The sequence below is a fragment of the Lactuca sativa genome, chromosome 5 (assembly GCF_002870075.4).
Source record: "Lactuca sativa cultivar Salinas chromosome 5, Lsat_Salinas_v11, whole genome shotgun sequence".
In the NCBI taxonomy this organism is placed as follows: Eukaryota; Viridiplantae; Streptophyta; class Magnoliopsida; order Asterales; family Asteraceae; genus Lactuca; species Lactuca sativa.
In genome coordinates this window covers 180,503,001-180,575,089 of record NC_056627.2, presented here as the reverse complement: position 1 = coordinate 180,575,089, position 72,089 = coordinate 180,503,001, and the positions used below count along the sequence as shown (strand labels likewise).

Genomic DNA, 72,089 nt, shown 5'->3' with positions numbered 1-72,089 from the left:
AAGTCCCGAATAAATCTCTTTTAATATCCTACCAATCCCAAGAAATTCCTGATCTCCGAATGAGACTTCGGGACCTCCCACTAAATAATCGCCTCAATTTTGTCCGGAATGACCAAAATCCCATCCTGATTAACGAGGTGTCCCAAGAACTGGATTTGTCGTAACCAAACTTCACACTTAGAGAATTTGGCATACAACCATTCTCGCCTCAAAACCCCTAGAAGCTCTCGAAGGTGCTCATCGTGCTGCTCCCTAGTTCTGGAATACACTAAGATATCATCGATGAAAACAATAACCGATCGATCGAGCATCAGCCTGCACACCCGATTCATCAAATCCATATATGTTGCAGGCATATTGGTGAGCCCAAACGGCATCACCACAAATTCGTAATGACCATGACGATTCTGAAAAACGGTATTCTCCATGTCCTCTTCTCTAACTCTCACCTGATGATACCCTAACCTCAAATCGATCCTGGAGAACCAAGATGCATCCTACAACTGATCAAAGAGGTCATCAATCCGTGGAAGGCAATTACGGTTCTTCACCATCAACTTGTTCAACTCCCGGTAATCAATGCACATCTGGTGCGAACAATCCTTCTTCTTAACGAACAATATTGGTGCTCCCCATGGCGAACTACTCGATCTAATGAACTGCTTGCCTAGCAGCTCCGAAGCTGAGAGGACAACTCTTACATCTCTGGCGGTTCCAATCGATATGGTGCCTTGGCAATTAGAGCCGCACCTGGAACTAAATCAATCTTGAACTCATCCTGCCTCACGGGAGGCACACCGGGTAACTCCTACGGAAACACATTAGTAAACTCTCTAACGAACGACACATTTGAAACTGAAGCCTGCTTCCCAATACGAATATCAATCACATATGCAGGATAACCCATAAGACGATGCTGAATATACTATCGAGCCTTAGCAGCAAGTCAAAAAGCTGACCCAATCTTGGTACCCTCTCCATAAATAACCAGTTTTCCCCCACTTGGGGTTTGGACCAGCACCTGTTGACCGTCACAGTCTATCATAGCACCGAACCTGCTCATCAAATCCATCCCTACTATCACACACACATTCCCCATGGGGATAGGAATCAAATTAATCAGATAAGATACCCCAAAGATTTCCAAGACACAACCTTGACCCATTACTACCTATAGATGCTAGAATAATAATTCTAACAAGCTACTACACGAATGGCTATCCATTCAAAACTAAATTGTGGATCAGAATTTCACACCTGTGATTTCTTGCGCTTCAACCTTGACCTCCCGCAAGACGGTGGGCATTTGGGCTTGCACTCCCTTCGCTACCCATATAGGACAATCAGGTTGAGATGGCCCGACTGGTGACAGTGGAAACATATTTGACCCTTCTTGAAGTCGCGAGAGACATGCCTTCTCTCTCCACATGTATATCATTTGAACTTGTGACAAGCAAACTTGTGGGTTCCCCCAAACTTCCCAAAGATATCATAGCTCCCTTGGCTTCCAGTACCCAAGTTAGCAACCTCAGACTCTTAATCTTTCGCTAAATTACGCCTCTTTCTCTTTCAGAGTCGTGTCCCCTCATCAAGATCTCCCCCAGTAGTCATCTCAGTAGCACCTCTCACAGTCTGCAAAGCTGCAGTTCGCTCCTCGAACTTGGCAATTAGTCTTCCAGTGATGCATCCACAATACCGGACAACTTTTCCCTCAAATTTTGTAAAACTTCCATGGTAATCATCTCTCGTATCTGATCAACAGTCAACCCCGACCTATCCTGACCATCAGCTACAGATCCTGAACCAGATCCCCTCGTGAACTCCACACTAGAAACGAACCAAAATGCATCAGAAAATGCCACAATACACATATAATCACAACCATTCCAGACATATGAACCCTCGGTCTTTGTGACTTCCTTGTGATGCGTACGGGTCATGTGCTTTCACTAGTACGGGCCCATACTACCTTGTATACCTACCCATATTTATCTCAAGGATCATCACAACCGCCCAAATAGATACAAAAACTAGGATACGCATACATCCTATCCTTTCCCTCTCAAGAGCGGCTAAATATTCCAAAATTAGCCGGCTACGTCCATACTCACTCATAATAATACTCCCAAAACTTGCCAAAAAGCGCACCGTGAGCTCTATATACTCCCTAAGCTGTCCTAGGATCCATATCTCACCCTGCCATCAACTTTTGAATGACCCCCATTGGTCCCACTTAACTACTTAATGAATACAATCACATGCAACATAACTTATGTAATCTTAGATTAAAAGATTCAACCCTACAATGGTTGAACTGAAATAAGAGCTGCGCAATAGGACCAAATACGTCACTCAAAAGTTATTTCACCCATGTTGTATGTGACTTAACATATTAAATTGGTAGTTAATTCACACCCGAAAAGAGTCCTACAAACAATAAGAAAGAAACTCTCTAGGAATAAGGCATCATACATAAGGCAATTCTATCATGTAATTCCTGAAGATCCCTAGCATATCACTAGCTTGCTGTTCTACCATAAGCATCATATCAAATAACAATATGATAACTTGGGGTATACTTTCTAGCTCCGACTGGTCACACACATCACATCATTCCTTAGTCACTTTTGAAAACCATTTTAAAACCTTTGCAGTCCCTTAGTTTTGAATCTGGATTCACACGAATGTTCCTCTAATTCGCTCAAACCAAGGCTCTGATACCAACTTGTAACATCTCAAAAATTACAACAAATTTTAACTTTTAAAAAACAACAATTCAGTTCATAATGTTTAGAAAACCATTGTTTCAAAAGTGTTTTTTTTAGTAATTAGAGTGTCCTAAAATCCTAATAACATACAACTGAAGGATGTGCACGATCATGCCTTTGCCTTGCCACGATCCTCAAAAGTACCTTAAACAACAATAAAACTATAAGCAAACTCTTAGTGAGTTACCCCAAAGTACCACCATATAACATAAAAAACAACAACATACGTACAGAGCCTTCAGCATGACTGGACCGCCTCGCCGGGTCTTCAGCCTATCTGGACCGCTCTCTAGGCCTTCGTCCTAACTGGACTGCCTCACAGGCCTTTAGTTTATCTAGGTCACCCAAGGTATATTGGCCTTCAGTATCAGCTGGTCCACCTTAACCCAGTAAACCATAACATATCGATACATAACCTTATCGATCAATAACAACAAACACATGTAGTCCTACATATCTACCAGTCTAATCACATAACCAGTAACCACTTATCTCCACATAGCAACATACAACAAATCAGGATATCTAATCTAATGGGCTGCCCTTGGTGCCTTCGACCCATAAATATAGTGAGAAAAAACTCACCTCTCAGCCGAATACAACCTGAGTGAATCTCTGCTCCGAAAACCAGCTCTACCCGACTCCTAATAATCAAAACATTACCCAATCTAAATTAATATCAATTTTCCCAAAGTACCTTGGTCAAAATCGTTCAAAAACAACGAAACCAGCCGAGTTAACTCAGTCGATTCGACCCAAACCTTCGTACGCGGGGCATACACCGATTTCTGAGGAGTCGGGGGCTTCGCCTACATACGCGTAGCGTACCAACTGGTACGCCCAACTTATGTAGTTGGACCTTCACTTAATGAATTAGGTGCTTAATACTTAATCTAATACAACCAAAATGCAGATCCAAGTCCCAAATATCATCCGAGACCATAAAGTTTCCAACTTTATGGTCTTGCATGGCTCATAAAGTGCTAAATGCTAAAAACGCCATCCTCTTAACCCATTAAGACAATCAAACACATGCACGAAGAAGGATTAAGAGCCAAAACCCTATTTTTATGCTTCTAAACCCCTCAAAACATATGAAAGGATATCTAGAATGGACTAGAGCATGCCATACTCCAAAAAGTCAAGTCTTGGGACCAAAATGGTAATGACTCAAGGACTTAGTAAGGAAATACAAGCCAAGTTTAGAACTTTATACCTCTTGGAGGTTGCTAGAGAGGTGAAGATCCCGGATCCAAAGCTACTTCAAGCTTCCAAGGTGGTTCTACTTCCTTCTTTCTCCTTAAAGACCACCAAAATAAACACAATGGTCAAGAATGCTCAAACAAGTGGCTAGGGTTTGCTAAAATCAAATGGAGGTGTTGGAGGCCATAAAGATGGTTAAATAGAGTCTGAACCCTAAATTTTAAGGTTTGAGAACCTCGTATGTATGCCTTGTGTACACGATGTATGCCCAACGTACTAGACCCACACATGTATGCCAGCATACACAACGTATGCCCAGCGTACTAAACCTTGGCCTAAAATTATCAAAATGCCACTATGGGCCATTTTGCAAGCTTTCTCATGCACACAGCTAAATACCATAAACGTTCATACTTAAGGGTTAAATTTGGAAATACCTCATCATCGGGATGTTCCTGGTTCACGAGGGCCCTTGTTGTGGGAGAAATAGATGCCGCAAATGTGGCAAGGAGAGGCATTATGCAAGGAATTTCCAGTATAGCACATGAGTTTGTTTCAACTGCAACTAGCTAGGTGAAAGATCTAGTATGCTCAAGAATCATATTAAAGTGATATTGCTAATTAACATATGATACTAATGGCTCACACTAACAACAACTTGATATAATTGATTATTTATTAGAAATTGATTTTAATAAATTTTCGATAAAACTCTTATAATAAATTGGAAATTATTTATTTCTTGGAAATAGTAATTTTTCATTAGCAAGTAACATATTATTTCATAATGTATGAATTATTAAGTCATGTACAACATTTTGGACCATAAGGACTTTTTGTATTTTACCAAAAGGTTAAGGTTTATATTTTATAAAGGAAGTTTATAAAATTTAAAGTCTTGACTTCTTTTTATTACTTAAAACCATAACATGCTTCTAGGGAGCATGTTATCGGTTTTTGATTTTTTAAAAGAAAAGAAATACATGTCTTAAGGTGAATGGGAGACAAGTTTGCTTTTGGGGACATGTTTGGTTAAAGTGTTAAGACCTAATGGTCCATGAATTCACTTTATGCATATAAGAGATGAGTGTTGCACTCATCTTTTCTTTCCTTAATGCTTAGAGCCTAACCCATCTTATTCTCCCCTTTTCTCTCTAGTTTTAGTTAGAAAAATTGAAGAACACTTCCATCTTTTGCTCTCTTTGTATTCTTATTTTGATAAGAAAATAAAGCTTAAGAGTTAAGAGTTTTGGATTACCATCTACATCAAGTTGAGTTACTGTTGGTGTCTCAAAGGTTCCACATTCTTCATCAACTTCCAAGCATCCCAAGAGGATCCAAAGAAAAATAAAAGGTTGTTATTTCTTCATCCATTCTATGGTTGGTATTTTATCTTTCTATAACTTGCAAGGAGATCCTTGGTGGGTATAAAATGTTATGTTATGTTCAAAAATTGAAGACTTCCGTCGCCATATTTTTATAGTTTATGAAACTATTTTTGAACTAAAACCCAGCAATTGGTATCAGAGCCACCGTGCAAGATTGGTTAGAATTTTTGATTTTTGGAAATCTTAGTTTTTAGAGAATATGGATAATTTTTTTATTTTTTTTATTTTATAAACATAAGTTCGTACATATTTTTTAAGACAACTTTATAATTGTTATTTTTATTTTATGTGATAAAAGTTTCATGCATCTTTTGTCATTTAAAGTTGTCTTAAAAAAACAAATGTTGTTTTTAATGGGTTTTGAGCAACACAACATTCCTATGGTGTTCATGAAAACCCTAATGCTTGGATCTATGTTTTTCTAATTGTACATGCATAATTGTCCAAGACTTGAATAAACCCTAATCTAGCATATCATAAAAATAGAAATCATATATAATAAACTAGTTATAAAGTTACCTTGATTGTTTCTTGAAGAATTTGATCCTTTGAGAACCTTAGCACCTCAAATGTTGTGCCTCTAATAGATCACAAACACCAAAACAATTGGAGAAGGCAAGAGAGAGAGAGAGAGAGAGGGGAAGGCTAAAAATCGGCTCCTAGAAGTCTTAGGGTTATGTGTAGCCAATTTTGTTAGCCAGGAGGGTCCTTATATAGGTGAGGAGTTAGGGTTTTAGTCAAACACTTATCCGGTTTCTTAGGCTCTAAGCAGCCCATAAGAATCTTCTGGAATCCCTACCTTGAACGAATTCTTAAGGCCTTATCCCCAAGATTTTTCCACCCCATCCCTAGGGTTTCCTTACCCTACTTTGCAACTATCCAATAATTACAATATCAGTTCCCCAGGTTTAATTAATATCTTTTGATCACAAAATTAATTACTTAATTAATTCTTGACCAATATTAATTAAACAAATATGATTTCTCCTTTAATATATTATGTCACACCCGGAAACCAAAATGGAATAATCGTTCCGGAGTGGAGGACGTCATCTTTAGCATCACAACCAGTGCATAATAGCAATCATAGTAAACACAACCAAACAATGCATACATGAAAATTAAATAAGTTTACATCGGTTTTAAATCTGATTTGAATACATCAAAAGTATAAGGAAAATATAAGGACTTAATCTTATTCGCTCTGACTTCTTCAAAATGCTCGGAAGGTACCTACCTACTGATTTCCTGAGAATACAAGCAGTTTTGAAAGAATATCAGCAAAAAGCTGGTGAGTTCATAAGCATTTAGTTTTGGTGGAAAAATGTTTCTTCGAATCCTTTTGAAGAGTGTTCCTCAAGAAAATCCTATATTTTCTTATGAAAAGCATGTTTGAAAACCTATTCCTTCCATGACTTCCAGATTCATACAAGATATGTACAATCCAAGGAATCATGGAATGAATATGAATATCTATTGGTAGAAAATAAACCATCAGTTTTAGAGATGCCGGTGTTATCCTGGGAAAATCCCATATTTTCCCTAAAACCAGTTATTCGTCCTAGAGGTAGAGATGCAAGTTTAGAAATCCCTGATTACTATCAGTATATATAAAATTAGTTTTATTACTTAGTATAAAACAAATGAAGGGTAAAGTCCGTAAACCAAAGTTAGTTTATACTTATTTGCGAGTCGTATAACCATACTTGATATGACCTAGAGGCCTTTATAACGTTCTTCAGGCATTTAAGCTAAATGACATTTGTTCACCTTAGGCATGCCTGCCTAATTGTAGCTAGCAGTTCAGGTGTGGGATTGTCAGTCCCAAATAGATCTATTCACAAATCTCACGTTCTCCCTCCAGGAGACTCTGGTTATATTGAGATAGGATTTAGCCATGTACACCTAAGGGTACAGTATTGAAGTAGAGCCTCACAATTCTGTATAATCTAGTTTACTAGCTAGAAACATTATATAACGATAATTATCCTTAAATCATAGTACTTTATACTCCTGATAAAATATATAACATAAACTAAATCTGCCATAGTTTATACATATTCCTCCATGAAATCTGATTTGGTAAAAACTACCTAGAGAGTTATCCCAAACTATACCCATTATAGTTTATTAGAATTGATATGGAAAATGCTTTGTAAAAACCTTTCTGAAAGCTATGAAGTTAGATTTCCAAAATAAAAGTTTTCCTTATGCTCAACATATTACAAAAAGGGATAAAATATCCGAATATGTTATTAAACGTGGAAATCGTTGGATTGTATTAATAAAAATTAATAAAATACTTTGAGTTTGGCATGTATTCCCCCTGAAAACATTAAAAACACGAAAAATGTAGGGGTATGAACTCACCTCGGGTAAGTGGTTGATTGAAGGATCAATACGGAAAGCTGGGTGTTCAAGTGAATCCTTGAACACGATTTGATCCTTATTAACACGTAATGACACATAAACGAGTCAAGTGAAGGCATTTCACCACTAGATGTGATGGAGAACCACTCTAGAGACTTGGAACTACTTGCACTAAGTGTTAGGACCTTGTAGAATTGCATGAGGGGAGTGTATGGCCACCCTGAATGTGTGTGCGGCCATGGGTGTGCGGTCATACACTCAAGAAAGAAGGTGCATTTGGAGTGTTCTCAAGGTCCATACTCGTATCCACGAAGTGTTCTAGGTCTATACTCAATTGTACTGCAAGTTAAGGGTCCTAGAAGTGGATTTGCGGCCCTAGGATGAGTGTATGGTCGCACACGGGAGTGTGCTGCCGCACACAAGGAGTGTGCTACTGCACAAGGGTGTGTGCGGCCATACACAGGTATGTGCAGCCGTACACCCCACATGATGATGCCCAAAATGTCAATTCCAAGGTGCAACAAGGCTAGGGTCATGTCTATCTCGAGTATGGAAGTCAAACTCTCACTTTGGAGGGTATTTTAAGAGTGTGCGGCCACCTTAAAGGGGTGTGCGGCCGCACTCACTTCCAAACACGAAGAACATGATGAAAATTTCACACTTAAGGCTTAGATAGAGTGGTCTCTCATGGATATCAAGTTAGAGGATGAATTACTCACGTTCTTGAAGCTTTTGAGGGTTTGTAGTTGAAGAAGCTTGAGAGAAATGGTGTGGTGTGTTGCCAAGGTGTTAAAGGAATGAAAGGAAATGGGGCTACCCTTTATATAGGGGTAAGTATGCTGCTTAAAAGAGAGTGTGCGACCAAGAGGTGAGTGTGCGGCCGCACACCCATATGTATGCCCGTACACCCCCCTTAAGGGTGTGTATGGCCCGACTTTGACACTATATGACTTGCCGACTCATTCCTAACTCAACCTTGGTCATACTCAAGCTTAGAACACTTAAATGAACCCTTAAACAACACAAGAAGTCAACAAAACAAGTTTGACATTGATTGAATTTTACTAAGTGTACAAGATAGAAGTTTCGGGTTGTCATATAACTATAGATGCAAGTACGACTTCAAAATCCGATTAGCAATTGTAGCTCTCAAAAGCTGTTGTCGAACTCTGACACGTCCTTTAGATAAGGGATCATATAGTTCTCCGTATAAATATTTTACTAAGTGTACAATATAGACACCTAATCCAATAGTATCCTACTTGGATAAGTCTAATAACTATAGATGCAAGTACGACTTCAAAATCCGATTAGCAATCGTTGCTCTCAAAAGCCGCTGTCGAAATTTGACACGTCCTTTAGATAAGGGATCGTATAGTCCTCTGTTCTCAACATATCGTGTAGACAATCACATGGAACATAGTCATACTTATTGTCCAGTAGTTTGTTTCTCGATCTCTGATTTGTCTGACATAGAACTTAATTGAACACATCAACTCAATCCTGACCGGGCCCGGCACATCAGTCAAACCAAATCATCAAGGGGCCCAAGATATCAATTTTACCCTCATATGATAAAAGGAACAGATAAACTTTGACTTATATGTATTTACTATTTACTCATCAAATCGTACACAACAATGCATTTTATAACATCAAGTTACTGATGCGTTTACGAATTATCAATGCACAACCAACTCGCAAACAATAAACCATATATCTAGGTTTAAAGACTATATGATATTATCGTCTCGCAATCACTTGTGATTAATTGCATGAAGTGATTCAAGTGAGGGCGGGTTTAACCCAATACTCAAATCATATTTCAAGAGCACTCATGAACGTTGCAGCAAATCTTTGCTATGTCTAAACACTTAGACAATCTACAAACCAATTCATGACAATCTTCTTTCATACCTACTTCCAAAGTATGAGCGCCTGTGGATAGTTTAAATAATCTTATTATTTAGGAAGTCAAAACATGCAAAATGAAACAATAGTAAATAATTGACATAAGACAATAACATTACTAATAAATAATACTCCTTTATTCAATCATCAAAATCTAAATTACAATTTATCTATTACAAGATTCTATGGCTATTTAATCACTAAAACTAATAGCGTCATTCAGCTCAATGCTCCTAACGTGCTGCAAGTACTTAACCCTACTCAGTCCCTTCGTAAGGGGATCTGTTGGGTTCTCTTCTGATGATGCCCTCTTTACTACGAGGAGTCCCTCTTCTACCCGATGTCTAATGAAATGATATTTCCTGTCAATATGCTTGGATCTGCCATGATCCCTTGGTTCCTTGGTTAAGGCAACCGCACCTTCATTATCGCAGAAATTCTCCATAGGCTCCTTTATGGCTGGCACAACTACAAGGTCTCCGATGAAGTTCTTCAACCATATTTCCTCCTTTGACGCTTCGCTCACTGCTATGTACTCTAATTCACATGTTGAATCAGCTACTGTCTCCTGCTTGGAACTTTTCCAAGTCACTGCTCCCCCATTGAGGGTAAAAACCCAGCCCGAATGAGAGCGGAAGTTGTCTCGGTTGGTCTGAAAACTGGCATCACTATACCCTCGCACTCTTAAGTCATCACTCCCACCAAGGATAAGAAACCATTCCTTAGTTCTCCGAAGGTACTTAAGAATATTGTTGACTGCGGTCCAATGTGCTCTACCAGGGTTCCCTTGATATCTGCTAACCATGCTCAAAGCGAAGGCCACATCAGGGCGAGTACAAGTCATAGCAGACATGATCGAGCCAATTGCGGAAGCATAAGGTAATCGGCTCATCTCTGCTATCTTGGCTTCGGTACTCGGACTTTGAGTCTTACTCAATTTGGTATTGCTTTGGATTGGTAACTCCCCTTTCTTGGAATTCTCCATACTAAAACACTTTATTACTTTATCCAAGTAAGTACTTTGACTAAGTCCTATTAGTCTTTTACTCTTGTTCCTCACTATCCTTATCCCAAGAATATAGGCAACTTCTCTGAGGTCCTTCATAGCGAAACACCTCCCAAGCCATGACTTAACTTCTTGCAATGTTGGAACGTCGTTTCCTATGAGTAGTATGCCATCGACATATAAAACAAGAAAGCTAACTCTACTCCCACTGGCTTTGACATACACACATGACTCATGCTTGCTTCACATGAAGCCAAACTCTTTGACTTTCTCATCGAAACAAAGATTCCATCTGCGAGATGCTTGTTTCAATCCATAAATGGATTTCTCAAGCTTACACACTCTATTAGGGTGTTTTGCATCGACAAAACCCTCTGGTTGACTCATGTAAACATCTTCAGCCAATTTTCCATTAAGGAAAGCGGTTTTGACATCCATCTGCCATATTTCATAATCATGAAACACAATTATGACTAGCATAACCCTTATAGACTTTATCTTCGCTACTGATGAGAAGGTCTCATCATAGTTAACTCTAGGAGTTTGAGTAAAGTCCTTCAAAACCAATCGCGCCTTATAAGTGTGTACTTTCCCACCCATATTGGTCTTATCTTGAAAATCCATTTGCACCCGACCGTCTTACGACCCAATACATTGTCAACCAAGTTCCAAACTTGATTGTCATACATGGACTGAATCTCGCTGTCCATAGCCTCTTTCAACTTCGCAGACTCCGGGCCTACCGTGGCTTCCTTGTAGCTGTTAGGTTCATCCAAATTTACTAGTGTATTATCACTAATAAACATATCACCCTCACTTGTTATATGAAAACCATACAACATGGGTGGAACACTAACTCTACTGGAACGTCTAAGAGGTAGGGATTCCTCAATTGGTTCAACCGGAGTTTCCTCCTCAGGTTGAGCGCCAGCATTAGAGGTTCCTTCATCGCTTGATTCTTGAAGCTCTTCAAGATCAATTTGCCTCCCACAGTCCTCTTGGCTTATGAGTTCTTGCTCTCGGAAAACCCCTCTCCTCGCAACGAAGACAACATTGTCACTCGGTCTATGGAAGAGATATCCAAAGGACTTATGCGGGTAGCCGATGTTCGAGCTTTTTGTGAGTCTCTCGTCTTACGAAATCCTCGCAACCCCAAACCTTGATATGTGCCAACGAGGGAGCTTTCCTTGTCCACATCTCGTGAGGTATTTTGGCAGCCTTCTTAGTCAGGACTAGATTAAGGATATGGGCGGCAGTCTCTAAGGAATACCCCCAAAATGGGATTGGTAACGAAGCACGACTCATCATGGAATGAACCATATCCAATAAGGTTCAATTGCGCCTCTCAGCCACACCATTCAACTGTGGTGTCCTAGGTGGCGTCAATTGCGAAACAATTCCGTATTCCTTGAGGTAATCGTGGAATTCAAGACTAAGGTACTCACCACCTCGATCAGATCGGAGCATCTTAATTTTCCTGCCCATCTGATTCTCCACTTCTTGTTTAAACTCTTTAAACTTTTCAAAGGTTTCTGACTTGTTCTTGATTAAGTAAATATATCCATATCTACTATAATCATCGGTAAAAGTCACATAGAAGCGACTTGCATCCCTTGTGGTGGATCTAAAGGGCCCACATACATCGGTATGTATGAGATCCAATAAACCCTCACCCCTTTCACAAGTACCAGTGAAGGGTGACTTTGTCATCTTTCCAAGTAAACAAGACTCACACACGTCATCATCCATAAGGTCGAATGACTCGAACAATCCATCCTTTTGGAGTTGGGCTATGCGTTTCTTGTTAACATGTCCAAGACAACAATGCCACAAGCATTCTTTGTCCAAACTATTGGAAGAATTGATATGCAACACATCATTTCCTAAGTTGTCTACAACCATCACAGTTTCATATATTCCATTACAAGGCAATGCTTCAAAATAGAAAGAACCATTCAAGAAAGAATTAATAGAGCCTTTTTCATTATCAAACGAAAATCTAAAACCTTTTTTTATAAAAACCATGAAAAGAAATAATGTTTCGTGTCATTTCTGATGAGCAAGAACAATTATTCAAATCAAAACCTAACGCACTACTAAGAACTAAAGAGTAAACTCCAATCTTGGTGACATGCGATGCTTTCCTATTCCCCATGATCAAGTTTATCTTCCCATGCTCTACATCCCTACTTCTTCTTAGGCCCTCCAAATCATAATAAATGTGAAAACCACACCCTATATCAAGGACCCAAGACATAGCATGTGGTGAGTTGTTAGAATGAATAGTATAAATACCTGCGGAGGATGGCTTTATCTTCCCATCCTTGATACCTTGCAAGTACTTTGGGAAACTTCGTTTCCAATGCCCTTTCTCGTGGCAGTAGTAGCACTCTGCATCCTTCGGGTTGGAGGAGGGTGCAGCGGGACCAGCTTTGGTTCCACTAGAAGAGGTGTCATCATGGGACTTTCCTTTGTGGCTCTTACAAGAAGCCTTCCTCTTCCTGCCCTTCCCTTGCCCAATTGCCAAGATGGAGGCGGTAGTAGGAGTTGATGCAATGGATTTGTCTTTCAGACTACTCTCAGAGTCCTTAGCAGGCCTTGAAGCTTGCTTAGAGTGACCTCCTCCTTGTTCATGTGGTAGGTCATGCGGAACTGGTTGTAACAAGGAGGTAAGGAGTGAAGAATGATATATATGGACAACTCCTCATCGAAGTTAACATTTAACTTCAACAAGTGGTCCATGTATCTCTGCATTTTCTACAGGTGGTCCGTGACATACTCTTTATCCTTCATTTTGGTAGTGATCATCGAAACGATGATCTCGTACCTTTCCTACCTTGTGCTTTGATGGTACCTATCCATCAAATCTTGATGCATCTCGTAGGGGTAGTAGTCCTCTTAGGACTTTTCGAGTTCAACAGTCATGGTCACGAGCATGGTGCAATGGACTTTCATAGCATCTCGCTCGTGAGCCTCGAAAGCAGCGATTTCTTCGGGAGTAGTAGTGTTGGCATTTACCTCTTTTAGCTCCTTATCGAGAACATACTCCTTGTCCTCGTAGCGGGTGACCATGAGGATGTTGTGGATCCAATCATTGAAATTGGTCCCATCGAAAATCGCCCTCCCACACAAGTTCATGAGTGAGAATGAGCCGGAAAGGGTCGAGCTAGAAGCGTTGTTGTTCGAAGTAGACAACTGAAATAGAAAAGAGACAAAGTTTGATTAGATAAGAATCCCCAATTAAACACCCAAAATGAGAAACTAGGGCTAGGATCCAACAACATTATTTACAATTTAGAAGAGTGATGTCGTAATCCAAACTGCAAATAATTTGAAGGTAAGTGAATGACGATTCACTAATTTCCACCATGAAAAACGAAAAAGAATTGACTTTTAAATGTATTGAAACTCCTAGATCTTTTAAGATTCATTGAACTTTTCAATGGCATGTTTAAATCTCTATATTTCCTTCAAGTTTGTGACTGGGATACGGAGGATCACAAACAAGGTGTGAATAACCATGCAAATTACTTAGTACCTTCGATGTTATTTACAACCTAGTCAATGTGCCGCTTAACCACACACGCTCCATTGATCTATGATAAACATCGAGTCACCCTTTGCCATCATTGCTAGTTCATATTAGTGTGTCAGTTATCCACGCACGCTCCACTAACGACTTGGCAAGGATACAAAGTGTAATTTCATGGAATAACATCATTTCACATTTTTCCTAAAGTAACCAAGATTGAGAATTTTATAAAAACATTTAGTTACTTTATATATTCAATATACTTTTAATGAGGAATTAGTTGCCCTATCCTACCCTTTCGGCTAACGACCCTCCACCAATCAAGGAAGCGGTGGGTGAGAGTGGACACCCATTAAACTGCCATTTTATAGGCAGCAACCTTATACCCCCTTATAGATCGGCTTCGTGAATGAGGCATACTAACAGTAAGACTAGCGTAATCTTATACACATATATATTATTAATCTTAAATATTATAATACTATAAGGTTGAATTTTGAACTTGTAAAATTCTAGGGTTTAGAATTTAAATATTTCAAAATTAAACTTTTTAATTAAAATATTTAAATTCCAAAACTTGAGGGAAAATTTTGAAACTTTTCAAAACTAACTAGATCAAATTACAAATAACTTAATTAAACAATTAATTAGTGATTATCTAAATTTGACCTAATCCAATTACATGAGATAATTCAAATAATTCAAATAACTAGGGTTATCATATAAGGCAATAATTATCTAATTAATTTGAAATTATATACTATTTTGATGAGGATAATCATATAAGTTTAATAAACATCGGATTTTATTAATCAAAAACAATTTTGGTAATTATCCCAATCCAAAATAGGCCAAAATCCCGAAATTTGGCACTCTGACCCACCACCACGTTGTGGCAATCTATGCCACGTCGTGGTCTCCAAGCAGAAGCAAAAAATGAAAAACCGGTTGCTTTGAACGATTAAGATATGCATCAAATACAAAAGAAAAACAACCTAAGCTCTAATACCACTAATGAGTTTTGAGAAAAACAACATTCCTATGGTGTTCATGCAAACCCTAATGCTTGGATCTATGTTTTTCTAATTGTACATGCATAATTGTCCAAGACTTGCATAAACCCTAATCTAGCATATCATAAAAATCGAAATCATATATAATAAACTAGTTAGAAATTTATCTTGATTGTTTATTGAAGAACTTGAGCCTTTGAGAACCTTAGCACCTCAAATGTTGTGCCTCTAATAGATCACAAACACCAAAACAATTAGAGAAGACAAGAGAGAGAGAGAGAGAGAGGGAAGGCTAAAAATCGGCTCCTAGAACTTTTAGGGTTACATGTAGCCGATTTTGGTAGCCAGGAAGGTCCTTATATAGGTGAGGAGTTAGGGTTTCAGTCAAATATTTATCCGGTTTCTTAGGCACTAAGCAGCCCATAAGAATCTTCTGGAATCCCTACCTTGGACGAATTCTAAAGGCCATATCCCTAAGAATTCGTCCACCCTATCCCTATGGTTTCCTTACCCTACTTTGCAACTATCCAATAATTATAATATTAGTCCCCCAGGTTTAATTAATACCTTTTGATCACAAAATTAATTACTTAATTAATTCTTGACCAATATTAATTAAACAAATATGATTTCTCCTTTAATATATTATTCATATAATATATTAATAAACCATAATAACCTCTTTCTCTATTATTCATCCAATCAAGTTGCTTTGGTGAAGGCAACCCAAAAGGACCATGCTACAACCAGGTCAAGTACATACCAAATATAGTTATGGTCTTAGACACCTAATCCAACATTTTTATGTGTATGTTAATGTATATTATGTGCATAAACTAGCCAAGGACCATTATGTCTATTGTGTTGTTGTGCTGGTTGTTTTATAAAAATGGTTGTAATAATTTATTTATTCATATGGTGTGTAATAAATTAAATAGATTAGTTTTCTTGGTTTATTTTTGTAATTAATAGATTAGTTTTTAGAATTATTTATTTGTACAAAAATGTAACAAGAGATGAAGTTGGAACCATTTTGAAGACAAAAGAGCAATTTTCGAGTCCAAAAGGTGTGCAAGATTTCAGTGACATTTTCTAAAAAGTGTCACTAATGCAGTTTACAAAGGGTTGTTGGACTTTTAGCGACAGTTGCTGAATTTTAGCATTCAAGAAGTTTTTCCAATCCTTTGCAAACAATTGGTGTTTACTCAAGTGAGAGCTTCTTCAACAACATTACAAGAATTTTTTTGGTCCTCTTAAATGTCCCTTAAGGAATGGACTTGGCATCTTTTGTGTTGGCTCACAAAAATGTCATTAGTTGGCTATGTTTATGCACATATCTTTTTATGCATGTTTGTGTTGTTTATTTTATGCAATTATTATGTGTGGTTGATAAATTAGTTATTCACATGCTAAAATATTTTTTGACAAAATAAACGTCACATGGAGTTTGGGTTTTCAAAATTGGACATAAGATGTAACAAGTTATTATTTTAAAAATAAAACTTAGTTTTTATAAAATCGTTAATAACGACAAATTTTGAAATACTCCATTATAAGTTTTAAAATGGTGATATTTGTAACTTATACAAACTCCAAATATATAAGTAATAAAATGAAGTGTTATCAAAGATATAAAAGGTTCAAATGCACTCAAAATTAATACCGGTTATTGAAATTGAATTGCGTCAAATTATATAAAAACTAGTTTTTTACCATACAAAAGGGTTTTGCAGCGCAACTTTTTGCCTGTTTGTTTTCTCATTCGTTGTACGATGATAACTAAAATGTTTTTAGATTCATATACTGATTTCTTATTCAAAAAAAATTTAAAATTGATACAATGGTTTATTATATGCATGTAATAAGCATGATATCATATGTTTCTAAACTAGAATTATAAAACATATAAAGACCCTTATTTTGCAAACCTCAAATCTATACAATCCTTTTGAAAAACACTCGCACTTCTCTTGTATGCACTAGTGGGATCAAGGATACTAATTGCTTAGTGTTGTCTTTTGATGGTCGGGGTGTCTTTGTGATTTCTATAACCAAGTTATAGGCCGATTACACAAGTTTTTCAAATTAGACGATTTGATCAGAAATCTTTTGTGATAAAGGATACCTAAGCAAGAGAGTTCTGAGCCATAGATGAGATCAAACATGTCTAATTAAAATTTGTTATTAGCGATCCCATAAATCTAGGAATTATATAGTAAGAAATAATTGATAATCGATATCTACCGGGTTGAATTCAAATGGATGGGATAAAAGATACCTAACTATTTATTTGTTTTGCAACTTGGATCCTAGACTTCGATAATTAATGTTTTTGGAAACTAAAAGGATATTAATTATTAAAGATTAAATATTGAAAATACTAAATGATTTTTTTTAAATTTTGTAGTTAAATAATCCATTCTCATTATCATGAATTGCCATTTTCTTTAATGACTTAATGAAACAATAAAATTCACTAGATACGACTTGAATGAATTAGTTCATGTCTTAAGAGACAATCATATAAGATATATGAAATTGTATACACTTGAAGACCCTAGTCCTGAACTATTTTCTTTAAGCTATAAACCTGAAAATGATACCTAGTAAAGGCATCATTATGATGCTAAATATGCTTCTAACATCAAGCTAAGAATAGTTGTTCATGACTTCTAGGAAGTCTTGGATAATTTAAACATATATCTGATGATATAATAGGACAAACAATATTCCAATAAACACAATGATATTTTATTTAAATCTAGCTTAAACATTGGAATGATGCAAGGCTAAAAGAATCACCTTGTGTGATACAGGAGGCCCATGTTTTATGGATTGAACAAATTTAAGCCCAAGAAATCTACTAAAGCCCACATAGATGGATCTTGTTTCTTTTGTGAAGAAACTGGACACTAGAAGAGGATTTACTCCTCTTATTTGGAAATAAAGTCTGGAAGAGACTAGTACTTCTAGTATCTACTAGATAGAACTCATACTTTTCATATAACAATTAGGTACTTGGCACTTAAATGCTAATCTAATATTTGTAAATGGCTTGCAAATATTTACTGAAGAGTAACCAGATGAGCACAGTCAAGTAGGAACTACACTCTCGGAGTTTAGTTTATTATTTATGCTTAGAACATAATTTACTTGTAATGTAAAACAATATTTGTTTTGGAACAATGTATTTTTCAATTTAGCATGTCTAAATTTTTGTCTCAGTTATTTTATTCAAATGTTTGATCATTTACTTAATTGTTTTTCATAATGATAATATTTATATTATGAAATGATTAACTTCTATTTATGAGACTAGATCTCTTAATAGAGTTGTGAAGTAAATATCAACATTTCATAAATAAAATTAAGTTCTATATGCAAACACTTTTGACTTAAGCTTGTTTTAAATCAAGCTCATCTTTGAGATTGTTATCTTTATTATATAAATGGCATTCATATATTCCAACTTCAAGAAAGGGATTCCTAATGATATTTTTACTAAGGTGTAGAGAAAATAATTAAGGAACTATATACTTTGGAGTATGACTTCCTTTCTTATGAATGTCTGAGATTAAGCACAAGATACCAAATCAACTTTATTAAAAACTATAGTAGTTTTACTATATTTTACATGGTAAAGCATAATTGTGAAATCTTTGTTGAAGGTTTCAAAAGTTGAGATACAAACATGTAAGAACCATCTAAGGCCTTAATGATAATAAATGATGAATTAAATCTTACTTGATATGATTTACTTTCTACTCTGTAGAAATATCCTCATTTAATCTTTTTGGGATAATAATTCAATCACTATTAATTGTATCTTGAATACAAATACCAACTAATAAGTAGATTAGACACTTTATAAGATTTAGTATGGAAAGGCTCCATCCTTATCTTACTTAATGTTTTATGGATTTGAAACCGATGTTGGACTGAAGCTTCTAAACCCAAAATCTACTAAACATATTTGTATAATACTCTAAATGGGGCTTAGATTATCATATGCAACCCCACCAAGAATAAGTTTTATTATTCTTGTGAAAGCTTAGTTAGTAGAAAGCAAGCTTCTATTGATAAAGCGAGTAGGAGGTACATGGAACTTGAAGTAGCTCGAGAGCCATAACCTTATGTAGTAATGGTTGGCACTAGTTTTAACAAGGATTGTTGAACTTGAATAATAGTTATTCACTAACACAGATTGTTCGCATTAGTGGTAGAAATCATCTGTGACTTGAGAAATGTGGAATCTCTCATTGATGAGCTTTCATTGATGGTTTCTGGAAAATCCATCAAATACCAGGATGCTATGTCAGATCTCGAATCTGATAAATGACTTAGAGTCATAAACATGAGATTTAATCCATATATGAGAATCAAGTATGGGCTAGATTAAAAATTTATCCCTATAACAAGGCTAGAAGGAGTAAATGATTCTTCTAGAAAGAATAAATTACATGGATAACCATACACATTTAAAGCAAGACTTGTAGTAAACGGATTCTCTCATATTCATGTCATTGACTATGGTCCTCATCATACTCATGACATTGACTGTGATCAAACCTTTTTCACAAGTAGCTATGATTAGATCAACTAGGATATTATTTACTACAAATTCATATTCTTAATATAAGATATAGCAAATAGATTTCAAGAAAAACCGCTTTTCTTAATATACATCTACTAGAAGATATCTATATAGCTTAGCCTGGAGGTTTTCTTAATCCATGTTATCCTAAACAAAATGTGTAGAGCTTAAGATCCACTTGTGTATATAAAGCAAACATCTCGATGTGTGTTTACTAAGAACTAGTGGGAGCATAGTGAAATTCCTATTCTTGTATGAATGACATAAAAGAATTATGAATGATATTTAAAAGTTAACGACATGATATCTTTTTGAGGTCATCAATGTTGGATGCCAATCCTAAAAACCCCTCTTGAGGTCCAAAAGATATAACAGACCCACATAGAGTGCATCCTTATCCGATAAATCATCAAGAGATATATCAAAAACATTTTTTACATGTTCCATATTTATCGACCTGTTCGTCCAGACTATATTAAAGACGAATAATCAAAAGGCATGATCGAAATTCGTGGCTGCAAAAAAAATCACCAAATTGGAAGCTGGTGATAAGAACGAATTCCTTCCTCCCACACATCAACTTGAAGTCCCCTATCTCAAAAACCATTCATCTACATTGCTTCGAGGAATTGTGACAACTTCTTATCAGAATATGTAATGTATAAGAAAAGTGTCCCCTTCTCCCCCAAAAGGAATATCTAACCATCTATCAAAGCACGTATGTCAGAAGGTAGCCTCGCATGAAGGTCATTTCTTGAGTTACCAAGAATATCTACAACAATAGTAAGTTTGCAAGACATTGTAAGATAAGCATTGAAATGCGATCCTGCTGAAAAATGCATAAAGAAACGAGTTTCAAAATTACACTAAATATCATTATGGATTGTTTTTATTATTTCATTTTAGACTGTTCTACACATTCCAAACTTGTTCTTCGTATTCCGAAGTAGTACTTCGTATTCAGGAATAGGAGTACGAACATTTTGGAGTATCTAGTAGAGTGCAATTGTTAACCTAACTACTTATATATATATATATATATATATATATATATATATATATATATATAATGTTTTTGGGTCATTACTAACACTAAATAATTAGCTACCTAAAGCTAATATGAACTAACTCTACATTTCAAAGTTGTTCTTCGATTATAGACACGTTCTTCGTATTTTTTACTATAGTTTTGTAGTTAAAAGTAAAGATTAAACAAGTACAAGTAAAGAAACGAAGAACTAACCCATATAACCTCCAACTCATCAAAATCGTATGTCATTCTTTCTCCGAAGTATGAAGATATTTCAACATACATTCCAAAATGCTATATGTAGTGGGCATTTAGTCCGGACCCAACATGGAATGAGTTGGCTAATATTCTGGAGAAGTTGTTCATTTTGTTCATTTTGCATAAAAATTAAAATATTAGTGTAACGTCCCAAAAATACCGAGTAAAAATTTCTTTTTCAAATAAGTCAAAACCATTCGTTCATTATTCCAAAATGAATAAAGTATTCTCACAACATCAGAGTAAGATCATAAACATTTAATGTGGAATTGTTAGGGTGCAAAGCTCTTCCTTGGATGGTGTCTTAGGCTTTCCCTTTGTGATATGGGTTATGGGTTGAGATTGCCTATATATACTTGTATAGTATACCATGTATAGGTTTGAGAGAGCTCCCATTGTATAGATTTATAGTCTAGTTCTAGAGAAACATAGTAGTGTAGTAAGAAAGCACATGCTTTTACATTTTTTGTACTTTATCCCATATCTATATAAATTGTGATTAAACTTTCGATTTGATCTTATCGATTATGCATTGATTCTTCAATTCTGCATTTGTCATCTTCCATGGGATCCTACAAAAATAAATCTCCAGGGGATGCAGTGCGATCAAGTCAGGCCCTTCCTTTTAAAATCAGAAGTACCCAAAAACATTTCAAACCACAAACCATAAGTACAAAGCTTAGTGAGTTCCCTAAAATACCACATAACATACATACATTTCCATGGGATACCCCCATGGTCTTGCATACAAGTGCCATAGGCTACCCCCATGGTCTTTCATACCATTACCATGGGCTGCCCCCATGGTCTTCCCTTGCAGTGCCTTGGCTACCCTAAGGTCTTACACAAAAATGCCATGGGCTACCCCTATGGTCTTTCATACAAATGCCATGGGCTACCTCCGGGGTCTTCCATGTAAGTATCACAAAGACAACTAGCATCCTACATAACACAATCCAATGGGCCGACATTGGTGCCTTCGACCCACAAGTACAGTGAGAAGACTCTCCTGAACTACTTCAATAGAAGTCCCACAACTACCTTAACAACAGAACGACCAACCTAAGCTTCCTAAAGCCAAACCAAGACTAGCCCTTAGTCAAATACTCAATTCCACCCAATTTTGACCAAAAGTCAAATTGGTTAAAAAGCCAACCACCAAAATCAACTCCAGTTAAAGCCTACGTCGTGGGCAACCCATGAAAAACACGTCGTGGCCACGTTCGGACAAACCAAACGTAATAAGTCTCGCCACCATGTTGTGAGCCTTCCTTGTCCACACAGTGGTTTCAAGTCAGAAAATATTTTCTTTAATAAGAGCTTATCCATAAGAACCAAAGCTAAAAACATCATATATGGTTCCTAATAGCTTCATAATGGATAAAGTTTCCAACTTTATCCATTAGGATGGTCCAAACCACTAAGGTCTAGACTTTAAGTCTTAAAGGTACCAACAATGCATCTTTCTCAACTTAATCCATTAAGTCCAAGTCTCCAACCTTCATATTTGAATCAACATGATGTTTAGATGGATAAAGTTTCCAAATTTATCCATAATAATGTCTTAAGCTTTCAAGATCTAAACTTTAATGCACCAAAATGACCTAAAGGACCAAGATAACTTGCATGGGTAAAAGGGAAAGCAAAAGATCATAAATTTCCTAGTACATAAGGTCCAAGAAGCATTCTAAACTGATTCAAAGTTGCTAGAGTCCACTCAACTCCAATATCACTCCTAAAAAGGACCAAAAGTGCCAAAAACCACAAATGAAGATATCTAAAGAACTAAATAGGAAGATTAGAACTTTTATACTCACAATAGTCCAAAAATGTAGTGCCTTTGATGGATCCAAACTTGAAACGTCATTTCTTGCAACCAAAAGAACCTTCTTGATCTTTAAGCATCATCAAAATATCATAAAAAGCATCCAAAATAGGATAAGGGAGAGGGAGAGCTCAAATCGTGAAGATGGAGGGTAAGGTTTCTCCTAAGGAGTTCTAGATATGATGGAGGCTCATAAAAGGGCCAAAAAGTCATAATCTTATGCTTAAATATGTTGAAATCCCTAAAAATCATGGGCTTGGGTCTGACATACTGCCACTCCATGGCAACTGCCACACCGTGGAGATCTGATCTTCACTCAGTGGCGACTACTTTTCCCCCAAATAACTTCTTCATTTCAACTCCGTTTTCGTCAATCTTTATATGTACAGAAAGGTATTGACGAGCCCCACAACCCTATGTAACTACTTTTGACTTAAAACATAGCGAACTAAAATCATTAGTTCATGCAAGAAGTCTAAAGCATCGCTTTTCCTATTTTACCCTTGGCCCCAAAACAAAAATCAATGGCTTAGCTCACATAACTAATATTATCAACAGCGAACAAGGTCTAAACATTATTTCCTTGAAGCCCAAGGCCTTCACATGATCGAGCAACGATCCAAAATATCAAAATAAGAAAATGGATGTTACAATTAGTTATTACCTCCAAGTTGTCATAAACATTTGGTTAGTTTACTCGATCTACATTTTATTAGTATTCAATCTCATGTCCCTGTGTTGATAATTCAAATTAAGCCCACCAAGGCATAAATTTAATTACAGTGTAGATACAGAAATACAGTTAAAGAACAATTTACAAGCTTAACCCCATTCCTACACTCCATCCCTATTTGAAAACATCAATTTTAGTACCATTTCCGGTCTCCGCCCCCATTCCAGAATCTAACCTAAATCCCAATAAATTCCCAAAAACATCAAATAACATCATGAAACTTAAAAGTAAGAGAAGTGAATAAACAACAAACTATGAAAAAAGAAAATAATTTAAGAATGAAAACGATTGCAAAGTATAAAAGACCCACAAAAGTTCATACCAACACAAGATCTTCGTCAGAATCATCATTGAGCATCAATATTTACAAATACTTTGGGGATGTTTAGGAAAAGCGTGTCCTTTTTTCATAGTCGATTTCAGCTTGGTCGACGATGATCACAGATCATATGGTTCAACATTAAATGATAATTCTTACAATTAAGGATAAATTCCAGTTAAATGGATTTACTCAAGTGTCCATTAATTCCAAATCTTAAGGTTTTTGACCTAGCTTATCTCATATTTATTTAATTAAATTATTTTTAGTTAACCGACTTGAAAGATTAAACTAACTACTTTTACTTAATTTAGATTATATAGATTTTATCTTATAATTAATTTCACTTACGGGTTAAACTTCTAGCCCTAAGTTGCATGTGTTACGAAAATCCCCAAAGCCAACAAGAAATTCCGACCCAAAAACTTTGGTTTTTGATTTTTGCCAATTGTTTTTGGTTCTTTTTGTCATCCCTATTTGTTAGGACGTAGTCTATGTTTGATTTTTTTTATGAGATTTATGTTTGTTTAAAATTTTCTACTAAATGGCACATCCTTACCACAACAATATACTGTTTTTTTCCCTTAAATTTCCAGCTAGAGCTAATAAATCACCCACACTATTCAAAAAACTCAATTGAGTAGGAAATATCACAATATAGCAATCACTTGCGAGTGTAATGCCAACTATTTCACAATTACAATTTATTTCACAATTACAATTTCCTGACTGAAATGGGATTCTAATTTCCAACAAAATCAAATGTATTTAGTCAAACTCATACGTACAAAATTAATGCTATATTTGCTTCACGTACAAGTGTTTCCGGTTTGTAAGTCCCATCGAGGACCTGATGACACATGTTGTATTGTTATTGGTGTTCATGTCGCACTTACATGGTAGATAGACAAAAGTAGGAATCGTAGACGTGTGTCATTTTCTTGTAAATAATGAGCAAAAAATATCAAGAAAATGCATGTAAACTAAACTGTAATCACTTCCCGAACAACATTGCCAAGAAATGGCGTTTGATGTCTTCATCTTCTGTCGACAAGTGCTCTTTCGCAAACAGTGTATTGAGATGCATGAGATAAAAATTCTTAGTCTTCCTTTCTTCTTTTTTGAGTTTCCTTTCTTCCCTTTTTTGCTTGAATTCAAGTCTTTTTTCCATGACTTCAACTCTTTTTTTCATGACTTCAACCTCTCTGTCTCTAATAACCCTAATGGCACGGAGTTCTGCAACTAAGTCATTAAGAGACGAAGAGGACAGTGATCCCTTACCTTCTTCCATATTAGATGTGTCTCTACTTGAAGAAGAGCGAATTGTAGAACCACCACTATCTGGCGTTTCTTGATTGGAGTGGACAGAATAGTCCCCTCGTTCACTTGTTGTGTCATGATCTATATGTAGTCCCATGTCTTCACCTTTTGCACCATTTTCAGTATTTTGTGGGCTTTGGAGATTGTCATTGATTAGACCTTTATTAAGATTTGAAAAAGACCCTATGTTTTCAGAGCATTGAGGTTTTAAATAATCTTGGGAGTCTTCAAAATATTGAGAGTTCCTATAAAAAATTTGGACATGTTAGATCTGTAGTACAAATCAAAGATGTTAGAAAGAAAAAGTTGAGGAAGTATATAGAAATATGACAATATTGGGCTCTACTTATAGTGAAAGAATTAAGAAATTTGATGTATTTTGTTTTTTAAAATACAAATAAATTCATTTTGATAACCAGATAAGGTTTCATAAAAAAGGTAAAGTAACCAATAAGCCACATGGAAAGTAAAACGTACAAAAAAAGGCCAACTAGTTCGGTGTTTCTTTTCATTTTGTTTTTTTGGTTAGTTTCTTTTTTGTTGTATTTGTGACTGGCAGTTGGACCAGATTGCCGATAAAATTAGTCTAGGAAATGGTTTGAACTTACTTGGGAACAAAATTTTCCAAGTCCTTCACAGCTGTCTCCATGGCATGAAGTGCAATTTTCTTCACCTGTAAATTGGTGGCATAAACCAATTGCACAATTTTAATTTATAACTAATCAATTAATAAATGAAACTGGTATTATTATGAACCTAGTTAATTTTTATGTTGTTTTTTAAACTATGATAAAGATTTGACCAAATGATGTTACGCATACAATAAAGTAATAAGAGATTGTTTACCCCCAACTTATCTTCTTTAGCCTTATGATTTTGGGGAAGAAGGCGGATATCGTCTGTCAACTGGATTAATTCACCAACGTTTTCAGGAGAAACAAAGTCTAATGCAACTTTTATACATGACTGCAAAAGACCACATATCAAACAGTGATGCTTGTTTCAGAAAAGAAGTATTCTTTATATCATGCAACATAAATGAATACTGCAATGCAATTACAACTGCAAGCTAATAATATTCTGATGAGTAGAAACCCTCAAACAGAATTCAAAGATCAAGAAACCATATAGCCTCAACATCCAAAGGGTGACCAAACTTTTTTTGAAATGAATCCTACCATATTATGAAGTCTACAGCTTAATGAACTACATGTGATCAACATCAAACCCTGATCCCTTTTAATGACAAATGGAGCAAAGCAATGAGGTGAAAAGGAATCTACAAAGCTAGTAGTAGGTTATTAACCTTTAAATTTCTAACTTGATGAGCGCAGCCAGCAGGTATAAAGACAGCATCTCCAAGCTTTTGGACAAAACTCCATGCTTCAATTCCTGATGAGAACCAAAAAATGAGCACAATTATAAATTTTATATCAGTGAGAACTGATTCACGCCTTGCAAATGCATACTAACCAAACTCTTTCTTGAGTTTCCTTTTATGCTCCATGGTTAAGTAAAATGTTTGGTCATGAATTGGGTGGATAACCTGGACCAAGATAACACGATGAAACAATTTAGAATATTACTATTTAGGAAAGTGATGCTATACATAAAAAAAATTCTATTAAAAGACTGTTTTCACCTTCAAAAGTAACTTGGTTCATTGCTTTAGCATTTTCTTAGTGGTTTGCAAAATTTCTAATTGCCGCATATGATAAAAAGAAAAAATAGGCATGACTGATGCAACTACACACAGGTTTAAAAGGTTCATAGCTTGCCTTTCATTAAAATTGTAAATCTTGGACAAATATTTGTACGTATTACTGGTGAGGTAATCACCACAGCTTATATGGAATGTTCAGCTATCAATAGGAAACTAAATCTCTCCCAAATAAAGAAAAAATACAAGTCAAGAAAATCCTAAAACTCATATATATATATATATATATATATATATATATATATATATATATATATATATATATATATATATATATATATATATACATCTCTAGTACTCCTTAAGTTGGATCAAATACTTTAGCAGTTGCTACAATTAAATTTGACATTTCCTTATAGGGTTAGTGAAAATATCTGCATGTTGGTACATGGTAGTAATGCATACTCATTGGGTTGGATTGATAAAGAGATTGTATGTGCTTCCACGACACGGTATGTGATTGGGTGATAATTAACTTCGATGTGTTTGGTTTTCTCACGAAATACTTAACTTTTGGATATATGAATGGTTGATTGGCTTCCACACTAAATTTTCATCATCACTATGGACTTTGGTTACTCCCAATTTTCTAAGGAGTCTCCCTACCCATGTCATTTCGCATGACAAATCTGCCATGGATTTTCTTTGGGCTTGGTGCTTGGTCAAGAGACGATGTGTTGTTTTTTGTTTTTGCACAAGGCTAAATTAACTCCAACAAATGAAAAAATTTGATAGTCAGTCTCTAGGAAATAGAGTATATAGCCTAATCTAAATTAGAAAAGCTAATACTGCCATCTCCTTCTTTGGTAAATGCACCTACATGGAAATAAGCGGATCTTAATATCGCATTCCAAGGCTGGTGTGGCCTTAAGATACCTTAAAATGCGAAGTGGTCCCTTTAATGACCTACCGACATCAACCGGCTCAAGACACTAATTGAAAATTGTAAACTACAAAACATTGAGGGTGAATTAAAATGCCTTATTGATTGTGTATTTTTTAAAAGGAGAATACACAAGACTATATATAGATGTAGAAACCCTAGTCATAAGAAACTCTACAAGCCTATTGGCTAACTAGGCCAAACCTAATATGTTCAATATTTACACTCCCCCACAAGCTAGATCATAGATGTTAATCATTCTCATCTTGTTACAAATAGCAAATATCTGCAAACCATGTAAAGCTTTGGTGATGAAATCGGCTAGTTGACTTCCTGTTTTAGTTTTAACATGGGGAGTACAGATGGTTCCATCTTCTAGCTTTTCACAAGTAGAATAACGGTTTATTTCGATATGTTTAGTCCTTTCGGGAAACACAGGATTGTCTACAATATGGATAGTCATCTCATTATCACAATACATGTTTATTGGTTTAGATTGACCAAACCATAGTTACCGGAAACGCTCAAGTAGTGGCGTCCCCCGTACCCAATCGCTCCGTACCCAATCGAAGCGAAATCGGTCCGGTACGTGATATATGGCGAATCCCAAATTGGATCCAATCGATCCTAATAGCAATCCTAATCGAACCTAATAGTGTTCCTGGTGTGAAAAATGAGCATACCTGAAGTCGATTTTGTTGCTTGCGATTGGATTTTAGGCGTCGATTTTGTTATTAAGTATTATGAAGTAATTGTGGTATTTCTTTTGTTTTTGTTTCGGTAATTGGTACTTTTTTTATAAAGTATTTTATGTTTGAACTTTGAAGTGTTAAATTGTTAAGTAATAGTATACATATATTTTATGAAATGTCTTAGAATTAGGAACACTGTACCAGACTATACAATACAATGTACCGGTTCGTACCGAAATGAGCCTACCTGCTCCGTACCAGATACACTACATGTCGTGAACCCCGTACCGTACCGTACCTCGTTTCCCGTACCGTACCGTGTTTCTGGTAACTATGGACCAAACCCAATTTTAGCTAGAAGATTATGTACTCATATCAACTCGCATGTAGTATGAGTCATATCCCTGTATTTGGATTCAAAACTTGACCTGTAAAACCACGTTTTGGTTCTTACTTTTCCATGAAACTAGATTTCCTTTGACAAACACACAATAACATGTAGTAAACCCCCTGTTTGTAAGGTCCCCATTATAGTCAACATTTAATAACCCTTCGATGGCATTATGAAGGTGATTTTGATAGAGGAAGCCATGACGAGAAGCACCCTCTATGTACTTCAAAACACGAGTAACCACATTCCAATGAGAGGTTTATGGAGATGACACAAACCAACTTATAACACTTATCAGAAAAGAAATCTTTGGACGTGTAATTGTTAGGTAGTTAAGTTTTTCCATAATTTTTTTGTATTTATTTGGGTTCTCGAGTTGATCTCCATCGTATGTTTTCAAATTCATATTTGGAATCATTATGGACAAACAAGGTTTTGTTTCGATTATCCCAAAATTCTTCAAAATATCCAAGCAATATTTTAGTTGAGACAACAGATCAGATACGTGAGACCTCAATTCCAAAAAAAAAAAGTATTTTAAAAGACCTAGGTCCTTTGTTTAAAACCAAGTTACAAGGAAATCTTTCAGTTTCTTGATCTGAATTCCATCAATCCAATAATCACAATGTCATCAACATAGACCACAGACAAAAGGCATCCAGAAGATGATGAAACAAAGAACAAAAAATGATCACAAGAGAGCTTCTTTGTAAGCCAAACTCTACCACCACGACATTAAACGGTCAGAACCAAGCCCATGGGATTGCTTTAATCCATACAAAGATGTACGCAATTTACAAACTCTGTCATACTCCCCTAAGCAACAAACCCGTGATTCCTCCATATAAACTTCCTCATGTAAATCATCATGTAAGAAGGCATTCTTCATATCCAATTGGTGAAAGAGCCAATCATAATTAGTAGCTAATGAAATGAATAGAAGGATGGAGGATACCTTAGCTACAGGAGAAAACGTCTTAGAGTAGCATACCCATAAGATATTCTTTAGAAACCAACATTGCCTTTAGAAGAGATACAAATCCATATGAATTGACTTTCATAGTGAATACCCATTTGTAACCAATCGCCTTTTTAACTACATCTAAGTCTATCAAATCCCATGTATTATTATGATTGAGAGCATTGATCTTGTCAATCATAGCATCCTGCCATCCATAATGGTTCATAGTTTTACCAGCCGTTTTAGGAACATATATAGTAACAAGTGTAGAGATTATAACACGTGAAGTTGAAGACAATTTACCATAGGTTACTAAAGAGGATATAGGGTAAGTACACAAACACTTAACTTTCCCTAAGAAAATGGGAGCATCAAGGTCATGATCTTGTGTATCGGAAGATGGTTGATCACTTGTAGTAATCGAATCATTAGTATTTGGCCCTATAGAATAAGATGGTATTCTATCAGGATCTGATGTAGGACACCGTTGCCTACTATATACATGAATCACAGGTGGCCTTGTAGGCTTTGATGATAACTTAGAGTTGATGTTAAAGAATAGTGCCCATAGCCATAACAAATCAGAAATATTACTAGAAATCGCAGTGTCCTTTTGGGTTACACACAAAAAAAAATAAAACAAAACTTAAAAGATATTTATTTTAGGGACTTGTTTTATTAATTAATTAATAGTTTAATTAACCAATTAGAAAAGCATGAAGAATATGAAATATTATATAAATATTTGATTCGTTGATAATTACCAAAAATCTAGATAATTAATAAATTATAAGATGACCAAAAGTCAGAACCCTTGGAGTTTAAATCACCTCCCTATAAATAAATGGGTAAAATCCCGGTTTTGGAATAATGCAAACTTAGCCTCTTAGCTCCAAAAGTCGGAACCCTTGGGAGCATATGGTATGGGCAACTTGAAGTGGTGTTATAACAAGAAGCAACAAGATGAGGGGGGTGGTGTTCATGGTGTTACAACACCATGTTAAGAGGAGAGAGATAGAGAGAGATAATTTGGCAACCAATAGGTGATCACGTTTCTTCTTGTCATGGAGACAACAAGAAGCACCTCAACAAGATGCAACAAGGAGGGGGCGGTGTTTTTGATGTTATAACGGCGTTATGGGCTGCCAACTCAGCCACAACAAGAAGCAACACGACCCACACCGTATGCTCTGAAAAACCCTAGAAAACCTCGAAGGATCAATACCACACGTCGCGATGCATCTTTTTCTGCATCGTGTCGCCGATCAAATTCCTTTGATTGAGTTTGTTTCGCGTTGGTTCTCAGTGGTACTTTCAGATTTGTTGATTGTTGTGATACGAACCAAAGATCTGGCCTAAGCTCTGGTATTTCCGACTCAAGCCCAAGTGCACGAATGGCCCATTAGCTCATAAGCTGAGTAATTAAGAAAATGTCTTTTATTTCTTTTTATTTCAGCAATATTTATCTTATTGAAGTTGTTACGATAACGGAGTGAATCTTGAGAGATGTATATCAGTATATATACATCAGAATGAGATCAACATAATATATGATATGATTTCTTCTTTTTCGCTCGCTCCATCTTCTTCTTTGTTCTGTTATTCTCTTATTATTCGAGAGTCTACTCTCCTGTAATCTGAGGGAATTGACCATCGTTGGTGAATCACTGACCTGGGTTGATTAAAGCTTCAGGATTTGTCAGGGTGTATCAGTGGTATCAAAGCTCAACTGTTCCTCAGAAACTCTTGAATCAGTGGTATCAAAGCTCAACTGTTCCTCGGAAACTCCCAAGATGGTGGAAACGCGATCAGTGTTAAAATCATTAAAAGGTGGTGAGAACTCCCAAACTGATAATCAAAAACAAACTTCTGAAGGAGATGTATCTGATCCGCATCAAATTGAGGTGAATTTAAAAAACCTTATAGAAGGTTATAACCAACAGGCTGTGTCAAACTCTGAAAATACTTGTGATATTGCGGAAATTAATGATTTGCTTGTTGGCCTAAGCATGCAAATCACCAAATTAGTTAGAAATAAGAATGGAACTGAGAATACTCATGGGTGGCTACCCAAAAATACAACAATCATGATTATACCCCGAAAAACAATTAACATTGTTACTCTGCAAGAATGACAAAGGTTGAGTTCCCAAAATTTTGGGGGGATGATTTGAAGTCTTGGTTGTACAAGTGTGAGCAGTTTTTTATGTTGGACAATGTGGGTGATGAAGCTAGAGTGAAGTTAGCTGCAATTCATTTAGAAGGTAAGGCCCTTCAATGGCATCAGGCCTATCTGAGACAACGGGAAAACGCCATACCAACTTGGACAGAATATGTAGCTGAATTGAATGGAAGGTTTGGAGATTTATATGATGATCCCATGTCAGAGCTGGTCTCCTTAAAACACAGAGGTTCTGTCAAGGAATACCATGACTCATTTGATACAATTGTAAGTAGACTCACCCTCTCAAAAGAATATGTTCTTAGTTGTTTTTTAGCTGGGTTTAGAGTGATATGCAATATCTTGTCCAAATGTTCAATCCTACTACTCTCCGACAAGCTTATTGTCTAGCTAAGTTACATGAAGCTACGCAACAGGCCAAACAAAACAAACCCAACTTCAAACCTAACAATCAGTCCTTTAGCTCACCAAACATTCAAACAGGACAAGACATGAAGGTTAAAATACCAGGTGGTGGTCAATTAACATGCACCGAGACTGTAAAAAAAATTGTTGGACTATACATGGAATGGAGTTTAAAGCAGATGTTTACCTAGTTCCGTTAGGTGGGTGCGATATGGTCTTGGGAGTACAATGGTTGTCAACTTTGGGTCCTATCTTATGGGATTTTAAATATCTTACAATGCAGTTTAATTACCAAGGGAAGAAAATGGTTTTGAGAGGATCAAAGAGGCCAAAACTAAGCATCGTTAAAGCTTAACAATTAGGTAAATTAATGCATATGCAACTATGTGCAATGGGAAAATCCATACCTAACTACCAGGTGAACATGACATCACCATCAAAGAATCAGAAACTCCCACTGGAACTTCAACTCTTGGTGCCTAAATATTCATGTGTTTTTGTTGAACCCATAACTCTTCCACCATTAAGACAAGAGTTTGATCATCGAATACCCCTCAAGGAGGGATGTAATCCAATCAATTTGAGACCTTATCGTTACCCATTACTACAAAAAGATGCTATAGAACAACTTACTTAAGAACTGCTGAGGCAGGGAGTAATTCGCGAAAGTAGCAGTCCTTTTGCTTCCCCTGTGGTATTGGTAAAAAAAAAGACGGTGGGTGGAGAATGTGTGTGGATTATAGGTCGTTGAACAAAGAAACTATAAAGGACAGGTTTCCAATACCATTAATTGAAGAACTAATTGATGAACTACATGGGACTGCCTTCTTTTCGAAAATCGATTTACGATCAGGTTATTACCAGGTACGGGTGGCAGAAGAAGATGTTTACAAGACAGCCTTTAGAACTCATTGCGGGCATTTCGAGTTTCTTGTCATGCCCTTTGGGCTCACAAATGCTCCGTCAACCTTCCAAGGACTTATGAACAATGTTTTTAAACCTTATTTAAGAAAATTTGTACCGGTATTCTTTGATGACATATTGATCTACAGTCGAAATTGGAAGGAACATCTCCAACATTTAGAAATCGTGTTGAAGACCATGGAAGAAGAACTTTTAGCCAAGATGAGCAAATGTTCTTTTGGCCATGTAATTACTCCAGAAGGCGTGGCAACGGATCTGACTAAGATACAAATTATACAGGATTGGTCCATTCCTCAAAATTTGAAACAATTGAGGGGTTTTTTGGGTCTAACTGGGTACTATAGACGATTTGTCAAGGATTACGGAAAGATTTGTAAACCACTTACTGATTTACTCAAGAAGGATTCCTTTAGATGGACCGAAGCTGCCACTATTGCGTTTGAAGCTCTTAAAAAGGCAATGACAACACCACATGTGCTAGCGCTTCCAGATTTTAATTCTACATTCATTATTGAGATGGATGCTTAGGGTGTGGGATAGGAGCAGTGCTGATGCAAAATGGGCATCCGATCGCTTTTATAAGTAAGGCTTATGAAATCAACTTATGAAAGAGAATTGTTGGCTGTCATTTTTGCTGTTCAAAAATGGGGTCAATATCTATTAGATAGTCATTTTATTATCCAAACCGATCAGCAAAGTCTTAAATATTTATTGGAAAATAAAATATCAACTCCCTTCCAACAGAAATGGTTGTCTAAGTTATTGGGGTTCGACTATGAGATAAGATATAAACAGGGAATCACCAATAAAGTAGCTGATGCTTTATCAAGGGTACAAAGTAGCGAACTATTAACAATGGCATTATCTATGGTACAATCGGGTCTCATAAAGGAGATTTCAGCTTCCTGGAAGTCGGATGAAGGTCTTCAACTGCTGATTAATAATAAGGAAAAGAATTCAGGATCACATAATCATTACTCGTGGCAAGGAGGTGAATTAAGAAGAAAAGGAAAACTTGTTGTAGGTAATGTACCAGATATGAGAAACCGGTTAATAAAATGGCATCACACATTAGCTCAAGGAGGTCATTCAGGTGTTACAGCTACCTGGAAAAGGTTAACTCGGTTGTTTTATTGGAAAGGCATTAAACGAGACATGGTAGAGTTCATTAAGAGGTGTGTGACATGTCAGAAGTGCAAAAGTGATACAGTTGCTTATCCAGGAATGCTTCAACCATTACCTATTCCTCAAAGAGTATGGGAAGATGTATCTATGGACTTTATTGAAGGGTTACCTAAGTCTGGGGGTAAGGAAGTAATCTTAGTTGTGGTTGATAGACTTAGTAAATATGCTCACTTTGTGGCACTTTCACATCCTTTCACCGCTATAACAGTAGCTCAAGTTTTTATGGACCAGATTTTTAAGCTACATGAATTCCCTAAGAGCATCTTATCAGACAGGGATGCGATTTTCTTAAGCACTTTTTGGACAGAATTGTTGGCTATACAAGGTATGGATCAAAATTTGACAACCGCTTATCATCCCCAGTCAAATGGACAAACAAAGGTTGTAAACCGATGTTTGGAGGTTTATCTAAGATGCATGTGTAGTGATAAACCCATGGAGTGGATAAAATGGTTACCATTGGCCGAATACTGGTATAATACCAGTTATCACTCCACCATCGAAACAACCCCATTTGAGGTCGTCTATGGGCATCCACCACCAATCCACTTGCCTTATCTACCTGGAGAGAGTAACCTTGAAGCTGTTGATAGAAGTCTTCTTGCAAGAGAACAAACTATAAAGTTGTTGAAACATCATATGGCCAGAGCTCAAAATAAAATGAAACAACTAGCAGATGGGAAGAGGACCGAAAGGCAATTCAAAATAGGGGATTGGGTGTACCTTAAAATACAAGCTTAGAGACAGTCTTCTGTTGAATACCGACCCAATCATAAGTTATCAAACCGATATTATGGTCCATATCAAATCTTGGAAAAGATCGGTCCTGTTGCATATAAACTAAGCTACCAGTAGGTTGTCAAATTCACCCAACCTTCCATGTGTCAAGGCTTAAGAGACATTTTGGCATTCCTCCTGGAACCATAAGTGCACCACCTCCACCAAATGAAGGTACAACATGCAGAGAACCAGAGGCTTTGATTGACAAAAGAATGATAAAGAAACATAATCAGGTGGCGGTAGAATGGTTGATTCAGTGGAAAAACCAACCTGCTGAAGAGGCTACTTGGGAAGTTGCAGAAAAGATTATGGAGTTATTTCCAACTTTTAATCCTTGGGGTCAAGGATTAAATGAAGACGGGGGTACTGATACGAACCAAAGATCACTCGAGCCCAAGTGCAGGAATGGCCCATTAGCTGAGTAATTAAGAAAACGTCTTTTATTTCTTTTTATTTCAGTAATATTTATCTTATTTATCTTATTGACGTTGTTAGGGTAATAAAGTGAATCTTGAGAGATGTATATATACATCAGATTGAGATTAACATAATATATGATATGATTTCTTCTTTTTTGCTCGACTCCATCTTCTTTGTTGTTCTGTTATTCTCTTATTGTTTGAGAGTCTACTCTCCTGTAATATGAGGGAATTGACCATCATTGGTGAATCACTGACCTTGGTTGATTAAAGCTTTAGGATTTGTCAGGGTGTATCATGTTGCGTCTTGGGTGTGATTACAAGAGAGGAACTATATGTTGGGTTCTCAAGTCCGATCAATTGACAACTGATTAAGTCAAAGAAATCAAAGCAGAACACAAAGGTGCGATTCATTTTATTAAGTCCTTCAAGTTGCATAGATGTTTGTATTGAGCTACATCTATTGTTATGAGTCTTAGACCAGACAATTATTGTTGCTTACGTTGTCCCGATTGGTCTTTTAGTTAGGCTCATAACCCAACAGTGGTATCAGAGCCGGCTAGGCTCAAAGTCTCTGGCACTTAGACTTCGTCTTCAGATGTATGTTAGGGTTTGTATGTAGGATTTTGGAAGTTTAAATAGTTTTAAATACTTCAAAAATTTGCATCATTAAATTGAATCTGCTTATGCCTGTTCAAATCGACAAGCGGATTGTTCTTCCTCATCGTCACGGCCTGGTCTTCTACCGAGTCGCATCATGAATGAAGTTGGTATCATGTTGAAGGGTGAAACGTAAGTAACAAGGATAGTAGCAAATAGTCTTTTCTAACCTGAACAGATAGTTTTGCATTTTGAGTCAAGTCCAAGTTAGTTCACTAATGGAGATAAATGATGCAGTAATAAAGTGGATTATTATTCACTTAAGCATTAACAGAGAGTTATATCCATAGTATAAGACATTTGTTCTCCACCCTCCAATTCATGTTTACCTTCTAAACTTCATGATAATTCATCACTTCTTTCCTTAATGAGAGCAGCAGTTATAAAAAGACAGACAAAATCACTTATGAAAAAATATATAATAATTAAGATGTCCACAAGACTGATCCAATAATGTAAATGCTTCTAATTATGTATAGCCAACCACATAGCTTCTAATAGTAAACTGTAAACATCAACAAAGAGTAAGGATTACCTGTTGCAGTGGAAGACAAAAGACATCTCTAAACTCTCTGAAGTGCTTTTTGAGATATTCCTCAAGTTTAGGAGTATCTTCCCTCCGAAAGATGTCCCACAGAGCGCCTCCCTCTCCCAGTTCAAATCCATCCACACAAGTACCTGAAATGTCATATTGTTTATCAAATTTTTCAATAGCTTCTATTAGCTCATTATTGTTAACTTCTTCACTATGTGGTCTATCAAATTTTTCTGTGCATTTATCAGAAGACTTCTCTTGTTTCCTGCACTTCACTTAATTTCCTGCATTTTCATTTTGTCCCTAGGGAATCCTTTCTCTTCCCCTTAAGGGGAGTTTGATTGGCAGAATGTTTTGGAAGAAATTACAATGTTAAAATTCATCCGTCAATAGATTTTGTGAATTCCAACCAAATTCAGTTCCATATATTTACTCATTTGTAACTAAACTTGGAACTGGAAAAGAACTGAATTCCTGTTCCCGATAAATCTAGCGAACCATACAAACCCCTTATCTTCTTGATTGTTATAAGTGATAAACTTAAGCTCTTGACATAGCTCCTCCTTCAGGTATTGTTTGGTACACAGAACTGGACAAGAACGAGACTGGACTGAACAGAATATGTGTGTAGTGTCTGGCGAGGCTTTATCAAGACTAAACATGACAATAAAATTACTAACTTGTCCCTGAGTTTTACGGATAAACTATTTGTAATATCTTTTTACTTTATAATCACACCCGCCCACACACACATTATAAAAAGACCAGACTTCAGATGGAGTTATTGATCTTTGGTTGGTATTCTAATGAATCAACTTACAGATTTGAAGATTCGATTTAGTTTTTTTGTTTATCTTGGACTTCTTGGTTGTACTAAACAATTGAAAAAAAAATAGAGCTGATTTGGCTTTTGGTGGGCATTCATTACCATGAAAAGCCATAGCCAGGTTGAGCTGAATTAACACACACAAGTTGAAGTTAATCCAGGTACATCCAAAAAATAGATAGCTGATGTTCATTTTGATTTTAACTGTTGCAATTAGTGAAAAGAAAAAAACAAAAAATTATGTTGATAGAAGCTGAACAGGCGTGAGAAAAGAGACGACCAGAATTGATGATGAAGGTGAGAGGTGTTCGATGATGAAATGAGACGAGAAAGGCGAAGGTTGTGAATAGGCTATAGGGTCTTTTTGGTGCAATGTGAAGCCTCTTTTAATTGTTCCAGTCATAATGATTTTAAATGGGACGAAAATTTGGGAAAATAGTCCCATTGGACTTGGTCAAAGGCTTGTTCCGCCCATGCCAAACTCTTAATAAAAAGTTTTGTTGGCGTTCTGTCCAGATCAAAGGCTTATAGTCTTAATCTTAACACCATCACTGTTTCTTCCACAATATCCATATCACACAAGTTTTTTTCAACTTCAGATTCAAGACAATCGATACCAGTTTCCTCTTCTTGTTTCTTCAAGCCAACAGCATGCTCGGAAGTAGCATCTTTTGTGTTATCAACATCCTGTTGTGTCTTCCCTACCAGTCCAAAAAGTTCCCTTTGATCCTGAGCCTTGTGCTGCTGTTTCAATATATTTATCTGTTTAAGCTGTTTGGAGTTGGGGGTCACAGTTGCAGTATGAGTTAACAAATTCACCTGCATATCACCAGAAAAGATATTTATGAATGAAAATGTATAGAAACCTAAACAGATCACATGTGCATAGAATAGAAAATTGAGACTTCCATAAAATGCAAGTGCGATATGAAACTAAATGAACTTGCATTATTAAAAGATTAAATTTCTTCTTCATAAAAACTGAAATGGACAACTTCTTTAACCTAAAGGAAAGAAACAAAGGTTTCTTGATGATGCCTAAAGAGCCAAATGTAATTGCTTTGTTGAAGTATATTTATCCAGATTAGTGTTGATGTAGTTTATCCTTATCCAGCTAATTGTTAGGTTGTTTTATTGTATAAGACAGTTGGCAAAATTTGGGAAGCAGCACGATCTTCGAGATCAAGGGTGTGCTACACGATCTTCTTTAGAGAAAATTATCTTTTTTTTTGGAACCGGAAGAATTCTGTTACCGGTTATGATACCTCAATAATTCGTTATTGGCGACAACTAGACGCACTTGACACTCATAAGTAATAACAACAAATTACACAAGTACCACGAAACTGATCACATAGGAAACTTGATGAAATTTGAGGAAGAATCTTGAGCACCAAACCATTGCTAAGTCTTCAGGAGACATTCTCTGAACAGAAAAGTGAAGAGAGTCGTAGCAAAGTCATGATGGGAACAATTTTAGAGAATTATCTCCCAAATCCTCATAAAATTCTTACTTTGTTTCACTATAAAATTTGTCAATTATAGAAACATTCACTGACATTCTATTGGAACCACTTTCCTGTAAAGCCTCTCACGCTTTCTACCTAATACATAACATAGTTATATATGGAGACCATCTCAAGTCATTAATATTTCTGGGTCCCGATGGTTTATTACATTAGTGACTACCGTATATTTGTTACATGGTTCTCTCATGAAAGAAAAAATAGAGGTAGGTCCGGTCATTTAACAATTCCATAGAATGATCTTTAAATCAACTCTCCACAAAATCCATGTTCTACAAACTGATAATGAAAATAGAGTTTTTCATTCCCACCTTGGTCATTTCCTTAATAAAAGAGGTGTCTTTAATTTAAATTACCTCATGAGTTGACCCCACAACAAAACGGGGAAAAGAGGTATCTTTCAAATTACCTCAGGATCGTTGACCCTACAACAAAACAGGGTGGCTGAACCAGAAAAATCATCACCTCTTAGAAGTAGCTTGTTCTCTTCTTCCATGCAATTATGTTCCTAAGTAGCTTGCCCTCTCGCATCTTACAATTTCAAACCACACATGACTCCCTTCTGTCTATGTTCCTTCATACAATCATACCTGCATCTTATCACAAATACCCCTTAAATTCTTGGATGCACTACCTTTGTTCGTTGGGTATTTCCCTAAACCAAAGTGTGTACAAGTTCAACTCCTTCCTATCCCAAAACCAATCTTCAGGGGAGAACTGTATTATGCAGAAACAAAGTTCAACTCCATTTGGTTCTCTTATTATCTCATGCTACAAACGGATTGACAACTTCATCAACTTGATGTTAAAAATGCATTCTTGAAAAGAGAGTCGGAAGAGGAAGTCTACATGGATCTTCGTCCTAGACTTTATACACCATAATAGGGGTGAGATCTGTACTAAACCAACCAAAAGTATGACAACCGAAATGGCCGAGATGAAGGTACCGAGTCTCGAACCGAATAGGACATACCGGTACCGGTTTGGTATTGGTACCCTTCAGTACCAAAATTTTGTAGTATCGAAATTTGAAGAGCCCCGACTATCCATGTTTGAAACTCTATTAACTTAGTCAATACTTATCCAATTAAGTTGATTCTCAAGCTTAATTTGTAGCCAAGAATGCATAAAAAAATTGCAAGGAAAAAACCAACTCATTCTGAGTGCGTATGAAAAAGTTATGTGGGTCGGAATATGGTAAAACAATAGAAAAAAAAGAAAAAAAAGGCTGAAACTAGGGGTGTAATTTTCAGACCAACTCGAAAAATCCTCGATATTGACTCACTCGGTTTAAATCGAGTCGAGCTCGAGCTACTCGAGTAGATTATCGAGTCGAGCTTGAGTATAGAAATACTCAAATCATGAAACTCACGAGCTTAATTGAGTATTGTTATATTTACAGTTTATCGTTTGTTTTCTTCATATTTACATATTATAGATATGAGCTGAGTCGGGCTCACGAGCCTCATTGTGTTTCTATTGTAACTTGATGTGATTTTATTTTTTAGGAGCTAATTGAGTCGAGTCGAGCTCGAAAGACTCGATTACTTTATCTAAGTAATCGAGCTTCATTTCAAGCCGAGTTTCGAGCTCGAGTTTTTTAGTCTGAGTCGAGTTTCGCAGTGCTCGACGCGACTCGGCTCGATTACACCCCTAGCTGAAACAGCCCCAACATCCCATTTTTTAGTCTCTATAACTCATTTCGAGCTCGTATGAAAAGTTACGAGGGTCGGAATACAGATCCGGGCATCTCTGCAGAACCGATGCACCCTCTACGGAACCATGCATAGCTAAATTTTTTGTCTTTTTCCCCTGCCATGTCATTTCCTCAGAGCATTTATCCTTCCTTAGAGGATTTACCCTTCCGCAAAGCTCCTCTTTGCAGAAATCAAGGTCATTTTCCGAAATTCCCAAATCCTTGGTCATTTTTTCAAACTACCCCATTTTTTGGTCATTTCACAAATTTTCCCTTGTTTTATTGATCAGTGTTTATCTATTCATAATTATAGAAGTAGGATAAGTTTTGTATTTTTCTGCTTATCTTACGAGTCTGAAAACTATAAAAGATGGCCTTGTGTTGTGCCTATTAAATAATTTTGAAGAATTGAAGATATAATTTTCGATTGGGGTTTTTCCTTTTCTCTAATCTTCAGATATATACCAGATGAAATCCAACACTTATGATCATGGGTCTGCCTGAAATCAGAACAAGAAATTTCAAGCACAAGACTTTGGCATATTAATAAAGAAAAAGCATACCACATCAGACTGGTCAAAATGAAGTTTAGTTACAGAGTCCCCACGTCCCAATTCTTGATGAACACCATAAGCTATATAGGTTCTAGGACCCATGTCTGGCTTCAAAGAATTTTCAGGCAACTTGACTGCAAGATTAAGGTATCCATCACGAGGATGTGTATATTCTTTGAAGGGCAAGGAAGTGATGAACTCAACACCATGACGTGGTAACCGTTCTTCAAATGAATTTGATAGTAACCAGTCTTTCAACTTTAGGATCGTAGGCCACCCTTTGTTATCATATTGACCGTCCATATACCAAGAAAAAAATTGATGAACATTAATATCAACCTGCATGTCATGGTAATTGTTGATTAGGCATGTAATATATTCCAATGTAGTATTAATTAACATAGAAGGAAAACAATCTAATAACAATATTAGATGGAGAGATATATGTGTTTAAGAAAAAGAGTTCGTTATCAGAATAATAGAATATAATCTTGCAAGCAAGCATAAACCGTATGCATCCACCAATTACCACAGAGCACACCTATACAATCTAATAGTCAATGTTAAATATATAAAAAAAACGACAAACTTAACCAACCTCACACCAGTCTAAACAATTAAAAGCAGACACATCCAAGAGCTTATCATGTTTGGTATTCATAACCTGGCGAAAAGCCCGCCACATGACCATGGGCTCCCAACTCAACCCAAGTGTGGTTTCTAGAACATTGCTGACTATTACTGGCTCCCCTTTTGACCAATGCCACTGAAAATGCTTTAAATCTCCAGGTTTTATGTCTATAGCATGTGGACAATACAAGTAATTGTCATTTGAATCTTCACGAGAAGCAGCTTTACGTAACTGCTGACCATCAGCATCTGAACATGAGCACCATTTCTCAGGCATATCTTGCATATCATCCTCCAGTTTGTGCATCTTTAAGAACTTTTGTGCTTTCTCTAACAATTCTGAAAAACTGTCAAGTTGGTTTACATGCATCAACTCTAAAATCCCAAGTCCACAACCACCCATGCTTTCTGGAGGACATGGAATTCTACCATCATCCAAAGACTTCCAGTCATAATTTTGTTTTTCCTCTGGTGCAGGATCTTCAGAAGCCTTCTTAACTTTAAGGGGTTTCCCCCCATGCAAGTAATCAAAACCTGGATTATCAAATTCAAACATAACCTCTTCCTTGTTTCCTTGAAGGTTGCCATCTCGTAATTCAAAGCAACATTGAAGGCAAAGGTCATAATGACAAGAAGGGCAGCTTCTATGCAAGTCAAAAATTGACGTTTTACAGCAGTCACTGCATACATCATGTGACAAAACAGAATAGGCAATGAATCAATTATCAATTATTATAGAACAAAACCCTCAAATACCTGAACAATCTTTTAAATGACATACCAGCGCATGCGTTCGTCCAAACTGCAGTTCACCTTTTTCAACCGTACCTCCGATAAAGAAGATCCTGCGAAGAAATAAATTCAGAGAGAAACTTTCCCTAAATGAATTCAAACAACCCTTTTAGCGAACAAGCTCACGCTATCATCACTCCAACCCACCATCAACGGAGGAAAACAATGGAGTGACAAGACTTAACAAGAGACGATTTTCTGCACTAGTTTACTCAATTTAGATAGGAAACCAAGATCTGGCCCATAATCCGTTATTGTTGCCAAAATTATCAATTTGATACGAACCAGAAACAGAATGCAAAGAAAAACCAGAAACAGTTCTTGTAATTCGAGAAACAGGGTCTCCCAAAGTCTAATACTCAAAACTTTTTTTCCATAATCAATAAGACGATCATAAAGTCCTCTAAATAGTGTTCAACGACAATCCTATCCCAAAATAAAAGATACAACTAGATACTCATTATTTTAAATAAAGATAACCTAAACAAATGATAAAAAGATAAGTACTGATTATTTGACTACTGATATCATACAGCAAAAACACCTACTGACAACCAAAATACCTTGAATTTTAGACTCTATTGCTTTCTCCTTAATGTGCTCCTCATTCAGACGCTTCAGGAATGGAAAAAGCACATGTAGGATATAAATAGAATATCGAACTTTCTGATCATCATTAGGTTTGAAATCAATCTTCTCTTTGACCTAAAAATCACAAGCAATTTCAGTATTGCATTTTTTTAATTGGGTAATAGTAAGAAGAACAATAAGTTCCAAAACAAAAGATGAGCTGCAGGAACCAACTTTAGGGTGCACATTTCGCAAACAAGATATACAGTTGCAATTATCACAGCAAACAGGGCAACGCTCAGCAAACATCTCCTCTGTCATGTTAGGGTACCTACATGACAGAGATAAACAAAGAGAATAAGCTGAAAAGGCTGTAAAAGAAGATCAAATTCCAAATAGATTATTAACAAATCTGCCAGAGGACAGCATAGTACGTGTTAAGTCAATATAGATGGTTCCAAGTAACATAATCACCAAGCAATTTCTACGATTAGACATCAATTTAGCAATCACAAAGGTCAATGGTGGCTAAGGATTTAGTAATCCTAATGCAAAAATGCATCGTTGCCCACAAACGTTAAAAAGCAATGTGACAGGTAGATTAGACTGAACCTTGCAAAGCAAGCATTAAATTCATTGCTCAGCTAAAAAGGAAGAATATTATTTGGAAAAGTCATACCACTTTTTCATGCAAGGCACACAGTAACGCTTTGTAGTGCATTTCTGGCACCGAACAACTCGTCCCTTGTCATTCCTTTGACACTGATGGCACATGTTTGACACTACCTTAATTAGATTTCCCTAGAACAAAGAGATGATCATGTAAGATCAAATATGTCCAAAAGCAATCAAGCAGACTTCTTTAAATACAAAAAAAGAGACACCAGAACGACAGAAATCAGAATATTACACGAACCATGTTCTTGGCATAATACTTTGGCTTTGGTCCATCGTTACTGCTTGAGTTGATATCTGCCTGGCTTCTCTTATCTTGATCTTCTTCACCAGTATTTTCTATCTGCGGAGCCGACTGCATGTGTTTCTTCTTCCCTCCTTTCTCTCCAACATCATCCTGATGATTGAATATATCGGCATGATTGATACCATCATTCCTAGTACTCATGTTGCGCTTCCACTTCTCTTTTTTGTCCTCTTTGTTGTTTATTAGTTTATTGGTACCATTCCCATCTTCATCAGGAGTTCTAAGAGCAGTGTGAGCATCAGCCATACCTTCTTCTGCTTCTTCTGGGGACTCGCTTTCATCATCACTTGACAAGACAACAATAATCGTCATTTCCCGTTCTTCTTCTATAGAAACAGCCTGCTTCTGAAGAACACATGGCCTATTTTTTTTCTCTTGAGATTTAGTATCAGTGTTCCTGTCCAGACCTCTTTTCCTACCATTCTTCTTCTCAACACACTCCGTCCCTTCTACTTCAGATTCAGAAACCTCGATTTGTTCTTCACCTCCATCACCATCATCTTCGGCCTCAACAAGATTCATGTTGTTCTTAATCGTTGTCGTCATCAATAAACACTATACTTCTCGAGACTCAAGAAAAACAGTGGGTGCAATCGGGGTTTCGAAAACAGTGGGGGTATGCTGACGGATTCAAAAGAGGGATTCCGACTGTTGAACTCCACTTCGCGGGTTTGTCAAACCGGATATGCTATAGAATTAATTACCACGTCGTATCACAGTCTGACAAGGTTAGTAAGCATCAAATCATACTTTTATATTAATTATTATTATTATTATTATAAACTAGAAAGGTGACACCGCTAGGCGGGGCCAGAAGTTTTCAATATTGTTTCCAAATCTATAAATATGACAAACGTAAAAAGTGTAAGGATGAAAAGCCCGAGCTTTGCTACAGACCGTTTTTTTCATGTTTTTATGAAAAAATATAAAAGTTTTGACTGCAAGCAGGACCAGAAGTGTCAAAATGGTTAAAGAATTAAAGGGTAGAAATTAGCAACTTTTTCAAAAATGGATCAAAGTTGTCAAAACATTAAAGTTTTGGGACCAAACTTTAAATATTAAAAGTTTCCTAAAAAGTGTAAAATTATTGATTGCAAAAACCAAAAGTGTCAAAATGGCCAAAGAGTGAGGAGCAAAGTTGCCAAAAAAATAGCAAGTTTACTATTCCTAAGATTCATTTCTTTAATATATATATATATATATATATATATATATATATATATATATATATATATATATATATATATATATATATATATATATATATATATTATTTTGAACCTACTACCATCCTAACAAGAGCTAGACGATTTAAGAACAACCACATCAGTGGTAGCCTTACAATATATTGTAAACGCCACCTGTATAATATTTGCAAGACACATGGATTAGATATTATTACTTTATTATAAAGGTAATATAATATATCAATTCAACTGTTTTTAATATCTTGATATGACTATTTGATTAAAATACTAATATAATACTTTTGTAAGTCTTTCAGGTTTTGAAAGACACACTCCTATGTGGCATAAAATAATTGCCTATTTGGCCTTGCAAACCATTTGCAAGCCATCAATGCGAATGGTCTAACAGGAACAAGTTTAAGTTCTACAGACAGAGAAAAAAGACAATTAACCCATTCAACCCATTTAAATGCACATTTCAACCTCTTAAGCTTGACCCAAGTGTGATTTAATGATCTCTACTACCTTGGTTGGTGGGATATGATTGTTTTTGAAAGCTTTGTCGCACCTTGTTTTCCATATCCACCACAATGTCTCGTAACAAATGTTGATGAAGTTCCTCCTAATGTGATAGTTCCCACATGAGTTTGCTAACTTAATCACTCGCCAACTTTTTTAAATTGATGCCAAGGGGTACCGCACCACCTGAAAATCGAATCCCAAACATCTTTTGCAAACGGGTAGGAGATGAGGATGTGATCTAAATCTTCTTCAACCTCAAAGCAGTAACTACATATTATGGATCTTGTATTAAGCCTTCTCCTGGATAAATCGATTAGAGATGGGATACAACTTTACATTGTTCGCCAAACGAAACATGTAACTTTACTAGGAAGTTCTCTAATCCAATCAACCTTCCCATGAATCACAAGCGATTGAGGCCAGTTAATCAATCTGCGTAGACTGCTAACATCAAAAACGCCATCAGAAGAGATACCACCAGACCAACTGATACGTGAATGGACCACTCCAAGTGCAACTAACACGAATCTAGACTTCTAACACAACAACTGATACTAATATTGGGCTTGACACCACAAATAATATCAAATGGGGTTGAAACTGCAGCGGAATAAACAACAATGGATTTGACAAGAACAAAATAACGAAAAAGGGATAGATTTGAATATCAAACTAGACCTATAGCTTGAAATTCTGTGAAAACAAGTTAAAACCTATTAACTTGAGTTCAAGATCAATATTAAGAGGTGCATCCTAATAAGGATCAAATTTTGAATTGTCACAACAACTCGGAATGAACAACAGTTCAATTTTCAATATATTAAAAAAACATAATTCTATCCTTACAAATGAAAGGAAATGGCTATATATAGCCTTACAAGATAACGGTTAAAAAACTCAAAAGACACTCTAATAACTATGCCAACTAAAGGCTTATTAAAAGCTGAAATAAACACACCACTAATGACCACTAATGATTCATTTGTAACTCCCACTTCACTAATGAGCACTAATTATTTATTTTTAACTCCCACTCCATAACTCCATCACATTAATGATTTATTTGTAACTCCCACTCTATAACTCCTTCACACTTAACTATCTCCATTGTAACTCTCATGCATTAATCCACGTCCATATCAACTTCCCATGTTACCATACACACAAATTTTGCCACAACACATGCCATGTGGCGAGTACCAATTTATCATTATTATAGCTCACATCATCCATACTTATATCAAGGGATGAGCCCATTACGATCCAAATTGGGTTGGAACTTGAAGATTGAGAATTTTAATCCAAACTCATATCACCAACTGTCATCACGTGTGCTTGGCTGGAAGGTACCGACGAGAGCTAATAAACCCATTGGTTTTGCACGTTGGGTTACGGAAGATGGATGTGAGATCCAGTCCCTGGATGGGCCCTCGACATTCACCCTATCCATAAGTAGACATCTTTTCTTTCTTTCGATTTTGTATAGATCAGGGAACATTGTCTTGAGAGTTTCCGATCCAACCCATCGATCATGCCAGAAAAGGGTAGCATTACCCTTCCCACTTTTTTTGACGATCACCTTGCTCATCTCAATCCCCATCCTCTTCAAGTCTTCGGCGATACCTTCAATATTATTCCAAACACCACTAATACGTTTTGTGGATATACGGTTATTACATTTATAACGGATGTTATGAATTCCATTAACGACTTGGGCCCACAGGGACGTCGAGTCCACTCGAAGGCGCAACCACCATTTAGATATAAGAGAAATATTGATGGCTCATAAAGAACCTGGAAGAAACAATGGTAGAGAACTCACACAACTGATAACTCTTCATTGAAAAGGGTAAAAAGCCTTGAAATGCAACAAAATACAACGGAAGTAAGCCTAACAAATTGCAAATAATATGGAAAAACCAAAAGACTCGACTAAAGAAACAGTTCAAACAAAACGTGTTGACAACAACTTATTCAAATACTAAAAATTACTAAAAGACCCTTTTACACGTGAGCTTTATTCCATCAAATCCTCCCGCAAACTTGATAATGATTAACTTCAAGTTTGCACATCCTTGAACGAGCACACTCCCAGTTTTGCCTTCAACTTCAAGAAAGTCTCACGTCCCTGAGGTTTAGTATGGATATATGTCAGCTGCTCACTTGAACTATAGTACTCCAACTTGATGACTCCCTTTTTCACCCAATCTCTCAAGAAATTAAAACGAACATCGATATGCTTACATCGACCATGAAAAACCGGGTTATTAAAGAGCTTAATGGTAGACGTGTTGTCACATTTAATTGCTATGCATCCTTGCTGATTCACACCAAACTCCATTAGCACCTATTTCATCCATAACACCTGACAAACACACGAAGTCGTTGCCACATACTCAACTTTTGTGGAGGATAGAGCCACAATATCCTGCTTTCTTAAAGAGCATGCAACTGCACCATCATCCCAAAAAAAATACATAACCTAATGTGCTTTTTCTATTGTCTAGATCACCAGCGAAATCACCTTCTGTAAAAATTCTTAGTGAACCTTCACCACCTCTCTTGTACCAGATCCCATGATCCAATGTCCCTTGCAGGTAGCGTAACACTCTTTTTGCTATAGCAAAGTGCATTTCTGTGGGATTTGACGTGAATTGGCTAATAAGATTTACCATATATTGAATGTTTGGACGTGTATTAGTGATGTACATGAGGCTTCCCACAATTTTTTGAATAGAGTGACATCTACTTTCATTCTCTCTTCAGAGAATAACTTGCTTCCAGGGACAATTGGATTGACAATTGGGTTGCAGTTGCTTAAATTAAACTTCTTCAAGATTTCTACTACATACTTGTGCTGGGAAATGTGGATGCCCGAGTCGGTTTGCTTTACTTCAATACCAAAAAAAATTCATTTTTCCTAGATCTTTCATGTCGAACTCTTTCATCATAGACTCCTTAAAATCTTGAAGCATTGTTTCACAGTTTCCTGTGTACATACGGTCATCAACATATAGGTTCAGGAGCAATATACCTCCATTAGAATTCTTCTTTATAAACAGTGTGTCTTCCTTTTCACTCCGTTTGAAACCTTCCTTCAGAAAATAAGTCTCTATTCGAAAACCAAGCGTGTGGAGTTTGTCTTAGTCCGTGTAAAGCCTTGTGAAGCTTGTAAACCTTTTGCTCGCTACCTTTAACCACATACCCTTGTGGTTGTTGAACAAACACTTATTCTTCTAGAGTTCCATACAAGAATGTTGACTTAACGTCCATTTGGAACACGTTCCACCCACGTTGAGTGGCCATTGGAATCATCAGTCTGATGGTGTCCATATGAGCCACTGGTGTGTAGACCTCCTCGTAATAAATTCCATGCTCTTGAAAGTAACCTTTGACCACTAGGCGAGCTTTATGTCTGTCGATCTCCCCTCGTTCATCAAATTTGGTCTTATACACCCATTTCACTCCAATACATTTGACATTATTAGGCAGGTATGTTAGCTCCTAAGTCTAATTTCTCTCAATGGCTTGAATTTCGGCATCCATTGCAACCTTCCACTTGTCATACTTTGATGCTTTTTCATAATTACTTGGATCACCATTGTTTTCCTGAACAACATTTATTTCATCTTCAATTGAGCCATCATTACCAATGTCATAATCATTTAGATATGTCGGAGGTCTACGTTGTCTCCTTTCCCTTACAGGTGAACCACTATTTCCTACATTATTGGTTCCTGCATCTGTTCATTCTATAGGCTCCTGTATCTCCTGTTCACTGCTTTCTTGATCATCATGTTCATTTTTGTTGTGATCACTTTCATCATCATTATAAACTTCAAAAGTCTTCACTATCACCCTAAAGTTAACTTAGTATCAACTTCTTGATTGTTTGTTGTGCTCCAGATCCAAGCCTTTTATTATTCAAAGATCACATCCTTGCTTGTTATTATCTTCATGGTGCTTGGATTTAGAAGCCTATAACCCTTTGATTCTTCACTGATGCCTATAAAAATGCATGGAGTGCTCTTTTCATCAAGCTTACTTCGTTTTTCTTTTGGTACATGAACATGTGTCAAGCATCCCCACACTCTGAGTTGATCTACATATGGTTTTTCTCCACTCCAGGCTTTATGAGGAGTCTTATTTGCCAAAGCTTTGGTTGAACACATCTTAAGGATGTGAGATATCCATACCGGTTTCTCCGCTCTGCAACCCCATTTTGTTGCGGAGTGAAGGCTATCGTCGATTGCTTTTGAATACCATCCTCTCTGCAAAAAGTATTAAATAGATCGGAGGTGAATTCACCTCCCCGGTCTGTTCTGAGAGCCTTAACTTGTTTCCCAGATTCTATTTCCACCTTCTTCTTGAAGATCTTGAAACAATCAAATGCCTCTGACTTCTCTACGAGCAAATAAATCCATCCCTTTCGGCTATAATCATCGATGAAACGTAGTAAATACCTTTTCCACTATTTGATAGGCAGTTAACGAGTCTACAAATGTCTGAGTGAATTAGTTCTAGAACTTCCTTTGCTCTCCACGTGCTCTTCTTGGGAATAGGTTTTCTATGTTGCTTTCCACCAGGACATTCAGTGCAAACTCCCTTCTCAACCTTAAACTTTGGCAAACCTTCTACCATTCCCTTTCGTTGTATTGTTTCGATGCTTGCGTTGCTAAGATGTCCATACCTTTCGTGCCATAATGAAGTTAGATTTTCTACATTTGTGTACAAACAATTTGACCCCTCTTGCATCTTCGTTTCATTGATTTGCTCAATCAGTGGGAACATGCGATTTGTACTCATGACACTTTGAAATATTAAACCCTTTTATGGATGGTAAGTTCGACATACATTGGATCTGATCAAGAAATACAACCCCTTCTCTTGAAGTTGCCCGATGCTCAGAAGATTGTTCCTAAGTTGTGGCACATAATAAGCGTCTTGCATTGTGTACTCAACTCCATTTAGTTTAATCTTCACCTGTCCCCTTCCATTTACTTGCATACATGTGTTGTTACACAATTTGACCGAGTGTGTGAAACTTAAATCCAAAGCCGTGAACTTATCTTTAACCCCACACATGTAAAGAGAACAATCTGAGTCTAAGTACCACAAGCATTTCCCCTTTTTGTCATCTATGTGCACCATGAACATATGTCCTTCACCATCAACTTGGGCCATGAGCATCATCTCTTCCTCCCATCAAGTTCTGCATAACTTTCTTCCTTCAACATTGGACATTCCCATTGGAAGTGACAAAAATGGTGGCATTTGTGACACTCCACAGTTTCTTTATTGAAGAATGAACATCCCCAACCACGTCCTTTTCCTCCCGGGCTTGATCGTCCTCTTCCTCGCCCTCGAGGACTCCCATTAGCTTCATAAGTAACCTTCAATACCTGTTCTTCCTCCTTCTCTAGTTTCTTGAACTTTTGTGCATGCACAATGTAAACACTCCAAATCAAATAAACCTTTATAACCCTTTTAAATGATTTAGTTGGCAAAAATGGTTCCTATTGTATGTTGGGCATACCTAAGGGTACGCTTAGCATACTATGGAGGAAGGATCGCGGAGGAGCATTACGTATGCGGGGCATACGTGACAGAAGACCAAAACCCTAATTTTTGGACTTGACACCTATTTAAGCACCCTTAAGTTGTTGGGACTAAACCCTAATCTGTGACAACCCGAAATTTATTTCTTGTACAAGAGACCAATTAAATCCAAGTTAGACTCATTTTGATCGCTTTTAACACTGTTTGGGGTCTAATGGAGTGTTCTAAACCTAGTACAAATAAGGTAGGAACCTAGAAACGGGATAACACAGTGCATATAAAGCAAAATCAGACCAAACACTCCAAAACATGGAGTGTGCGGCCGCACACTTGAGTGTACGGCCACACACAGGTGTGTGCGGCTGCACACCCATCCCAGCCACACACTCTCACCTATATATATACCACACTTAGTCATTTTGAACACTTTTCCCACTCTTTCAAAGTTAGAACTCGAAATCCTCTCAAGTACCATCCCACTTTTTCACTCCAATCTTCAAACAAGTAAGTGATTCATCCCTTGATTAACTATTACATGACCTTAACTAGCCTTCTTCCCCACTTTGATCCATGAAAACACGTTTTTGGTGTTAAATCTTCAAGAACACACACTAAGTTTTGGACTCTAATCACCCTTTTCAAGCCTCTATAATGTGTATATACTTGTTATACCTGGATATATGTTAAGAACACTTGATGATATGCTTGAAAAACTTGAGTTCATCATCTTCATGAAGGGTGTGCGGCCGCACACAGTCATAGTGGCCGCACACACCTTTTTAAGTCCCAAAATGGTAGTAAACTCCATTTAAAACTAGAACATTAAGTGAGAAACCTTCCTAGATGAGTCCTAAGGCCTTAGATTACGTTTTTGCACACTTCATGGGGAGTGTGCGGCCGCACCCACATCCTGGCCGCACACCCTGGCCGCACACACACAAATATGGTGTATTTTGACCATACACTCCCTTGTATAACCATACACCCCTTATACACAATCATGTAGGGTTGTGACACTTCAAGATAAGTGTTTACTAGCCCTAAGGTGGTCCTAATTCTATAATTAGTTACTTCAAACACTAATTGTATACATACATATGTCATTATATGGTTAATAGGATCCTTTTGTGCTCAAGTCCTCAATTGACACTCAACCTTCTAAACTGATCCTACCGTCACGTCACTCACTAACAGGTGAGTTCATACCCCTTAATTAGACTTTATTATGTTTTTAAATGCTTTTATGGGGGGAATACAAGTTCAACTATAATAGTTATTACATCAATCACATGTGATTTATAACTAGCATACAAATGGAGTTACTATGCTTTAAACTGTCTTGGCAGCAAGACTACTTCGAAACGAGTTCCAAACACTTTTACATGTTAAACTCTTTATAAAACTTAGTTTTAGTTTCAAATTCATTACTTTAAAAACTCTTTAAACTTATATACTGTCAAATCATGTCCAATACATATATGGTTATATAAGTAAGGTTTGAAGGACTTAGGACCGATAATACGCTCTATTTCTTGTTCCTTGTTTGGTTGTGGACTTAGAGTCCCCTATTGTTGGTCCGAGTGTCGTTTGATCCTTAGTTATATATCATGTGTATATGTATCGACATAAAAGCTTTCTGTCTTATTTCAATACACGCAGCTATACAAATGATCTTTCTAGTAAACTATAATAGGTATAGTTTAGTGATATACTAATTACTACTTCTAGTACTATGAAACATACAATGAGTAAGTTCATACATGAGTCAGAGCATACTATTGTGAGGATTGAACAAGAACATATACATATACATATACGTATACATATACAAAGAAGAGAACATATACATATACAATTACATATAAACAGAAGGAACTACACAAACCTAACAATTAGAAAATGAGATTTACTTCTACATGACGCGGATTCCACCATTATCATGTTGGTAACCAAAGTAGGGATGTCAAAAACCCCTGTGGGACCCCGTTCCCGTGGGACCCCGATACCGTACGGGACTAATTTTTTAAAAAATTCGGGACCGGGAGCGGGGGCGGGGGCGATATTAACTCCCGTTTATTTTCGGGACCGGGGGCGGGAGTGAGTATTTCCGTCCCGTACTCCCGCGGGGGCCCCGTTTATATTTATATAATATATATATATATATATATATATATATATATATATATATATATATATATATATATATATATATATATGTGTGTGTGTGTGTGTGTGTGTGTTTATAACTTTAGTGATGTTTTATGTTTGATCAATTCTTGATTTATCAATGGCTTACATGTTTGTTTATATACAAAAGTTATTAAAAAAACTATTTTTAGCCTAAAACAAAGCAATTTTTTAGCAAAAAAAATCCATTTTAAGCCTATAAACCGGGAGTACCGGGGGAACGGGGGCGGGACCGGGGGAGATGGAGGTAATCGGGGGCTGTGTAAGCGGGGGATCCGGGGGCGGGACCGGGACCGGGAGCGGGGGCAACAAGGGATTTCGGGAGCGGGGGCGGGGGCAACCATTTCCGCTCCCGTTTGGTCCCGTTGACATCCCTAAACCAAAGTCTCCTGGAAGGAGAGCAGGCATTGTGTGTATAGATCTATACAGGACATATTATCCCGCACCTTGACTGTTAGCTACAGTCTTAGGCCGACCAAGCAGATGGGGTGACAAATGTCACATTGCTTTCAACGTCTTTCATCGTCGTGATTCTTCAGCCGTCAATCAGTATGGTTACAAATCTCACCTTACCTTATAATTCACTGGCTTTAAGGTAAGCAGTATTAAACTAGTCTACATACACAAACTATGGTTTATAATATTTTCCCTAATGCATTTTCCTTGGAACGTTTTCTAGATAAACGATAATGTACAAACTATATTTGAAAATGATAGTTAAGCTTGGGAAAGATACATATTTTACAAACAAACAAACGAACATTGAGTCTTGGTAGAAGACTACAGTTTTAGTAGAAAATATGGGATTTTCTAGGATGATACGAGCATTCTACAAACAATTATCATAACATTTTACAAACAGCTTTACACACTTTTACAACGAACAAACTGTTGGGTTTTGAGCATTCTAACACTTCCTAAGTGTACATGCAACCCTAATAACCTTGGATCTATGTTTGTCTAATTATCATGCAATGTTGATGTCCAAGGCTATGATCCTATCTAGCATACATGGGGAACAATTTTAACTTGAATAATAGATAGAACTACATACCTTGTTGTTGTAAGTGTTCCTTGAAACCTTGTGAGCCTAGCACCTCAAGTGTGATGCCTCAAATGCTTCACACAACACCAAATGCAAAGTATAAACTTGAGAGAATACTCACTACAAGAAAAAAGGCCTTTTACGACGCGCAATTAATGACACTCACTGATAGAGGACGCGCATTTGTGTGTGCCCCAAAAATTAATGTTAGTTTTCCAAAAATTGAAGGATAGAAGGCACGGATTTTTGCGCGCCCTAAAATTAGTGTCCAACTACAAAAAAAAAATACACGGAGGGCGCTTATGTTTAATGCGTATCGTGTAAAGGTGTCGCTTTATAAATTTTTTCAAGAACGTGGGTTATAGCTGAAGGGGGGAAACGAAATCCAAAATTAAAACCCCGCCCCTACCTCCAACCCTCAGAAACCCTAGAAACATTAATAGCAGACATTCAAACAAGTTTCCAGCCTTAACAATGGTTTCATCCCTTCTATTTCTACGATCCCGAATCTCCCTTATACTTCCTTTCTCAGCGATGCCCAATTTTATAGCATTCAACTCAACAATTTCACGTTTCCCGTTTAACTTTCAGTCTTTCACCACCGCGTCTACTTCACCACCTAAGCGAATCGACACTCATAACAACACCTTCCACAGTGATGAAGCCCTAGGATGCTTTATGACTGGCCTCACGTTAAAGTTTCACGGAGCCCAAATAATTCGAACTAGAAACCTTCCGGTACTATCACTACAAGATATGTCGACTCTTGAACGAAGATATCACCTCGCCTCCCCTTTCCGGCAACATCATGTCTGGTGACCTTAGGATTACTCCTTCTATTGCTCAAATCGACAAGCCATGTGTCTTATTAAGGTGTGTTTCAGTTGATTTTCTCTTCCTTATGTTTTCGTTCTTCTACCAGAACCCTATCTTGCTAAATCCTTTTTTCTTACCGGCTTAATTTTTCTCCATTTGATTTATGATGGAAGGAAAAAACATAGAAGAAGTAATCCCTTTTTTCGATTTTTGTTAAATCCTTTTTTCTTCACGACTGCATCTTTAACTCCCTACTCTATCAAAGCTCTCTCTATATATCAATTGAAGGCACGATCCCTAATTCTCAATAACTTCATCCCAAAGAAGCCTAATAGTCAAGAACTTCATCCCAATCAATACAACCAGGGCATCGTTTGTGGTATATGTTATTAAAGTTTATTCAATTTGAATATTTTTATCATAAAGTTGGGTTTGTTTGGAAATGCATCTTACTAACTTTTGATTAAAAAAGGTTTTTTTATTGGGATCAAAAAATTTCAATATAGATCTCGCCCACAGGACACTTGCATCTACTAAGAGAAGGAGCCCACTAGATTCTGCTTTTTTTTCACACGAATCAGTTTTTAAGAACAGGTTGGCTGTTTTAAGTCATATTTTCCTAATTTGACAGAAAGTTCATATCTTTTTATCATTGAAATTCTATAAATATAAATTTTTATCTCTAGGTTTGTGTTGTTCTTTATTCTGGGGATGCTACAGAAGAAGGAAAACTTCTTAGACTAAAGCAACAATTTTTCCTATCCAGTGCATCATTACAAGTTTGACAATCTTTTTATTTTTCATTTGTAACAATCGATGGTTTATAAGTATTAAAAGATAAGATAATAGAGTTTGAATGTTTATGTTTTTTAGGACATTATTTCAAGATTCAAGGAAAGAAAAGAAGGAAGAAAACATGAGAAATGGTCACAAGTGTTGACCAGGGCTAGGGTGGGATGAAGCCTGGGATGTGACTTCAAGGTGCTTTATAAATTTTATTAAAAAAACATGTTACTTTTTGTTTTTGACCTTAAATAATAACAAAGAGGTTGTTGTTGAGTGTTGACCAGGTCAATTGCTTATACAATCCAGAACTTAAAGCTGAAAGGGATTCAACCAAAATAGCCAAAAAACAGAGATTATCACAGTACATACCAAAAGTAACAGGTGAAACAATTGACCCAAATACCCTTTTCGACATTCAAGTGAAGCGCATCCATGAATATAAAAGACAGTTGTTGTATATCTTGGGTGCTATTTATAGATGCAAGAAACTAATGGTACGCATCTTATCCTATTGTTTCTAGTTAAGTACTGAATAGATAGATAATCATAATCATAGGCATGGAAGTGGAGGAAATATGGTCCTGAGCTCACGCTCACACACCCCAAGGTCCACTGCCAAGGCAGTAAGAGATATCAGACCAGAAGTACAAATGAATGGTAAACATGATAAAGAAAAAGGTGTTAATGTTCAAGTCATTGTGCGATGCAGGTCTGTAAAATTTTTATTAAAGCATATATATGTAACTAAATTTGGATTGTTTTTATGTTATGAACTGGACTTACAAGAACAGATTCAATAACATAAACAACGACCAACAGCTTCAAATATTGATTGATAACCTTAAATATAACCAAAAGATTACAAGAACAATTGATAGGATAGCTGATTCGAGATATCTACTCTCCCAAGAAATACATTCCAGATTTCAAAAAAAGATTGATACCTCACTCCCTGCCCACTACCCTCTTCTTATACTATCTGACAAAACAGCTAAATACTATAAAATGCCTAAAATGCCCCTCCTACTAATAAGATACCCTTTAATTAAATGAATTCCCATATTACCCCTAACTTACTTATTTGCCTAATATCAGAGGTATAACATTTTACAAAAATTTCTTGATTGTTTTCTAAACATGAGACAAAAGCACACACACCAGTAGTGATTACATATACCGAGAACAAGAAAGTAGTTTGTGCAGTTCAAAATATAGCTAACAAGCAGATTGATAGATCATTTGTGTTTGATAAGGTAATTGTCTTGTCTAATATCATTTATGCTTGTTCTTTCTAAATATATCCAAAGAACCACCTTTCATAGTATCTCAAGGAACAAAAGTCTTTCATTCTCTATTATATTTTAATAAAAATAATGTGCTTGATGGTGTTCCCAATCACTAATATGGATAGGTATTTGGTCCAAACTCTCAACAAAGAGACTTGTATTATGCAGCTGTCTCTCCTATTGTTTTTGAGGTTCTTGAGGGCTAACCATGCTTCCTTTTTCTTCACTGCTTCTTCACCATGCTAACCATGCTTGTTCTTTCTAAATATATCCAAAGAACCACCTTTCATAGTATCTCAAGGAACAAAAGTCTTTCATTCTCTATTATATTTTAATAAAAATAATGTGCTTGATGGTGTTCCCAATCACTAATATGGATAGGTATTTGGTCCAAACTCTCAACAAAGAGACTTGTATTATGCAGCTGTCTCTCCTATTGTTTTTGAGGTTCTTGAGGGCTAACCATGCTTCCTTTTTCTTCACTGCTTCTTCAGCAATGGAATGGGACCTATCTTCATTATCACAAAGTTGATCCAAAGCAAACATACTATTTATCCATGGAGTTTCTTCAAAGGCGAGCATTGACTAATGCCATTGGGAATCTTGATATTCAACATGCATTTTCCAGTGCTTTGAACAAACTGGGACATGAACTTGAAGAAATCACTGAGCAGGTAATCCTTTAAAATCTTTCTAACATAATTAATATGTTCTATTTTTTTAACTATTGCATTATAAAAATTTTAGGAGAAAGATATGGCACTTGGGAATGGTGGTTTACGAAAATGCTTACATCATCCGAGAAAATCTTGAAGAAGGAAATGGCTGCAGTAAGAGCTGCTGTTGGGCGATCTGTTACTCGAGTTATCGAAAAGGCAGTCACCACACCTATCTCAGAGGCTTTCCAGGTAACTGATTTTAACATCCAATTTCTCATTTAAAATTAAAAAAAAAACTAATTTAAAGTCTAAATTAGCATGCAGAGAGGCATAGGTGATAATGTTATAAATCAGTTGGAAAAAATAGTTAATACTAAGCTTGAAGCAACTGTTTCAAGGAAAATTCAAGTCCAATTTCAAACATCTGGAAAACAAGCTTTACAGGTATGTGATACAACAATAATAGATCTTTCTAAAATATAAAATGATGAATTTTGTTTTTTAAATTCTAAACCCTTTTTTACAGGAAGCACTGAAGATAGTATGGAAGCTTCTGTTCTTCCTGCTTACGAGATGTCCTGCAAAACAATGTTTGACCAAATTGACTCCACATTTCAAAAAGGAATGGTTGAATTTATACATTCACCTTTAGCATTTGCTTTGAGGGTAAGAATACTAGAAAGCACAATTCCTTCCTTTTTTTGCTTCTTTGATGTTCATTTTTGTTTTTTTTTTCAGGATACTATCAATTTTGATATGAGGATTTTAGATCATAATAAGTCGGTTGTCCGCATGGCAAAGTTCTGTGTGGTTTCTAGGCATACGGTAAGATGTTTGAATACTATAAATATAGGAAAAACCAACTAATTTTATCTTATATTTTGTGCCTTTTTTTAGGGATAATTTAGGCTCCATCAATTCAGCCCATTTGTTTTTCTCTGTTTTGGCAGGTTAATGGTGTAGCATAATTCCATAGTGACATCTTAAAGGCTGAATTATTTGTAGATTATGTGTCAATATGGCCAAACAAGTTTCAAAATAAGACCAACGGCATTACTCCTAGACGTTGGTTCAAATTTTGTAGTCCTGAACTTAGTCAGATCATAACAAAATGGTTAAAAACAGACAAGTGGGTCACTAACCTAGACCTACTTGTGTGTCTGTGGGAGGTATGATGCTTTCATTTTCATTCTATTATTATGTAAAAATGACCAAAATGCCCTCTATTATGAGGATTTACATATCTCCTGCTGATTGTACGTTATATCTTATCCTTTCTCTCCAAAAGTTTGATGACAATCCAGAACTTCATAGAAGAAGATACTAGAACATTATGTTAATGCAATGCAATGCATGTTGAAACAGGAAATGAGCCCTGAAGAGCGAAAAGCCACAACACCAAGGTCAATCATGATTGGAGGGAAACATTTGCAACATATACAAATGCTAAAAGAATAGTCAACCTTATGGATGATGTTGGTGTTGTTGTGAACACCGATCCTGAAGTTAATGAATACTAGGTAAAAATGGTTTCATATCTTTTTTTTTTGTTTTAGAACTTATTTATTATTGTAATTTTGTATTGCATGTGGTTTTTGTGCCTAACAGTGTGGAGTACCCTCTTTCATCAATTCTTAATAGTGATGTCACGTGAGAAATCATTTTTCTTTTTGTTAAACAAGTCTTTATTATCATGTATTAGGTCATACCATGGGTAAAAACAGCCTTGCCCCTGGTTCCGGGGTTGTCACAAAATACTTGACTTTTTAACTTTGTTTGTGGTTTCATTTAGTAATAATCCTTCTGAGGGGGTGTTTGTTGGGCTGCTTCTTTCAATGTCATTAACAACAGTGGTAAGTAAAATCTTACTACTATGAACCTCTTTTGCTTAAACCTACCTTATTGACCTGTAGCTGATTAAACATTAAATTAATTATGCAGGTTTTGAAGTTTTTGATGGAAAAGAATAGTGTTAATGCTCTTCATAGAAAAGTATGTTGGTATTTTAGGAAATTTGGCTAATAATTTAGTTAATTATATAAAAAATGTTGAAATCTTACATTTGTCTACTATTGGAATGATTATTTGTAGTATTACATTTGTCTACTATTCGAATGATTATTTGTATAACATTAACTTTTGTGCAATACATTGTATTATTTGTATATGGTATTTTATTTTCCATTATGTGACATAAAATGCAAATTTAATATGAAAATAAGTAAATCCATAAATAATTTTTTTTTTAAATTTAAAATTACGATACGCAAAAATGTGTGTCATCTTCATTTATGACATGGCCTTTCTTGACAAGGGCTTTCTTGATACGCATTGCGTGTCATTAACACGCGCGTCGTAAGGTTACGACATGCGAATGCGTGTCGTCTTCCTTTATGACAGGGCCTTCCTTGATACGCATTGCGTGTCGTAACCGCGCGTCGTAAATGCGTGTCGTAAATGCGCGTCGTAAATGCGCGTCGTCTGCGCGTCGTCTATCTTTATGACATGGCCTTCCTTGACACGCATTTGCGCGTCGTCTGAGCCATTTACGACGCGCAATGAGCGTCGTAAAAGGCCTTTTTTCTTGTAGTGACTCTAACACACTCAAAATCGACCAAGCCCTCTTGTTTCTCTAGTGTCGCCGATTTTGGGGAGAGACATGGTCCTTATATAGTGTGTTGCATTAGGTAAAACCCTAATGTAACATGACTCTTCATTTCTCAATCCATGGGTTAACTCCATGGAACATCCACGGAGCATCCTATGGGTGGAACCTAACTTGATAATTCATGGAGCCTTTTAGCCCACTATATAAGATATGGAAGATTTACACAATCTACCCATATATTTAATTAGTTATTCTTTTGATCACTTAATTAATTCTAAATTAATTCTTGATTAAAACTAATTAAAACTAATTACACTTTACAAATTTCATAATTTATCTAACTACTAAAACTTATATCATCCTTCAGCCCTATGCTCCGAGCATGCTGGAGATGCTTAACCCTACTCAGTCCCTTCGTGAGGGGATCTGCTGGGTTCTCATCCGATGATACCCTCTTTGCCATGAGGATTCCTTCTTCTATGCGATGTCTTATAAAATGATATTTTCTTTCGATGTGTCTGGATCTCCCGTGATCCCTTGGTTCCTTGGCTAAGGCAACAACACTTTCACTATCACAGAAAATTTCCATGGGCTCCTTTATAGCTGGTACAACTCCAAGGTCTTGCCTCCTTTGTTGCCTCGCTCACTGCTATATACTCTGATTCACAAGTGGAATTAGCCACTATCTCCTGCTTGGAACTCTTCCAAGTGATTGCTCCTCCGTTTAAGGTAAAGACCCAGCCCAACTAAGAGCGGAAATTATCCCTATCAGTCTGGAAGCTAGCATCACTATACCCTACAACTCTCAAGTCATCACTCCCACCGAGGGTAAGGACCCAGTCCTTAGTCCTCCGTAGGTACTTAAGGATATTCTTTACCACAGTCCAGTGAGCCTTGCCAGGGTTCCCCTGATGCTTGCTAACCATGCTCAAGGCAAAGGCTACATCAGGTCGAGTACACGTCATAGCATACATGATCGACCCTACTGCTGAAGCATAAGGTACTTGACTTATTTCTGCTATCTCAGCCTCGGTACTTGGGCTTTGTGTCTTACTCAATCTGGCGTTACTTTGGATGGGTAACTCTCCTTTCTTGGAGTTCTGCATGCTGAATCTCTTCAACACCTTGTCCAAGTATGTACTTTGACTAAGTCCAATTAGTCTTTTACCCTGTTTTCTCAAAATCCTTATCCCTAGAATATAGGCAGCTTCTCTTAGGTCCTTCATAGAGAAACACTTCCCAATCCAGGACTTAACTTCCTGCAGAGTTGGGATGTCATTTCCTATGAGTAGTATGTCATCCACATACAATACCAAAAAGCTAACTATACTCCCACTATCCTTGACATAAACACAAGATTCATCTTCACTCCTAGAAAATCCAAATTCCTTGACCTTTTCATCAAAGCAAAGATTCCATCTGCGAGGTGCTTGCTTTAATCCATAAATGGATTTCTCAAGCTTACACACTCTATTAGGGTACTCGTTGCTGACAAAACCTTCTGGTTGACTCATGTAAACATCTTAAGTCAACTTTCCATTAAGGAAAGCGGTTTTGACATCCATTTGCCAAATTTCATAGTCATGAAATGCAGTTATGGCTAACATAACCCTAATAGACTTAATCTTGGCTACTGGAGAAAAATTCTCATCATAATCAACTCTAGGAATTTGAGAGAAGCCCTTTGCAACCAGTCGAGCCTTATAAGTGTGTACATTACCATCCATGTCGGTCTCCTTCTTGAAAATCCATTTGCACCCTATAGTCTTACGACCTGGTACATTCTCAACCAAGTTCCAAACTTGATTGTCATACATGGATTGTATCTCGCTATCCATAGCCTCTTTCCATTTAGCAGACTCAGGGCCTGCCATGGCTTCCGTGTAGCTGTTAGGTTCATCCAGACCTACTAGTGTCTCATCACTAATAAGTGTCTCACCTTTTGCAGTAATATGGAAACCATAGTAATGCTCAGGTGCATTCCTAACTCTCATGGAACGCCTCAGAGGTACAGACTCGTCAATTGGATCAACAGGAGTTTCCTCCTCAAGTTGAGGGCTAGGGTTTGAAGTTCCTTCACCACTTGACTCTTGAAGTTCTTCAAGGTCAATTTGCCTCCCACTGTCTCCTTGGCTTATAAATTATCTCTCTCTCGAAAGACTCCTCTTCTTGCTACAAAGACCACATTATCACTAGGTTTGTAGAAAGAGGTAACCAAAGGATCTTTGTGGGTAGTCGATGAAAATACACCTCTCGCTTCAGGGTTCTAGCTTATCATGAGACTCGCGCCTCACAAAAGCCTCGCAACCCTAAATCTTGATGTGGTCTAGTTTAGGTACTTTACCAGTCCACGTTTCGTGTGGAGTTTTGGCAACTTTCTTTGTAGGGACTAGATTAAGAATATGGGCAGCAGTCTCTAAGGCATACCCCCATAATGAGATTGGTAGCGAAGCTCGACTCATCATGGAACGAACCATATACAACAAGGTTCGATTACGCCTCTCAGCCACACCATACTGCGGTGTCCTGGGAGGTGTCAATTGTGAGACAATCCCACATTCCCTAAGATAGTCGAGGAACTCTTAACTAAGATACTCACCACCTCGATCGGATCGAAGCATCTTAATGTTCCTGCCCAATTGATTCTCGACTTCCTGTTTAAATTCCTTAAACCTTTCGAAAGTCTCTGACTTATGCTTGATTAAGTAGACATATCCATATCTACTATAATCATCAGTAAAAGACAAATAATAATGATTAGCATCCCTTGTGGCATGTTTAAATGGTCCATACACATCCGTGTGCACAAGATCCAACAAACCTTCACCCCTCTTACAAGAACCTGTTAAGGGTGACTTTGTCATTTTTCTAAGTAAGCATGATTCGCAACTATCATCAGACTTTAGGTCAAATGACTCCAAGACTCCATCCTTTTGGAGTTGGCCTATGCGTTTCTTGCTTATATGTCCAAGACGACAATGCCATATTGATGCTTTATCCAAGTTATTATTATTAACAGAATCAACACACAATACATTATTTCCTAAGTTATCAACCACAGAAACAGTTTCATACACGCCATCACAAGGTATTGCTTTAAAATAAAGAACATTATTAAAGAAAGCATTAATCGAATCAACTTCATTATCAAATGAAAAGGTGAAACCTTGTTTATACAATGCATGAAAGGAAATAATATTTCTTGCCATTTCTGGCGAATAACAACATTTATTCAAATCTAAACTAAACCCACTACTTAGCGATAAAGTATAAACTCCAATCTTGGTGACAGGTGAAGCTTTCATGTTTCCCATGATCAAGTTTATCCTTCCTTGCTCCACATTCTCACTTCTTCTTAGTCCCTGCAAATAAGAACATATATGAATACCACAACCGGTATCAAGAACCCATGAGTTAGAATGGGGCGAGTTATTAGATAAGATAGTGTAAATACCTGCATGGTTGGGTTTAACTTTCCCATCCTTCACATCTTGCTGGTACTTTGGGCAGTTCCGCTTCCAATGTGCCTTTTCATGGCAATAGAAGCATTCAGCCTCTTTTGGTTCAGAAAAAGGAGTGATGAAACCTTTCTTGGTTCCACTTGAAGAAGAGTCATCAAGGGTCCTAACCTTGGTACCCTTCGAAGAACTCTTTCTCTTCTTCCCTCGTCCTTTCCTGATTGCCAAGACAGGGGCGGAGTTGGTAGTAGTAGGAGTAGTAACAACCGCCTTACCCTTAAGACCACTTTCCGCGGTCTTTAAAAGTCCTTGAAGATTGCTGAGAGTGACCTCTTCTTTGTTCATGTGGTATGTCATGCGGAATTGATCATAACATGAAGGTAAGGAGTGCAAAATGATATCTATTGCTAGCTCCTCGGGGAAGTTCACATTAAGCTTCAGCAAGCGGTCCACAAATCTTTGCATTTTCTGCATGTGGCCCGTGATGGGTTCTCCATCCTTCATTCGGGTTGTTATCATGGAGGACATGATTTCATACCTCTCTTGTCGTGCACTTTGATGGTATCTTTCGATCAAATCTTGGTGCATTTCAAAAGGGTAGTAGTCCTCGTAGGACTTTTGGAGATCAGCTGTCATAGTGGCCATCATGATGCATGCCACCCTGGTGGCATCCCTTTCATGTGCCCTAAAGTCAGCGATCTCTTGAGGAGTAGCAACTGTCTCATCAATCTCCTTAAGCTCCTTATCGAGGACATATTCTTTGTCCTCGTAGCGGGTAATCATTCGGATGTTTCTGATCCATTCATTAAAGTTGGATCCATCAAAAGTGACTTTCCCACACAAGTTCATAAGAGAAAAGGAGCCATTAGGATTAGAGCCAGAAGCAGCAGTGTTTGCAGACATTTGAAAAGAAGAAAAGTTTAGTTTAGAAATAGAGATAGTCCTTAATAAAACACCCAAATGTAGTATTAAAGCTAGGACCCAATCATAATATATTATACTTAGAAGAGGTATGCCGTAATCTAAGTAATAACATATTTGAAAGGTAGGTGAATGACGATTCACCAATTTCCACCAAAGTCGAAATATTAAAATATTTAATTTGGTTCTTAGAAACTCCTAGATTCTTTTGAGATTCAATGAACTTTTCAAAGGCATGTTTCAATCTCGAGTGTGCCCTCCAAGTTTTGTGACTGGGGTGCCGAAGATCACAAAACGAGGTGTGAAGTAACCATGCAAATTACTTGGTACCCTTAATGAATTACCCCTCAATCAATGTGCCGGTTAACCACACACGCTCCATCGATACTATGATAAATATGAAGTCACCCTTTACCTACCTTGTTAAGTCCAAGTTAGTGTGTCGGTTAACCACACACGCTCCACTAACGACTTAGACAAAGTGTAAAGTGTAATTTCATGGATTAGCACCTTATTCACATTTTTCCTAAAGTAACTAAGATTGGGAATTTAATAAAACATTTAGTTACTTTATAATATTCATCATACTTTTAATGAGAATTTCTAAGTCCTTGTCTTACCCGTTCGGCTAACGACCCTCCACCAGTCAAGCAAGCGGTGGGTGAGAGTGGACACCCATTAAGCTGCCATTTTATAGGCAACAACCTTATACCCACCTTATAGACCGGCTTCGTGAATGAGGCGTACTAGCGGTAAGACGACTTTAATCTTATACATATATATATATATATATATATATATATATATTAACTGATAATATTATAAGTATTAGGGTTGAATTTTAACTTTTAAAATTCTAAGGGTTGGAACTAAAGTTTTAGTCAAGACTTTACTTGTTCCAAAACTTGAGGGCAAGTTTTGTAAACTTTCAAAACTTTTCATTTCTTGTAACTTATGAGTTTATTAGGGTATTAAAAATGAAGACTCTTCATTTTATAACCCATGTGTTCTTTTAATGGTTTTTTAAACAAAGTGACTTTTCGTTTTTCATAACTTGAGGACAAGTTATGGAATCCATTAAAACACATAATGATCAAGAATTAATCTACCACATATGTTACAAATAATTCCTATGATCATCTAAACATCATAAGATCAAGAACATGAATATGAACACTTTCATGAATCAAAAATTACATTTAAAACTTTGTAGTTTTGATAACTTGTTGTTGTAAATGGATTAGCAAAGACATTACACCATCTAAAACAGGTTTTCAAGTACCAAAACAGTTTAGGGTAATGTTTCTAGTCCATTTCCAGCAACTAAAGTCGAAAAACTGCAATCTAAGGCTCCTACTCGTCGAGTGCATGAACCTACTCGGCGAGTAGGTTGAAGGTTCACGTGAACTCGGCGAGTCCCCCATGGACTCGGCGAGTTCATCAGTCAGATTGCAAAAATATCGACTTTTTTCAACTATTTAGCACAAATAACAAAAAAACAAGCCTAGGCTCTGATACCACTGTTGGATTTTGAGCATTCTAACACTTCCTAAGTGTATATGCAACCCTGATAACCTTGGATCTATGTTTGTCTAATTATCATGCAAAGTTGATTTCCAAGGCTATGATACTATCTAGCATACATGGGGAACAATTTTAACTTGAATAATAGATAGAACTACATACCTTGTTGTTGTAAGTGTTCCTTGAAACCTTGTGAGCCTAGCACCTTAAGTGTGATGCCTCAAATGCTTTACACAACACCAAATGCAAAGTATAAACTTGAGAGAATACTCTAACACACTCAAAATCGGCCAAGCCCTCTTGTTTCTCTAGTGTCGCCGATTTTGAGGAGAGACATGGTCCTTATATAGTGTGTTGCATTAGGTAAAACCCTATTGTAACATGACTCTTCATTTCTCAATCCATGGGTTAACTCCATGGAGCATCAGTAGACAGGTACCGATGCCAGCTTTTGAAGAAGATGGAGTATTTACAAGACTCATCTTTTATTTTGATTCATACTTTTGGTGTCTATAACTGTACAAAATACACTTGTATTAAAATTATATATTTAATGCAATGGATGATGTTGTCTACTTGTTTATTATTATACTGTGTTGTGATATTGTACATGACGTCCTCCGCCCCATAACGTTTCCGCCGTTCTTGGTTTTGGGGTGTGACAGATTGGTATCAGAGCAATGTTTATAGTGAATTGAGTATATCAACCCATAAAAGATATATACTAACTATAAACACAATGGGATTGAAATACTTTGACCAAGAAATTATGCTTTTAAATAATAAAATATTTAACTAAGTATACATACCTGCATTCATACTAAATCAGTGTCGCTAGGACAGAGCAAAAGTATTACGATTGTTGAATGTCACAAGTAGGCTTGGGGATGTATGGTCAGTTTTGGGAGTGACATAGCCTGATCAACTATGATGGTCCGAGAAGTGACTAGCCCATGCCTAGGAATGGCTGTGATATAACAACAAGTCTAAAAACTTACCAACACTACAACAATGAAAACATTAGAACAGAACATAAACGTAAAATACTATAGGAGTATTTTGTGTTACTATAATTACTTGTCTGAAAACTAAAAAGGTCTTTATTTTTAGGTTAATAGTTGCTAAGTGGATACGTTGGGGTTATGTGTATCTAGGATGTCATAGACTCAAAATCTGCGATCTTTGCTTTACTCCATGTTCCTTGTTTGGTTGTGGGTTTAGAGTTAGGGTTACTTATTCGAAGGTCTATCCTGTTTTGAATACACATAACTAGTATACACTATGCAAGTGTTGAAGTATCTGATAAATATTTTATTATAATTATCTTAAATAGTATGTGTGTGTGTATATATATATATATATATATATATATATATATATATATATATATAAGATTCTTATACCCCTTTTCTCACGTAGATATCATGGCTGGATTCCATCCTCCTGGAGACCCGTACTTCCCAAATCAAGGCAATGTCGGATGGCTTGATTATGAGTCGGAAGATGACCATCCGATCCCGTTGGATGATCACCTTGCAGAAGGCTTCTCAGATGGTTCCGACTCTGAGCTATAAGTCAACAACCTACCCCAAGAGGTTCAAGCCCCAAATCCTAACCCCCGTCAGGCTTTCCACGGCCCGACGCCTACATGGGTGGAATGCATAGAAACATGGGGCGAAGAGCAAAATCAGCCCATGCCATTCAATGGAGACCAAAGATTTTATGACATGAGCAAAGGAGGATCAGCGGACAGAGTCTTGCCGATCATGGTTCGAAGGGTGGCCCGCAACGAGATCCAGGGCAGGACAGCTCTCCAGCGCATCTCGGAGGTTGATGCAAATGCAAGAATGCATTCCATTCGCACTAGCCGCCTAGAGCATGCTCGGGAGAGGTCTGCAACGGACCATGAGGCCCTGCAGCAAGCACTAGCAGAGACTCAGGTTGAAGTCATAGAGCTCCGGGTTCGCCAGAGAGTCTACGACCGACACCTTCTTGAAATGGAGCGTCAGCTGGCAGACCTTAGGGTTCGCCCGAGGAATGCCCGTCGCCGGTAGAAGAAGTTTAGTGCATCTTTTCTTTTGACTCAAGGAATAGCCTTCCCTAACTATGCTCTATGAAGCTTTTGTCTGTAAAATATTCCTACTCTTCGAGTACTCTAACTAGGAACCTAAAAACTGTCAACCTTTTTCCTTATGATATGATGTAAGACCTATAGTTAGGTCATTTTCCCCGAACTTGTTACATCAATGATATCAGTATTATTGACGGTTATCTCTCAACTCACCTACTGTATTCTATTTCAAAACATACACTCATTCAAATGTTGGACTATGATGATTTAGCCCATGGATCACTCTCACTATGCTCACAATTAATTCTAACCACCACGTACGTCTTTCCTTTAAACTTATAGTTAAAGGATGCCTCCTCGCAAATCAACCAGGCGTAATCCTCCGATTACTCCAACTCCACCTCCACCACCACCTCCTCTACAATACGATGCAACAGCTCTAAACGCTGCAGTAGTTGAGGCTATAGAAGCAACCATGGCATAATATCTCTCTACTGATGCCAGCAGAGGTGGAACCCCTGTTAACTCTACTCAAGGTGAACTCCTTGTGCGCTCGAGAGAGTGCTCCTACAAGGACTCCACTAACTGTAAGCCAAAACCCTTCAAAGGGACTGGCGGAGTCATTTCCCTCTCAATGGTTCGAAAAGACGGAGTCGATCATCAAGATTTGCTCCTGTCCTGCCGCGAGTAAGGTCAAGTTTTCAGCTTGCACCTTTGAAGAGAAAGCCCTAACATGGTGGAACAGCCATGTCAAGTCACTCACTCTAGCAGTGGCTAATGACATGGGCTGGTGTAACACCCAAATTTTCAAAACAATTTTTACATTTTCCGAAAACATACTTTCATTCATAAATATTATAAAAATGTCATTGTATCATATAACAACCATAGAAACACAACCCAAGATCATAATACATAAAAACTCCTCATGTGTGTACTGATCATGCCGGCGCCTTCCCGCGATCCTAACTGGTGCCTGAAACACATAACACAACGCTGTAAGCATAAATGCTTAGTGAGCTCCCCAAAATACCACATATAACACATATTAGCCACTCGAGGCTATAACTCTATGGACCCTCTGGTCCTAACTCTGTGAACCCTCCGGTTCTAACTCTGTAAACTCTGGAACATACACAACATAAATCACATAGAAATAATGTAGTGCATCACCATCACATAAATAGCATACAAGATACTCTGTCATATAACTCTAATTACCAGTCTAGGTAAAGTATAGTGAGAAGACTCACCTCGGGTATCTCGGATAATCTCGCACTCGAACACACTGATCTAGCCCCCGCCTAAACACATAACAACACTCTCAAATAAATAATGGCTCTCAAAGGCTAGATTAAGTCCACTCTATAATTCCACAGAAGGGTAAAAGACCATTTTACCCCTCCCTGACCCTAAAAGTCCAAGGGTTGACCAAAACCCTAAAAGTCAACGGAAGTCAACAGAAGGCAGTATGTGGCGCGTACCTTCTCTGTACGTGGGACGTACGCTGGCGAGTAACAAACGGGGTCTCAACCCCTTACGTTGCGCGTACTGAGAGTTACACCCAGCGTAAGTCTCAGTTTCAGCCTTTCCTTGGTTTTTGGTCTTAAACAGTTAAGACACTCATTCAACTTCCAGATCTGACTCTTTCTAGACCTCTTATCCCATAAAGTCGGAACCTTTAAGCCTTTGCATTGCTGTAAAGGTCCCTACACCCTCTAACACTTTTCCTTCCTCCTCAAAAGGTCTAGATCTCATGCATGGCTCAATATCCACGTCCAAGATTGCATTTTTATGAATATACAACTCTTATAGTCCTGAAATATGATAGATCTAGGCCAATGGAGACCATTTGCTCATAATGTCTCCATATTGGGACTAAAAACGCTAGAAATTGGTCGAAGAAGCACACCACACAAATGAAAAGCCAAGATTTGAGCTTTTTACTTTAGGAAGAAGCTCCAACCTATAAAAAGCTCGGATCTACTCTTGTCCACAACTCCTAGCCTCGAAAATGGCCTCTTCTTCTCTTCCACCACCTTGAAATGACACTTTGAGGCTTAGAACACCAACACACTTGCTAGAAACGAAGGAGGACTCTCTATTAAGGTTTCACTCTCTGAAATGGGGGTTGAGGCCAAGGCCATAACATTCTTTATATAGTGCACAAGCCCCAAATTAGGGTTTACACCTGGGCTCGCTACGCCGAGCGTAACCCTGGGTACTCCCAGCATACCCAGGCGAGTCTGCGTCCAAATTAAGCGTGCGAGTACGCGTAGCGTACTCTTTAGTACGCCCAACGTACTCACAAGCCTAACAATTCATTTAAGTGGCTTAACTTGACAACTTGGGGAAAAAGGAGAAGGGTTTAAGAGACACACCTGAATTCGGTATGTTACAATTCTCCCCCACTAGAACCAGACCTCGCCCTCGAAGTCTCATGCCGCAAACAACTCCGGATGCTGCTTCTGCATCTCTGACTCCGGCTCCCAAGTCAGCTCGGACCCTCTCCGATGTTGCCACTGGACCTGAACTAGAGGCACCTCCATGTTCCTCAGAATCTTCACCTTCCGATCCAAGACCACGATCAGTCTCTCAACATAATTCAGGCTCGCATCCACCTAAATATCCTCCAACGGTACCACTGCCGACTCGTCGGCAATACACTTCCTCGGTTGAGACACGTGGAAGGTATCATGAATTTGGCTCAACTCTGCAGGTAGCTCCAAACGATATGCTACCTTGCCCACCCTCGCAGACACTCTGGATGGACCGATGTACCGGGTCCCCAACTTGCCCCTCTTCCTGAACCGGATCACTCCTTTCCAAGGAGACACCTTCAAGAGTACAAAATCTCCAACCTGAAACTCGAGCTCG

At 37.1% G+C, this 72,089-nt stretch overlaps 1 protein-coding gene and 1 long non-coding RNA gene across 2 annotated transcripts; both read right to left on the bottom strand.

Annotated features, from left to right (window-relative positions):
• Nucleotides 1-24,662: 24,662 nt before the first annotated feature.
• Nucleotides 24,663-45,192, bottom strand: LOC111897623 (lysine-specific demethylase JMJ29). The gene is made up of 14 exons (XM_042902646.2): nucleotides 44,518-45,192; nucleotides 44,281-44,402; nucleotides 43,836-43,932; nucleotides 43,595-43,736; nucleotides 43,021-43,084; nucleotides 42,208-42,919; nucleotides 41,619-41,948; nucleotides 38,451-38,652; nucleotides 37,008-37,150; nucleotides 26,744-26,816; nucleotides 26,577-26,662; nucleotides 26,117-26,236; nucleotides 25,879-25,943; nucleotides 24,663-25,515 (listed from the first exon to the last, which is right to left on the bottom strand). Exons 1-14 carry the CDS (start codon nucleotides 45,127-45,129, stop codon nucleotides 24,945-24,947), a joined length of 3,339 nt encoding a protein of 1,112 aa, XP_042758580.1. The 5' UTR covers nucleotides 45,130-45,192; the 3' UTR covers nucleotides 24,663-24,944.
• LOC122198264 (uncharacterized) lies at nucleotides 34,134-35,196 on the bottom strand. Its single transcript, XR_006192502.1, has 3 exons — nucleotides 35,071-35,196; nucleotides 34,462-34,534; nucleotides 34,134-34,361 (listed from the first exon to the last, which is right to left on the bottom strand). It is a non-coding gene; the product is annotated as an uncharacterized LOC122198264 (long non-coding RNA).
• Nucleotides 45,193-72,089: the final 26,897 nt, after the last annotated feature.

Bases quoted from the DNA above. Each gene is read 5' to 3' on its own strand.
- LOC111897623 (XM_042902646.2), bottom strand. From the start codon at position 45,129: ATGACGACAACGATTAAGAACAACATGAATCTTGTTGAGGCCGAAGAT. The intron at 42,920-43,020 runs GTATGTCATTTA...TGATGTATGCAG, and splicing joins TTGGACGAACGCATGCGCTG to TGACTGCTGTAAAACGTCAA. The intron at 37,151-38,450 runs GTATCGATTGTC...ATGACATTTCAG, and splicing joins GAAACAAGAAGAGGAAACTG to GTACTTGTGTGGATGGATTT.